Consider the following 72,089-nt stretch of genomic DNA (forward strand, 5'->3'; position numbering starts at 1 on the left):
TGAAATGATTTGATATCACGAGAAAAAGGTACCACCGAGCAGTAAAAAGTAGAAAAAAGAGCATCAAAAACAGTATTTTCACAAAGTTTAATTGCATAAGTCAAATTTATATATATATATATATATATATATATATATATATATATATATATATATATATATATATATATATATATATCAAATATCCAATCGCGTCTGAAATGAACGCTCTGATTGGTGGATTAGATTAGTCAATTGCACTCTCACTGCTCCGTGCACGTTTAGAGATAATCTCTGTACACTTATATATATTATATATATATATATATATATATATATATATATATATATATATATATATATATATATATCATACACACACACACACACACACACACACACACACACACACACACAATTCACTCACCGGTGTTGCGGCATCGCGCTAGTAGATTGAAAAAGTTTCGGGTCAAAAGCCTTCTCGTTGTACTAGCGGCCATAAGTATCGTCACTTATTTCTGGTGGGCTTACGCAAAATTCTAAAAAAAGATAGGTGGGCATACGGCTTATGCCCTAGACTACTGATATTAACTGTCAGTGAGGCACTTTTATTCCAGTTCAGTCTTTTGACAGTCCTTCTATGAACGACAATATCCAAACACATCTCACCATTTTTGTTTATTGAACGCTGAAGCCACTGTTTTATACAGCACAAACTCAAAACGTGCGGAAAATAAATAGTAGATCATGTAGATCATGAACATTTAAATAAGAGGATTCTGATACGATAGAGGCACTGGAGACACAAGGGAAGAACCACAGCCCCACGCATTGCGCAAAGAAACCCTAGGCCTATATTAATAAACCGTACTGCATTGTCGCATTTGTATTTATTTTTTCATAAAGGGTGTAGATTTGTGAAGAATTTCCATGTTTCCATTGATCATGGTATAAATATTGGGGGGTTGTAGCCTACTTGCTTGTTGTTGCGTAGATTCCAGGGGGAATCCCTGGAATCGACGGCCCTGGGAACAGGTAAGTTACTAAAGGTAATTATACTGGTCTACGATCTATATAGGCAATGTAGCGATTTTATTTTCTGATAGCAGGTGCCTTCAGCGGTATAGGCTTGTGAAGACTTTATATTCATAGTAAAACGGATAACGAGTTTCACAGTGTGATAAGTTAGACGTCAACTTTTCACTATGATTCGTTTACTACAGAATACCTTTTCTTGGCCAGTCCCTCCCATATCTCCTCCTTCCCTTTACGCACCTCTCTCTCTCATGCACTCTCATTATTCCATCAGGAGCGCGCTACAGTTCTGCCGCTGCGCTCGTGCATTCACTTCTGTCATCAGCACAAAGACAGCCTTCAGGGTAGTTGGCGCAGTGGTTTCACGGGGCTAAAAGTGCTTTTATAATCAACAGAACAGCTGGGATTGAGAATAACCGCTGTCAGAGTGGACTTCACACAAAATCTGTGGTTTTAATTTAGCTGTCCCTCATGAGAGAAGCGCTTTGAAAATGCAAACCTCCCCGAATGGCTTTGTGCACACGTGTGGATTTATGTCCTCCTGTCAGTGGTAGTACCAACTCGATTTTCTGTCTCAATTTGTCCTTCAAAGGAAGCCTACAGGATGCGATGGACAGTCTTTCTCTTAGAGTACTTCTTGGTGAAAGTTCTGGTGTTGTTGTGCCGCGCGGACGGAGAAGCGCAGCAGCAGCTCGAGGGATTCATCATGCTCTCAGGATCCAACGGGTCCCGGGATGAGGAGAGCGGCGTTTCCGAAGCTCCACATACAGAGGACAAATGTCGGGGTTACTACGATGTCATGGGACAGTGGGACCCGCCTTTCGTTTGCCAAACAGGCAGTTATTTATACTGTTGCGGCACTTGTGGCTTCCGCTTTTGCTGCGCTTATAAAAACTCTCGTTTGGATCAGAACACCTGTAAAAATTACGATACGCCAGAATGGTTAACAGGGCAAACACCATATAAGAAAACTGACCCTAGACATGATCCAACCAAGGATAAAACAAACTTGATTGTGTATGTCATTTGTGGAGTAGTGGCAATCATGGCACTGGTGGGGATATTTACAAAACTTGGACTAGAAAAGGCTCATAGACCTCACAGAGAAAGTATGTCTCGGTAAGTAACGGCGACTTCTTTGTGTGGTCACACATAATAAATCTATTTCCTTTTGAATTTGCCTTTTCTGTTTAGTCAAGAAGTGATAAATGTAACGTGTTTGCTTCACGTTTATTTTTGGGAAAAGAAGGTGACTGAATGAGATTTTGCGGAGGTATTGTTTGTTACATGCAAATGAGCATGGGTAAAAAAAAAAATAAAAAAAAAAAAATAAAGAAATTCAAAGAATTTCCTCACATGACCCAATCATCCAAAATGCTGATTTCTCAGGTTTCAGTTTTCATTAGACTTTTGAGCCTATTATGCATTTGCATGGCAGTGCCTAACAGAAAACTATCTATTGGATAAGGTTTCTAAATTAATTTGTTCATTTGTGTTATGCAATCTCACAAATTCCTATAATTTAAAAAGATCCTATATAACTGTAAAAAGTGGGAACCTGTCATTATTACCTTAAAGGAATATTCAGGGTTCAATACAAGTTAAGCTTAATCGACAACATTTGTGGCATGATTTGTCAATTCTAAAAAAATAAAAAAGCAAAAATTTGGCTGCACTTTAAAAGTTCGATTTCAGTCGGATTAAAGCAATCATTCGTCTTCGTAAAATGTAATGTAAACGCTTTAATCCGACTGAATTCCGTTTTTTTGCGAAATCGAACTAACAGACCTGGATAATGCGATTGTAGCTCGGCTCCGTCCAGCATCATTGATGCATTTACAATGGAAGTGTATGGGGCCAATCCGTAAATGTCAAAATACCCACTGTTTCAAAAGTATAGCCACAAGACATAAACAATATGCTTGCATAAATTAACTTATTAACCTTTTCTGTATAAAGTTACTTTATATCCAGTTTCACAACTTTATTGCCATGACGACAATGCCTTAAACCATAAAACCCTGAAATGACTGTAAAAACAATGATTTAAACAACTTCAAAGTTCAAATAATACACGTTTTAACAGAAAAATTAATGTAAGTGCTTTTATAAAGTTTTAAGCTTCACATTTCTGCTTTTAAACCCTCTAAAAATTGGCCCCATTCACTTCCATTGTAAGTGCCTCACTGTAACCTCAATTTTTGCTTTTTTAAAGAAAAGGAGGGACGAGTCGAAATAAATATTTGTTGTTATCAACATTATGCAACAAATGCTGTCGAGTGACCCTTAACCTTTATTAAACGTGGAATACTCCTTTAAGGAGCTATTTCTATCTGACCTAAAATAAATTAGTTTTGTTGGTGTAACCTAATGTATATTGATTCAGTGATGTTTTGTTTTTTTCAGTTTAGATTGCTGGTAACAAGCAACCCAATCAACGAGAAAATGTGGTCAACTTGAACATGTAAACCACAATAATTTTACAAACCCTCATAGATGTTACATCATGTTGCATAACAACCAGTTGTCAGTTTTTTACCCTTTAGCAACTCAGTTTGGATGGCGGAGGTGGAAATCTCTTGTTCCTACTGATACAGTGGGTCAGAACCTCTGATGAGAGCTGCAAAGCCCACAGTGTGCATGTTGCTGAAATCTATTCTAAGAGGAAAACTTGCTCCATTTAAATCAGCACTCTGGACAGCGACAGCCATAGCGCTGTATGAATAGATGTCAATCTATTGGTGTTGTATCACTTTGTGCTGTGGTCTGATATCTGAATAAAGACAACTTCTTTCAGAGTTCAGAATCTAAGGTTTTTTAAGGACATACTGAGCTAACGAAATTGCTTGTGCTTTAACAGAGCTGTGGCCAGTGTGATGCAAGGTGCCCGTCAGGGTCAGCACGAGGAGGCCATTGGAATGCACACACAGCATTATGACATTGTGCAGGCGAGAGCAAACAACATGCGTAAGTTAATTGTAACCTATTTCCTCTCTTTTCCCATGAGCTAAGCATAAACTATGCATTACATTTAAACTATTGTGAAAATGTCCTGAAGCAGTGTAAAAGCATGGTTTCTCTTGGCTCAAAAGAAATATACCATACCTGGCACATAGCATAATGTACTTGTGTACTGAATTACATGTGTAGTTACAAATTACATGCATAATAAATCCATATTTGGAATTATTCAAAGTTTTGCTTGTGGTGCAGCAGGGAAAATTTGTGGGTTGTGTGGCATTTTCAAATTTTCTTAGAAATTTTCTTAAAATTTGTTCAGCCTATTTAGAGATGTGTAAAGAGAAAGGAGATGCTGAGCACAGTGATGTTGTGAAAGCCTATTTATGTCCTCTACCGTGGGCTGCCACAGCAGTTGTGTACAGTATTGTTGAACACCGGGATCAAACATCTCAAAATGAATGGCTTTATTGCAAATGTTTAAACTCTCCTTTGTTATGATTCTAGAGTGATTACATCACCCCCTCTGTGGTTATCAACTCCCTAAATATATCTGTGTTAAAATTACACAAAATACAGTGAGAATATCAAAGCCCCACTCAGAGGGATCCAATGGGGATGTAAGTCAGTAGCTAGAGAAATTTCCCTTTTATCTCATTACAAAGATAATGTCACTCTTTCTTCACTGCCATACTTATTGTAGAGATCTCCATCTGAAGTTTATGAAAGCTCAGATCATTTTTATGAATTTGTTTAAGCTCAAAGACAAAAGAGAGCAGTAATATATAGATTATTTTTCTCAAACTAAGCACCTCACTCATATAAGTAAAATGGTTCCAAATAGCACTAATTTAGTTTTTTATTGATTTATTTAAATTATTATTATTTTTTAACAAAAGCAGATCCATTTTTGGCACTAAATAGAAACCAGTGGTGCTGTTAAAGGGATAGTTCACCCAAAAAGGAAAATTCTCTCATCATTTCTTCACCCTCATGCCGTCCCAGATGTGTATGACTTTCTTTCTTCTGCTGAATACATACAAAGATTTTTAGAAGAATATTTCAGCTCTGTAGGTCCATACAACGCAAGTGAATGGTGATCAGACTTTTGAAGCTCCAAAAAGCACATAAAGGCAGCATGGAAGTAATATATAAAACTCCAGTGGTTTAATCCATGTCTACAGAAGTGATATGATAGGTGTGGGTGTGAAACAGATCAATATTTAAGTCCTTTTTTACTATAAATCTTCACTTTCACATTCTTTAACATTTTGAAATGGTATGGTAAAAAAGGACTTAAATATGTATATTGTATATGTATATTGTATATGTATAATGTATATTGATTAATATTTGAAAAAAAAATTCAATAGAAAACGATTTCTATTGTTTATAGTTTCCATAAATTTCCATTTATAAAGAAAAATATGTGACGAGATGAGTAAAAACAAAATGGGTAATTCCTAAACAATTAACAATGAAATGTAACCATTAGAAAACCATTTGATATCAAATGTCACACCAACTATAAGGCTTGATGTAATTTACAGATTTTACCCTAAAATTAATACAGTATAATATCAGTTCTGTTCTCTAATAGAAAAAAAAAAACAGTGAAAGAGTCATTTGGCTAACCTCTTATTCAAACATCATGATTATTAGCTACATGGTACCAGCTCTTTATCCATAGACTTGGGTGTAATTATGTGGAATACAATTAACCTCTGACCCCAGACATCTAAAATACCATCTTCTAGGCTACTCTCTATGAGATAATGATTTGAACCTAAATCATGAGAACAGAAATGTGAGATAAAAGCAAGTAATTCCAACCATTATACAGAGGATTACTTGGGCTTGAATATGCTTGAGAGTATTCCAAATTCTGAGATTGACCTCTGAGCGGTGGCTCGTGAAACCATGTATTTAAAATGTAAAGATGTGTTTTAAAGCTTCAAGATACGTTAAAGATGTGGTTGTTTGAATTAGTTATCAAAGGAAAAAGGATGAGACTATGGATAAGAGAATCCTGACATTTAGTTTATGTCTTTTGATGCTGAATGTGAAAAGACCCATAACAGTGAAGATGGTCAAATCCTGCTTTTTTGGTCACTAGATTCACACTATATATATACTCTGAATTTAAATGACACATTCAAAATGAGAAAAAAAAAGAAAAAAAAAGAAAGGAAAAAAATTACACGTAATGCATGTTGGAGGTTAAAATGCTGTTATTATTTCAATATGTCAAGCTAGTTAGATAACAGCTTGGATTAAAGTAAATACTAGCTGAGACTGCACTGATTTTGGGAACGGTTGATTTCCTCCTCATAACTCTTAGATGTGCTGTTAAGAATCAATTTTTCAAAATGTAATGCAAGATATGAAAGATGAAAGCTGTTAAACATTCTTAATTTATATATTCTTGTTAAAGTAGTCAGATTTACTTGTGTTGATATGAAATTTCAGTGGTCAAGAGAGGCAGGGAAATGTTTTTCACATAAACTGATTAAGCATTAAAAGAAGCCTAAAGGTGTTGCCTGTATGCTGGCTTCCTCATCTTCCTCCACTGAGAAGCTGACAAAAATGTATCCAAATGCTCACACCACCATGTGCTGAATGATCCCATCAAAGGTCTCATTACCTCCCCGAAAGAGCAAAATTACTACACTTTTTTCACAATGAGCCAAGATTCTGAAGGATTTTGACATTTTACAGTACAGGATGTGAAACTCTGCATGTCAATGACCTGAATTGAGGAACAAAGGCATTTACTCTGACAGTATACTTTGATAAGTATACTTTGTATACTTTGAGTCTTTCAGTTGCATATGACTACAGATCATGTGGGGCTCTTTCCAGTGCCACAACTCAAACTAATTACCTTTATGTGGTTTCCCAAAAGAAATAGCAGAAATCTATTAGCCCGCATTTGATTTGAGCTATGTGCCAGCACAAACACCTGAAATCAAGCACTACTTTCAGTTATGCCAGGTACAGAAGGCAAATCTGCATGTTCCATAAAGACTCCGTAAAGATCTATGGAGAGATCTATGTCTCCTTTTCTTAGCAAACTCACCATAATTGACAGGTGGAAACTATATGAAAAATGAATATATTGTTCTGCTCATGTTTTGAAACCTATTGCAGTTTTCATCCATGTGATTTCTTTTCTTTGTTGTGCAAATTGTTATACTGTAGTTCAGAACAGTTCAAGCTTGTTTCTCATTACAAAAATGTACTTTTAACTTTTAAGCCATTGAATAGATATCTTTTCTTTATCTCTTAATCTTAATACACTCACTTTATTGTCCCAAAGGCCAAAGACTGAAACCTAAAAATGACTTTTAAATGACTTCTCTTTAAATGTCTTTGTAAGTCATTTGATCTTGAAATGATGTGTACATTTGGAAATGCTATTATTAAATATTGTTGCATGAGAATGGGGACTAGAGCTTTTTTATGTTGCCATGAATATCTTCAGTGTTTTGATAAATTTAAAGCTTTTATTTAACAAGTTATTCTAATTTTAACCTTGTGCGACCCTGCGTCCACATGCGTGAACGTTGTATGTTGGCTTCGCTATACGCAACACATAATTTAATATCATTTAAACCGAGTGATCTCAGTTCAGGTGACTTTGTGCTGTCATTAAAGAGTTAAACTTTCAACATATGGAGTCATGTGAACAAACAACATGGCGTTGATCACAGCTGAGTTTGTCTTTGCGAGAAGCACCAACAAAACTACTGTTAACTATCTGGTAAGAAACCTAATTAAGTTTTTACCTCGAAACCTTTGAGTCAAAAGATTAGTCTCTAGTTTCATCCGATATGCCATTTTAAAATTTTTAGCGATTTATCGCGAAACGGCACGCTGTTAAAAACAATGACCTTGTACGTGAACTATTGGCTCATTTTCATTTAAAAATCTTATATTTACTGTGCATAATCACACTGAGAATCAATGGATGCATCCAAAAGTTGGAAAATGTTGCTTTCAGAGGCTGTATACTGAGTTAGGATGAAAATATTTTGAATTTCAAACTGTTCTGAGACCAGCGCAGACAGACAGCACACTGGAGGTTAAGACATTCACTAAATAGGGAGCAAGGGAGCAAAGGAGCATCCTATAGCTCTCTATGCAGCAAAGTGCATTCACTCCTAAAAATTCAACCAGTTCAGTTTCAGGCTGCAGATAATGTTTGGACCACTCAACATGTTTGGCAGACATAGGACAATGGTAATCAGTACATAGGTTCTGAATTTTTCATGCTAAATGTTATTTTAACATGGGTGGCATTCATTGGATGATGCTGGCCATTATTTTGAATCAGAATTAATTATGCAAATGTTTGATGTAATGTCTCAAAAACATGAATAACCAACACTCCAAGAAACATAATAAACAATTTGATTAAAAAAATCTGACTTTCTATAGCTTGGTATTATTTAACATTTCACAACTTAGTCCCGCTGTCCACATATGTGGACATCAAATTTCAGGAAAACTATTTGGTCTAAAAAAAAAAAAAAGAAAAAGTATATATATATATTTTTTTTAAACATAAAAGTGTCTATCCTCAGTCTCATTTTCTCTTTATCTTAAAACACTGTAACAAAATGTTCTAATGTTCTATGCTGGTCATTACAGTACATAATATTTATTTTATACTGTAGCATTGATGACAGATGAAAGATGTGTCCACTTTGTATTTAATGTGTTTAATCTCTGTGAATGTAAAATAATTTATATGATGGCTTAACTGTTACCCTTATACACAAAAAAGATTAGTATTTTTAGCTCTATTTTATTATCATACTAATTAAAAATAAAATAAAGGAACAAATAACAAGCACATCATAGATCTCAGTTAAGCTCTTAATCTCTAGCATTTCTAGATTTCTTTCCTCTTCCTTGTTTTTCTCTATTAATCATGGCAGTATTTTCAGCATTCTATTGTGAAGTTTTTTTCTGCTCTGTTTTCCAATGATAACTCTCTATAAATAAACCAGTGCAAGCCATTTTACACATGAGCCTTTCTCTTTAACTTTCTTTCTTTCTTTCTTTCTCTCTTTCTTTCTTTCTTTCTGGCCTGATGTAACTATTGGCTATGGGTGAAAACAGAGTGTGTGTGTCAGTTGCAACGTACTGTAGATTCCATCCCATCCCATTTACTGGGCCACGGTTCATGCTTCTTGAGGCAGGCTGCATATTTCTGTTGGCTCAGTGACCATAGCCACCAATGATGCCATGCTACAATGGCAGAAGTCCTCCAACAGGATTGCATTCAGGTCAGCATGGTTTCCCTGCTCTCAGAGAACTCCACTAAGGAGAACTGGCTCTGATTTCACACCCAGAGGACAGGCTGGCAGCCTATTTCCTCCTGGGCAGCCAGCACATTGGGGGAAAAGGGACACGTGGCCATCTGATGTGCGTCACTGATACGGCGCTCATACAGGTCTGATACTTGATGCCAATGCTAATTTTACTTCACACTTGCCCATGTTCACAAGAAAATAGATTTGGGAAGACGCAGCCCCGGGCAGCTGCCCATGTCGCCAATGCTAAATCCCTGCATATATTCAAATGTACCATTTCAGGATCGCTATACATCTGACTGGTCTCTGAAACTCAGTAAACGTGTATTCTATCACACCAAGAGCTTAACAGACTTTAATGTGTGGTTAATTCAGGTTATCTACCATCGTATATTTTTCTTATAAAAGAAAGATAATACCAGAAGCACATATCAGTTATATAATGAGCAGCTCATGAATTTGATTGGTTGATCCTGGAAGCGTTTGTGTGGAAGATATTTAATAAAGCAATGATGGATGGACAGGAAGAAAAGCTGTCTAAATGCTATTGATCCACTCGCTGGTCAAGCTAAGCAGGGAAGCAGGAAAAATTTTTTTTTCTCTGTCTCTCTCACTCTTTCTGCACTGCAGCCAGTGTTGGGATGCCCATCTATCTGGAAAAAACAAAAAACACACTCTTCTGTTCCAAACTGATAGCTGCCAGCCACTGTAAAAAAAAATTGAGAAAGAAGAAATCAGTTGAAAACTCAAAATATTTGGCAATGTGATGCCATAGACTTTTGACTTTTCTTAACTTCTGACCAAAGTCAACAAAGTACCTAAACAATAATGAATAATGTATTTATGCTGTAAAGTGTAATTGGAACTCACAAACCCTTACTAAAACAGCAACATTGCTCAAAATGAAAGTTTTTGTCCAACTGATTTCTGTTAGGCTTTTTGGGCCAAAATTTGGGGGAATATTGTTATCTTAGGGGGTATTTACACTTCTATCCAATCCTATAATGTTCAGAGTCACATCCTGAAGATGGACATCCCAACCCGGTCTCATGACAATTCGTAATAGTGCAAGATGGTGAAATCGTTAAAAAATCGTATAAATTGGCTTGTACAAAAATGTATATCTTTTATTCCCATAATGAAAAATAAATAAACCTACGAATAATGTTATCATGATTTTTCCTAAGTTTAAGCCCTAACCTTCCATAAACATAACCATAAAATCTAACTCAAGCTCTAAACCTAACCATGATTTTAATAGGAAAATAACCTGTGTACTATTGGGGTTTGGAACAAGATGAGGGAAGCATAGGTTATTGACATAGCCTACATAAGTAATTTGTATTGCATAAATAAATATGCAATGAGCAACAAAAGTTGTTCAATGACATTTGCTATCTTAAAATACAGTATTGGATAGGAGGCTATATTAAATTTTATGACTGTATTCAATTGGTCAGGGCTGACTTTGGTCAGAAGTGGTCAAAATGGTCAAAAACTGTCCTGGTATTGGTTTTGAAATTCTGGTTAGTTTCTATGAGAATAAAAGTCGTACCTTTTTGTATGAGCCAATTTGTATGATATTTTACGTTTTCGCCATCTCATACAAATGTATCACAAGTTTTCATGAGACTATGTTAGAAACCCAGTTATCTGCAGTTAAAGAACTGTATTCCTCCACCAGTGCTGATTCCGCTCTCGCTCTCTCATTTAACACTTTAATATTGAAAATGTTATGCTGACTACAAAGGAAATGTGGCACATAACAGCTGTTACCTTTTGTACCCTACTCATCAAAGGAATTTTAGCCATCTTTTTATGAGTCACATCAAGTGCAGCAAAGTTTCGCTGCCCGACATTATTCTCTTCTGAGAAGTGAACTCTGTTATATTCGCATATAGCATGGGACTAGTTGATCGGATTTATATCGGTTTTGCAGAGACACATTTAAGTTGCCAAGAGTATATGAAATGTGCATACCCAGTTGGATAGCAATCCAATCGATCAAGACACATGAAGTGACTAAGTGTAAACAGGCCCTAACATGTGGGACTCAAAAAATACTGATTTTTGACTTGTTTTAAAACAAGAACCTTACTGAGCATTTGCACGCAAGTCAATTGCTCTCAGATAGTATCACACAGAGGCTTGGGCATTGTAATGATAGTTAATCTAAATAGATGGCTAAACTTGCTGGATGAACTGGTGGTAACAGGTCGAAGTACCTTATTGCATGTTTTCAAAATTAAATACGCTCATTGTAATGTTGGAGAGTTGATGAGCCAGGAGCACAAAAAGTATTTTTTGGATTTTTTTACAGTGTGTCCAGGACGTATAACACACATACAGAAGTTGCTGAAATTACATCAAAGAGAACTGAATTCTTGTGTTACAGAACATTTTTAATCAAAAATTAATCCACATAGGAAGCACATTGGTTAACAACACAATGCATGCATGCTAGCACCAGATGATGAGGTTTTCCAGTTATAAGACTGATAGTTTAGCTCCTATTGAATTAGATACAGACCAGACTGCCTTTGTCACCTATAGATGTCATTCATATTTGCATTGATTTTAATGAGCCCTGTGATTCTCCCTACCTTCTCCCAACATGACGAATTGTGTCTATTGTAATGGTGGACACTCTCATACTAGCACAAAATACACACACTCGCACACACAGTCTCCAATCCTTAGATCAACACAACACTGCCCCAAAATTATGCATAATTCATGTCATGTAGCACTCGGCAGTGAGGGGAAATGACAGATTAATGTATTTACTGCAGAACACTTAGCACCTCCAGCCTGTTTATCATTTGACATGACAGAAATGGGAATAATTTCTGCTCTCTGTCTTTTCAACTCCGGCTTTAAGTAGACAGCCAAATTTCTTTATCACAGCAGAAAGTCTAATGAATAATATGCTCCCCAAGAGGGCAAGATTTCTACACCATGTAATCATGTAGAGCAGCGATTCCCAACCAGGGATACATTTAAAACAGGGGGTACTTAAGGAGGTCACATGGGGTACTTGGAAAGATTTGGATTATGCTTTGGTAAACCTACAGTATAAAACTGAAATTATGACTTAAAAATAGGAGTGCTCTCTATTGATTAATTGAGATTAATTAACTGAAATTAATAATAGTGCTTAATCTAATAATTCCTTTTTAAGGAAAAAACTAAATAAATTATGTAATGTGTGCAAGTTATATATGTTTGTGGACAGCAGAATATGTATACTCACATAACACTTTATTAGGAACACTATGATCCTAATAAAGTGTCAGACGTGGTCTTCCACTGTTGTAGCCCATCCACAGAGTGGTTATCTGAGTTACCGTAGCCTTTCTGTCAACTCGAACCAGTCTGGCCATTCTCCATTGACCTCTCTTATCAGCAAGGCATTTCCGTCCGCAGAACTGTTGCTCACTGAATGTTTTTTTGTTTTTGTTTTTGGCACCATTCTGAGTAAATTCTAGAGACTGTTGTGCATGAAAATCCCAGGAGACCAGCCGTTACTGAAATAATCAAACCAGCCCTCTGGCACCAGCAATCATGCCACGGTCGAAATCACTGAGATTACGTTTTCCCCATTCTGATGGTTGATGTGAACATTAACTGAAGCTCCAGACCTGTATCAGCTGATTTTATGCACTGCACTGCTGCAATTAGATAATCGCATGAATAAGTAGGTGTACAGGTGTTCCTAATAAAGTTCTCATTGAGTGTATATGTGCTACTCTGTTTTTCACCGACAAAATAGTTTTTTTAAAAAAGTGATTTAATTCATATTAATGCTAATGTTAGGTGATATCCTGTATAATATGGGGGTGTGGGGGTCAGACAGAAAAGGTTGAGAAAACTGGGGTAGAATGTAGACATAGCAGATCTGAATAACTTTTTACATACAAATAAATTGGCAGATTAATTAGAGGTCAAACTGAACGTACTTCTAATGCTAAGAGTAAACATGGATGATTGCCACTCCATCAAACACCACAGTGAAAATGAGTATAAGTTTATGACTGAATTCAGACTCATTAACTTTAATCTAAAACAGCAGGGGCAGGGCATAGGTTGGAATTTTTAATAAGCAATAGAGACAGACTTGTAATGTTATTCAGATTTTATAGTGATGGGAATTTTCCCCCAAAGGCAATGATTGGCATTAATTGCATAACAGGTGTTACTGTATGCTGGATAAATCTGATGATCAGTGGTTTGTATTGGTGCTGTTAATAAGCTCCTATGGGTATGTTTATGTGTGAGAAAAAGATCTGATATGTTTGAAAGGCCCATTGCCATCTCAGGAGCATGATAAGTTAAACAAAGTTCATTATACAACAGTTAGTTCCAGTGAACTAATTGGATTGGACAAATGGCATTCCAAGAGTGCTTATATTTAATTTGACAGCACTGGGACACTTAACTGTCTCCCCACTTGTCTGTGTTCGCAGCATTCCAAACAGACTGTCAGGATTGATTCTGCTTTGGCTTTATGTGCATCTATTTTTGTTAAAGGAGCACAAATAGACAAAATAACTGGCCATGTTGTGTCTAAATGTAAGTTACCTGATGAGCCATGCTGATATTTAGTATAACTGAGTTGTTTCATCATAAAAAAAAGGGTCTTTTCAGCTTTACTTAATCAATTTGTGTTGGGACAACATAAATATTTTTGTTGGCATTAACTGAAACTGCAGTGATTTGTATTTCCCAGCATGCTTTGCACAAAGCTGGATGGAGAGAGTAAATGTTGAAATAAAGTGGCATGTAATGAGTTTTTGTGTAAGAAAAAGGTGCAAGAATAGTTAGTATTTAATGTTTGTAATGATGAGATTTAGAAGAGTTTCTGTAATGTTGTAATCTTAGGGGTTACCGTTGTGATGAAGAGTGGAGATTGAGCATAGGTTAAGGAGGACAAATACTTACAATTATTTATTGTTTTGTCCAATGAGCTATTTTGTGCCACTCACAGCAGAGTTACAAGAATCTACTTTGATGAGATTCATGTCAAAACATTTACCATAATGCAAACTGTTGCTAGTCAATTGCTAACTGAATGAATAAATTGAACTTATATGTAAAGTAAAATGAAAATAATACGAAACACTAAAAATCCAAATGGTTGGCATTTACTCAAAAAGATTTTGTCTAAATTACTTAAATTTCTTTAGTTCATACAACTGAACTGTGAATTGTTGGAACTATTCAACACTGTTGTGTGGAACCACTTGACACAGCTCTTTTAAGTAAATCCAACAGTTTATTTTTTTGAGTGTACCTACAATATAAAGATGCTACATGCTGTTCCCAACAAAAGGATGGTTGCACATGGTTAACAAGTGTATCCAGATGAGTTTTTCCTTAATCTATCCAATTAACATTTTTTTTTTTTTAAAGCTGGCTGTAACAGTTAAAGGATGGGCAAGGAGGAGGCGTGGACCGGTTGAGCATTCAACATTTTAATGCAAAACTCAACATAAAACAAACATAAACAAACACACACACATGCAACGCGGCCGCATGCATCTCTCTCTCTCGAACTGGCTTTTCTGGCCTCCCTTTATCTTGCTATCCCGCTGATCATATGATTCAGCGCTGGCCGTGCACCCTCACGGCCCGGCCATGCCCTCTTCCTCGTCACACTGTCCCTGATGTAATGACATATACATCATAAGTGTGTTTCTCACTAATCCTGCATTGATGTATGATATTCATAAGCTTCTTATCTCTTGTAATCTCATGTTCTTTTGCTCTCCACTGGCAAAAGAGCTTGAAACTATGCTCAAAGGGATATTGAGGTTCCACAAAGGATTACCCTTTACAAGGATCTTTCAACCCCATAGTGTTTTGCGTGCCGTGGCTTCAGTTGTTTTCATTTAACAAAAGGAGATCCATTGCCTTGCAACACCATTTGTCCATTATCCTTTTATTGGAAAATTATGCCAAATAAATTAGAGTAACAGGGAAGGTCTGAAAGAGACTGAAGTCTTCTGTGTAGATAGAGCACTATTTGGACTTATGAATATTTGGTCTTAACTGTGCCTTTGATGTGATAAATAAATTGAGAACTGAATATACTTACTGACTCTTCGTAAGATCAGCTCTGCACTATGCAGGTAATATCCTCCAGAAAAATTAACTGTAAAACTATTTTTTAATAGTTTACGTACCATACCACAATGACTAGGATGTCAGAAGAGTTTCAAACATGATGGGGTCAACATTAGTAATTAGTAAACAGCACTGCATCTGTTTTACTTTTGAAGATCTGACATGCAGTAGTTTATTTGATATACATTCTGTTTACAGTGTTTACAAGGTATCACCATTTATATTCCCCGAACTTTTTGTTTAGGGTTTGCTCTTAACCCTTAAACTTAAGTATTAAACTTCTACCTAATCAGAAATCAGACCAAACCTTAATATACAGACTCCATTCATACTTTGTTGTCTATTTTTCTTTTAATTCTATAGTTTTTAAGGAATTTAAGATTAAAGTTCAAGTGCATTCAAAATGTAACATACCACAATGACATCCTAATACAGTATTTGCATGATGGATCGTGTTCAGTCTTCTTTCTTACATATATTTGCATACTGAATTGAGACTGATCTTTAACCATTTATAGCTACCTTTTCACTGTACAGCACTATGTGTTGATTCTCGTACACAGCAGGCGACTGAAAATCAGATGTGTTCAGAGTGAGTATGTTCAATCTGTAGCTGTGTCCCAAATGACACACTTTACACTATGCGCTTTTAAAATGTACTATGCACTCAGCCATGTATTGTATGAATTTTCAAAGTGTAGTATCGTCCTAAATGGAACACCTAACAATTTTTTACTACACGAAAGCATTAGCCATTTAACAGCTGACGGAAGTGACGTTTCAAACGCACGTGATGTGCTGCCGCTAGCTATAGCAGGTTAGCCAACATCAGTTCAACATTTGTATCTTAAACAACATACATATTCACATAGCTTGGGATGACGGTATAGCATTCAACTCACATTTGTAAGGTGCTGTATCCACTGAAGCTTTGTCACCTGCTACATTCTTCATTATTTACAGCTGTTTTGTCAGACCAGCAGTGCGGCCAGGTAACTCCGCCCCTTCCGCTATCTATGGCAAACCGCGTTCGCCGAGTGTATGAAGTGTCCAACATTCCACTCTCCGTTTTGATGGTCGAAAATGTGCATCATCCAGGTACTTAAAGTACACTTCTTTTTGCTGCATTTTCAGTGTAAACGTACTACTCACACTACGTACACTACAAAATGGCGTAGAATAGTACAAAAGTGTGCGATTTGGGACGCATCTTGTGTCGAACAAAACGCACCCTGTGTGTTCTGATGAAGTGTTGTGGTGCCCCCCAATGAACAAATAGACCATGTACTAAATGCCTTACTACCATACTACTCTTAATGTTTCTGTTATACCTGTGTTTGGCAAAAAACAGTGAGAGTAGTTTGGATAGTATGCCATTGTGAACAAGGCCATAGACTCATTAGCGCGGGGCTCGTGAATCAAAATGATGCCCGATACATGAATTAATCAGTCTTTTGAGTTGGTTCTTCTCAATTAATATGTCTAACGTGCGAGCTGAATCATTTGAAGCTCTTTGTCACACAGTAAAACAGTAATAGGATGCTTTAGAAGACAGAGAACAAAAACAATGCTGAATGAAGTAAATATTTACTTACAATTTATTGAAACAAAACCTGCAGCTGCACTCAATCGTTTGCCAGTGATGAAGATCATGTGCGAGTGCAGCCTGTGAATGATTATCTATACTGCAGGTAAAGATACTTTCTAAATAAAAGTGTATCAAAACACTTACATTACATGAAAGTGCTTAAAAGTACCAAAACCAAAGCAATACCATGTTTTTTGGACATGTTCTTTAGAGAAGCCTTCCATATAAATACCATGATATAGGCCTACTCTATATAATAAAAATACCAAGGTTTTACCATATTGTACCATCACTGTACCATGATTTTGCTACAGCAGGCTTTTGAGAAAGGTAACTTTGATAAACTTCAGGCAAACTTGTGCTGTGTAATATGAAAAGGTGATAATATGTTTTTAGTCCATTCATTAATGCTACACAATATACAGGTATTTAGGCTGCAAAAGAAACATGTTCAAATGATGCTCCTAAAATCACCAGAAATGAATGCCCCCCCCCCCCAACATCATAGTACAATAGATTGTGTACTTGATGGGCCCCAGACTCCCCAGTAATGATGAAAGCCTATAAATGTGCCTGCTGTGAAATATACTGTACAATATGCATAGATCTTTAAGGCAGTGTGCTTTTTTCTTTTTTTTTTTTTCACATCTTAGATCACTTGACTTGGTTTATGTGCACTTTACATTAAAGTTATATATATATATATATATATATAGTGATACCCATTTATGATGCCTGCTTAAGAATCCATAACATGCACTTGCATATTTCTTCCCAACATTGTTATAATTAATGTTTTGCTAGTTTGGGATTAAACACATTAGGATGTATTGTGTTAATTTGTACTTTTTTGTGTAAAAAGTAATACATAGCTCTCTAATAAGGTATGGGTGCCAAATGGGGTAGGTCCAGCATTGTCAAATTGTCATTCTTGCTAGTTTCCCAAAGTCCCTCAAGACAAAAGCCAAAATTCTGTCTTCATTTACTCACCCTCATGTTCTTCCAAACCCACATGACTTTCTTTCTACTGTGGAACACAAAAGGAGATATTTAGCAGAATATCCATGCTGCTCTGGTGACCATTTGATTGTTCTCTCATTCAATAAAAAAACGAGAGAACAGCTTAGACATTTTGCTAAATGTCTCATTTTGTGTACCAGAGAAATGTGTATGAAAGAAATTCATACACATTTTTGGGTGAACTATCCCTTTAATTAACAATAGCCTTATATAACCTCACTATTCACAGCCTAAGTGATACAAACAATGTGACAAAAGCAAAACAATGGTGTCACAGAGAGGGCAGTGAGCAACTCACAGGCGATGATACTTGACATCTGGCAATCACTGTGCTCCACTCTTCCTGCCATTGCTGCATTTTGCTAATGTCAAGAGCAAGTGGCAGATGCCCAGAGAATAGTCCTCCCTGATTTGAGGCAGATATCATTTGTGAGCTCAGATGCCCTTCTACTGCTTCAGTCCCAGAGGGATACGCAGCTCCCAAAAATACCCTCCTGCATCTTTAATGAGAAACTGAAAAGGTATCTTATAGTGACAATGTTGGCTTGTTCTCAGTCTATGTGCTTTGTGATAACCTTGACATTTTTAACCTCAATACTCTCTCTGGAGTCTGGGAATTTCAGACAGAAAAAGACACATCACAGCTGGTTAGAAACAGATGACACAAAGATAAATCGTAGTAAATGTATTAATAGTCATAAATGAGCGGATGTGTGTATCAAACAGATAGCGTAGGTTTGATTCACAGACAGGTGGTTAAGCAGATGTGAACTGATTTTTTCTCTATTTGCAAAAATCTAAAAATAATCTTTTTGATGTGGGTTTTTGGTCTGCTGTTGTTTTGTAAACAAAACCATGTCTCATTTGATCTCTATTAAAAATGAATGTTCAGAAAAATAAAAAATCAATGTTGCCACAATATAATATATACAAATTGTTGTTCTAAAATAGGAAAATGGGTTTTATCAATCATTATGTAATTTTTGACACTTTAAGGAATAGTTCATCTAAAAATGAAAATATTTTTTTCACCCTAATGTTCAAAACCCATATGACTTTCACAGTATTTATTCACCACAAATGTAAGTGAATAGTGACTCAGGTCTGCCAAGTACAAAAAAAAACAAAACAAAAAAAAAAACAAAAAAAAAAAACCCCAGCATAAAACCCCAGTTTAAGAAAGGCAGAGGCTTATAGTAACAAAAAGCATCTTCTCTGCACTAAGTTCAAATAGAGTTAGATGCTACTGTATTCACACCCCTAATAAAATACTAACATACAGTATAGTGGCCTCACTGCAGCATATTTTTTGTGTTTATTTAGTGTCCCACAGACACCCTACACCAACTCCTAACCCTAACCTTCCCTTACAAAAATTAACCATGGTTTTCTACAATAACCATAGTATCACCATGGTATTTTGTAATAAAATCATAGTAACCACAAAATTAAACATGGTTACTGTATTAACCCCATATTGCTGTAGTAACACCAAGATTAATTGCATTAAAACTACGGCTTCTGCCAAAAAACATGGTTACAACAATATTACTATAGTAAAACTATGGTTAATTTTACCTGGATCAAACCTTTCTCTCAACTCCCTGACCTTCACTGAGACCAAATCACTGCGAGGAAATCAACCTTTATATTCATTTTTATTTATTATTATATGTAGTATTAAAGGAAATATTAAAAAATTGAGACAGGAAACAGGATGGGAAAAAAGGCGGTTTAGAACCCGGGTTGTCCACATGGAAAAAAACCCCCACATCCACACTGTTGTTATCTGCTACGCCACTGTAGCAACTCAGAGGGTGCAGTTTGTCTTCAATTTCTATGTTTCCACCAGACTATTGGAGTGCAAATAGCTGCTTTGTGTGGCAGTTGTTATTTACACCTAGTGCAAATAGTCACTCTGTTTTTTTGTGTGTTTTTTTACCCTATTCTCCCCAATTTGGAATGCCCAGTTCCCAATGCGCTCTAAGTCCTCATGGTGGCGTAGTGACTCGCCTCAATCCAGGTGGCGGAGGATGAATCTCACTGCCACTTGTTGAGCGCTTTAACGCGGAGACATAGTGCGTGTGGAGGCTTCACGCTATTCTCCGCGGCATCCAAGCACAACTCACCACGCACCCCACCGAGAGCGAGAACCACATTATAGCAACCACGAGGAGATTACCCCATTTAACTCTACCCTCCCTAGCAACCGGGCCAATTTGGTTGCTTAGGAAACCTGGCTGGAGTCACTCAGCATGCCCTGGATTCGAACTCGCGACTCCAGGGGTGGTAGTCAGCGTCAATACTCGCTGAGCTACCCAGGCCCCCCAATTAGTCACTCTATTAAAGTAATCAATGCAACTCATGTACTATATTCCAAGTCTTCTGAAGTGATATGATTAATTTGTGTGTTGAATAGAACAAAATTTAAGACGTTATTCGCTCTCAAATCAAATCAAATTGATAAAGAGCTTAAATCAAATATGGCAGCTTCTGTACACTGATAACATCAAATCTAGTTCTCATTGTGTCTTGTGACCAAGCGTGTGACATGACGTCTTGAGTTTGTGTCTACATCATATGGATTTGGAGTGACAATATGGTGAGTAAATAATGACATCATTTTCATTTTTGGGTGAACTATTCCTTCACACAAATAACATACAAATGTTTATGCAGTTATTAGCTGTAATTAACTTAACATTTTTGAGGCAATCAGTCAGTTTTAGTTAGACCTCATTTTCTTTACAGTGATGTCTTCCTTTACTCTGCAGACAATACCCCATTTGAAAGATGGGAGGCAATACCTGTACCACATCCATCATCTGTCTAACAAGAACTGATGGATCTCTCCAGTCAAAAAGTGGTGACATTTTGTAAATCTGCACCTGCAAAGTGGTGACATTTTGTAAATCAGCACCTGCAATGAACATGGGGCACTTACTATGCTGCTGTCCCTTTCAGTTGATGGCTATCCTCTTGAATGAAGTGTTTCCTGGAGTGCAAAGAAATTTGGATACTTTTCTAGTCAGAAATTGTGTATTAGAAGCTGTCATAAGAAAGAATAATATATATATTTTTTAATAGTTCACTCAAAAATAGAAATCCTGTCATCATTTACTTAACTTCATGTCATGACTTTATTTCTTCTATGGAACACAAAATTAGTTATTTATAAAGCAGCAGTTGCTTTTTGTCACATGATGAAAGTGAATGGTGACCAGTGCTGTCAAGATTTAAGGCAACATTTTTGGTGAATAACACCTTCAATTTTTGTCTGTTCCTCACACAAAGCTATAATTTGTCTTCAGAAGTCATAAGGGCTATGTTTATGGTGCCTCCATATCTTTTTTGGAGCTTGTCAGCTCCTGGTCAGCATTCACTTTCATTGGAAGAAACTTCTTCTTTTGTGTTCCACAGAAGAAAGAAACTTACACTGTTTGGAATGACACAAAAGTGACAGTACATGATGACAGAATTCTAATTTTTGGGTGAACTATCCCTTTAATATACAGTATTATGCAGAGCTTGCAGAGCTGTCCAGGAGTGCAAAATCTGGCAGTGTTTATCTGCTGTTGTAGACACACAGAAGGCTGCTGACCCAGATACATGAAGGAAAACACCCATGCATAACTTAAGGTGGTATGTCTAATAAAAGCCACTTTTTCAGGGCAATGAAGTATTAACTAGGGTGCTGGAATGGAGACAGGGTGACATGACAGAGGCGAGCTCAGTTCTGCAGACCCTTGCATTCTTTTGAAAATGAGAGGTGCTTTTCAAAAGGATTTAGTGAGTGGATGCTTTTTTATTTGACTCAGAGTTGCACATAGACTATCAGTATTGTTCAGGTGGTGCCTGGGACTTTCTTTACTTAATACAAGGTGTCACGCTTCAAATCTGTAATAGATTGTCCATTACCAGTGCTGTTTCACAAATAGTGTGCTCAGTCAAAATAATGAATTGTCAACAGTCGTGTGGCGCCATGTGAGGTTCGGACGTGTGAACGGCAAGCTCTGCGCACTTTGCTGGTTTTAATACTTTTTGTGCCATAAACCGGTGAGGTTCGATACACCCTGTTCCATAACTGTTCTATGAAGACAATATGTCAAAGAATTCAAAATCCTCGGGCTCTGGAGACATTAAAAGACACTTGCGTGCTCAAGCTGAGGCCCCTGAGCAACAGGCGAAAGCCTGGGACTCAATTTGGCCAGTGCAGTGGAAAAGATTCAGCGTCAACTGTCGAACATAAGGGCAATGCTGACGAAGGTCGTTGCTGACTTGGAGGATCATGCTGTAATACGTCGATCGATCACTGCCATGGAGATAAAATTCACTGAGTTGGTTACAAGAGTGTCGGATGTTTGGAAACGGATCGATTATCTGGAGTCATCGGAGAGGAAATTAGCTGCTAAAGCACTAGCGACCAAGACGGACTTGGAGCACGTTTGGGAAAAGTTGGAAGATATGGAGAATCGTAACCGCCGAAACAATGTTTGAATTGTTGGAATTCCTGAAGACAAAGAAGGCCGAGATATGGTGAAATTCCTAGAAGAGCTCTTTCCCGAGTCTGCTCGACATAACAGGCCATAAGCTGGAAACTGAGCGAGCTCACAGAGTTCCGGCTCGGAGATCCGCTGAGGGAGACAGGCCCTGATAAATTCTGGCCAAATTTCTGAGATCATCCGATAAAGTTCTCGTGTTATGTGAGGCGAGGAGTAAAGGAAGGCTTTCTTGGTAGAACCACAGCATTTTCTTGTTCCCAGACTTTGCAAATTCGACAAGAGAGAAATGTGATCGATTCAAGAAATGCAAGAAACTCTTACATCAATGGAAGGTCGCTTTTGCACTGATGTTCTCAGCCAAATTGAGAATAGTTACTAAGGATGGCTGCAAAATATTTACATGTCCACAGCAAGCGATGTCCTTTATAAAGTCATTGGAATGAGTAAATCATTGTGTGATGCTCTCGATGCAGCCGAGTGGACCTGACTCACTGAACATTTACTTGACTGTCCGAGGAAACTGAATGCCTTATGTGTTTCTTTTTGTGTTGGTTCCGCCTAGCGGCTGGAGTTTGTTTTGTGGAATAACACTCCTTCAGGACAGTTTGTGAATGAATCTGTACGTTCTTTGTGCTTATGCCTCCTATTGGATGGAGTTTGTGTTGTTGAATATTTCTTGCAAACATTGGAGTGATCAGGTAATTTGTTCCATTCATGTAACAACCGAATGGGCTGGCTCACTGAACATTTGTTCGACTGCCCAAGGAAACTCTATGTTTTTGTTTTTTTTGTGCTGGTTCCGCTAGCGGGTGGAGCTTGTTTTGTGGAGGAACACACATTCGGGACAGTTATGTGGATGAATCTACATGTTTTTTGGGCTTATTCCGCCTATTGGCTGGAGTTTGTTTTATAGATTATTTTCTGTTGTGTAATTCTATCTCACAATATTTGTATAGAGGCACTGGACTTGAGCAATCCATCGGCAAAGTTGTCGCAGGGACTCGTAGGCGTACATGGACTGTTTGAGTTTAGAAGGATGGATGCCAGTTGGTGCTTTTTTGCACGGGGTTAATGCGGCAGTAGCCTTGTAGCTCTCTGTCTCCCAAACTGCCGCATCTCATTGCACCTATCCCCCTCCTCGGCTGATTAGCCCGATTGGGGGCCGAGCATGCGTAGTCACGGCCCAGCCCCGCCCTCCTCCTTGTCACATGCACGTTTTTCTTTTTTCTGTTTTTTTTTGTTCTGGTGGATGTTCGGGGGTTGATTGTTGCACCAATGTTGGAATGTGGTCTTTATAATTTTATTTCTGACACACAATCTATTTTTTCTCACATGTCAAAATGTCAGATGTTAATATGAGTGGATTGTCTCTCTCCACGTGGAATGTGAATGGGTTTGGGCACCCCATAAAAAGAAGGAAGGTCATTTCTTTTCTTAAACGTAAGAAATTTTATATAGTGTTTCTTCAAGAAACGCATCTTTCCCTGCAGGAAGCTGAAAAATTTGGGAAGATATGAGGTGGACATATTTTCTTTAATACTGGCTCAAGTAAGAGCAGGGGAGTCATTACACTGGTAAGTAAACATCTACAATTCAAACAGATTAAAGATAAATTAGGAAGAGCCATTATTGTTTTAGCAGAAATTCAGGGGCAAAGGTTGATTTTGGCTAATATTTACGCGCCTAACGCTGATGATCAGGGCTTTTTTATAGATCTTGAAGGGATGTTGCAAACCGATGGCACCCCTCATGATATAATATTGGGAGGAGACTTTAATCTTTTGATGGACTCAGTCCTTGATCATAGTGAAGCAAATGTGTATTAGCCCCCCTAGAGCAACACTGACGCTTCACAGGATGTGTAAAAATCTTGGTCTTACAGATATTTGGAGACTTTTGAACCCTTCTGGTAGGGACTATGAATTTTTTTCATTAGTCCATAAGATTTATTCTAGAATTGATTTTGTTTATTATATCTAAGTCCCTCATTTCATCTGTTGTTGATTGTTCAGTAGGAAACATCTTAGTCTCAGATCATGCCCTGGTGAGTTTAGAGGTGTTGCCAAATATGGAGAAAAAGAAATCATATAGTTGGCGCTTTAATGTATCCCTTTTGCAAAATCCTGAATTCCAACAAATGTTAAAGGCTGAAATCAATGTTTATATGGGTACCAACTGGTCCTCTGTATCTTCTGTAAGCGTAGCTTGGGAGGCACTTAAGGCGGTTCTTAGGGGTCGGATCATACAGTATGCCTCATTCATCAAAAAATCCAAAGCACGAGAACTCGTGGAGTTGGAAGAGAATATTAAAAGTGCCAAGGCAGAGCTGAAGTGCTGAATGTCGTCTGATGGCCTCAGAGAATTTACCCGATTGAAACACAGATATAATACTATTTTGTTGCGGAAGGTGGAGTTTTGGCTATTCAGGGCAAGACAGTCATACTTTGAGTTGGGGGACAAAGCAGGAAAACTTCTGGCTAGATATATAAAACAGAGAGAGTCTTTTTCTACCATTCACTCAGTGAAATTTTTACCTTGGCCATTAATATTAATAATGCTTTTAAAGAATTCTATCTTGATCTCTATAGCTCCATGTCTTTGTCTACTGATGAGTATATTAGAAACTTTGTGGAACCATTAGAACTTCCTTAACTGACGGCTGAGCAAAAAAATTATCTTCATTCTGAGATAAACTTGGAGGAGCTTGGCGAGGTAATTAAGGCCTTGCCTACAGGAAAGACTCTGGGGCCAAATGGCTTTGCAGCTGAATTTTTTAGATCTTATGCTACGGAACTGGCTCCACTTTTGCTAGAAGTTTATACAGAATCATTAAAGAATGAAAAGCTTCTGCCAAACATGACTCAAGCCCGGATCAGTCTGATTCTTAAAAAGGACAAAGATCCAAGTGAGTGTAAGAGTTACCGTCCAATTTCCCTGATCCAGCTAGATGTTAAAATATTGTCAAAAATTCTGACTAATCGATTAAGTAAAGTTATGACATCTCTTATACATATAGATCAGATGGGGTTTATCCAGGGCCGCAGCTCTTCTGATAACATTAGACGTTTCATCAATATCATGTGGTCAGTGGCGAATGATCAGACTCCGGTCACTGCCATCTCACTTGACGCTGAAAAGGCATTTGATATGGTAGAATGGGATTATCTTTTTAAGATTTTTGAAATATATGGGTTCGGGAATACTTTTATTGAATGGATTAAGTTACTTTATAAACACCCTGTAGCAGCGGTACAAACAAATGGATTAATTTAACAGATTATTTTACTCTGGTTAGGGGCACCCGGCAGGGTTGCCCTCTTTCCCCATTATTGTTCTGTCTTGCCCTGGAACCATTAGCAGCTGCAATAAGAAAGGAAGATGATTTTCCAGGGGTGGTATTGGGAGGTATGGCGCATAAGCTTTTGCTTTACGTAGATGATATTTTATTATTTGCCTCCGACCCTACTAGATCTATGCCTTGCCTCCACAGAATTATTAATTCCTTTAAATATAAATATAAATTTAACTACCTGCTACAATCTCTCCCTGTAGATATCCCCCTTATTTCAAGCAATTTGATAGCATAGCGAATTCCTTCATTTGGAATGGTAAATGTCCCAGATTACATTTCAATAAGTTACATAGGCCAATTGACAAAGGTGGGCTAGGCCTACCCAAGATTTTGTTTTATTATTATGCATTCAGTCTCATACATTTGGCTCATTGGTCGCTTCCACCTGAGAGAGCCCCTCCCTGGTTTTGTATTGAACAATACAATGCCCATATTTCGCCATTGCAAAGTCTTTCTATCAAACTAATCGGAGAAGTTAAGTTACACCCCGTTATCTCGCATTTGCACTCGGTATGGACAAAAGTGTCCAGAGTGTTTAATTTGGACATTTAATTATATGTTGCCTCGAGCATATGGCAGAATCCAAAATTGTGTTTTAATAAGTCCCCTTTCTGCTGGTCAGAGTGGATTGTGAGGGAGGTTAATACACTCGGTGACCTATATGAGAGTGGAGTGTTGAGATCTTTTGAAAATGTGGTTCATTTTGGGATTCCCAGATCTCAGTTTTATAGGTATTTACAGCTGCGCCACTTGCTCTGTACTATTTTTGGGAGTAGCATACACCCTGTAAAGCGGCAAATAATTTTGGAATGGTGATTACTGCTTTTGGAAAAGGTCATGAGGCATCAGTGTATTACTCCCTGTTAATTCAGAGTCTGGGGGACGGAGCTTTAACTTCTATCAAGTGATCATGGGAGAAAAATGTAAACTTGGTATTGGAGGAGGGAGTGTGCTAGGATTCTAAAAAACGTCAAGTCTGCATCTAGAGATGCAAGGGTGCGCCTTATGCAAATCAAGATTTTACATAGATTTTATTGGACCCCTTCTAGATTGTATAGGCTTGGTCTTAAAGACACATCCACCTGCTGGCAATGCCAATCGGAGGATGGAGACACGCCCTATGTTTATTGGTGGTGTGTTGAAATCCAGGAGTTTTGGTTGAGGGTTCAGAGTTTTATGTGTGACGTGTTGGGCACTCGGGTTTCATTTTGCCCAGACTCTGTGTTTTGGGCGATGGGGCAGTCATCGATGTGGGGAATAGACACACAGAGAATCAGGTTCTGACGAGTGTGATGATCGCCAGGCAGATTATTTTGAGGGGTTTGAGGTCGGCTGGGGTGCCCCCATTTCGGGAGTGGTGCACGGAGATTGGGAGGGTGGCGGCTGTTGAAGAGGTGTCATTTGGGTCATTTGGGACAGGGTAACTTGTATTTGTTTGTTGGGAAATGGGTTAAATATTTGTAGTTTTTGGGGGGGAGAGATAGAGGAATAAATGTGTTTGACTATCATATATATATTTTTGTGTGTGTGTCTGTTTGCTTTTTTTGTGTGTATATACTCATATGTGACCACAGGGATGTTTGTTGGGGGGCCGGGGCGGGGTTGGGGATTGGGAGGGGGAGGGGGAGGGGTGGTTGTGGGGTTTAAATGTTGATTCAATGTACATATGTTTCGCTTTTCTTAATTTAATGTAGGAATAAAATAAATAAATAATGTTAATTACAAAAAAAAAAAAATAAAATGATGAATTGTCTGCTTTTAACCTAGACAAATGTTTATACAGGCATATATTCATTATATATTTGATAGATTATCTTGTCATGCAAGAGTTATGTGCCCTGATATGATATGATAGTAATTTGATCTATCCTTCCCCAAACTTACATTAAAACCAAGCTGTTTTGTTCTTTTGTTTTTGTAATCATAATGGATCTGAATAATTTTCATAGAATAAGAATGAATTTCTTATTCCCACTAATTTCCACTTTCGTCAGAGTGTACTCACATTTTGCTGTTTAATTTTGTCCTTTATATCAGTAAGAAAGCTCTTACGTGATTTTCACAACCAGACAAAGGCTCTCCACATGCTCTTCTAATTTCGAGTGCCTGGCTGATTATCTGAATGTTCTCATTTTTAATTTAAAAATCAGTGAAATTGATCTGAAATATACTGTGCTTTATCTTTTGTCTGACTTTCAGCCAGTTTTTGCAATGCAACATTATGCTGACATTTGTAGGTTGTTGGTAATGACTCTGTGTGGATTTCTTTGGCACTCTCTCATGAGATGCAGCATCCTGCATGTCTAATGAGCACTAGTGAACAAATAAACATACGGAGTGGATAATGAGGACATCAGTGTTTATAACACCAAGCAGTCCGAACTCATAGTGTTAAAGAGAGCACATTTACGTGTTTTACATGGATTATACCGTATATTGTATTGTATTATAGTGTAACCTTCAGTGTTGGGCAAGCTACTCAAAAAATTTAGCTAGCTAAGCTACCAACTACTCAACAGAAAAATTAGTTAAGCTAAGCTAAAAGCTACACTTCAGAAAATGTAGTAAGTTACACTACAAGCTACACATCAAAAGTAGCTTGCTACATTTAAGCTACTTCATTTTTTTCAACTGCAGATGCACAGAGCATCCTGTATAGACAAAGCACCTAAAAGACTTATTCACTTGACATTTATCAAAGCCATGGTACAGTATATTACAGTTTAGTGCAATACAGTATACAAGTATACAGTAGGTGCAATACCTATGTGCACGTAAAAAACCCAAACATGTAAATTCATATTTAGACATGCTACCTATGCAAACCCATGTGTTCAACATGTAAAATCACTGATTGTTACATTTTAGTTTTCATATTTATACTACTATATCTACAAACACGTGTTCAACATGCAAAATCACTATTTTTAAATTTATATACTACTACCTTCACAAACCCATACCAATTTAAACGTAATTTCATTTGCACATTTCTGTATAAAAACTCTGCGTACATACAGTATACTATTCATCTTATCCTGTAATTCTGTGTCTAGCTGTTGTATTACTGTATGTACTGGAAGCTTTTGATAAGAGGCCAAATTCCTTGTGTGTGTGTGTGTGTGTGTGTGTGTGTGTGTGTGCAGGGTTGGGAGGGTTACTTTTGAAATATATTCCACTACAGATTACAGATTACATGCTGTAAAATGTAATTTGTAATGTATTGCATTAGATTACTCAAGGTCAGTAACGTATTCTAAATACTTTGGATTACTTCTTCAGCACTGGTAGATTTTTTCACTTGTTTTGACAATAAAATCTCTGCCAGTACAGTAAGACAAAATACACATGTTAAAAATACATTCTCTGAAAAACCTAAATATCTTATGCAGTGTTGTTTTTAAAACAAGATAAATCAAATTGATCTTGTTTTAAGGATTTTTAGATATTTTTACAGAAAAACAATACAAAAATTATTATCAAGAATACGATTTTTGCCCTAACATCAAAGGTCTTACTAGAAAAAAAGAAATTATGATTTATTGAAGACAAGGAATTTTCTTGGTAAAAAATATAATCATGCCTGGTAACGTGCATGTAAAATGGCTTGAAATAACATTTTAGCTTAGCATAAAGCTGACAATTTACACAAGGTTTATTTCTATTTCTTCTGCTCCAAACTTACTTCAAACTTACTTCTCTGTCTGCAGGTATGAATGTAACACATCATAAGAAAGTGTTTCACCGCTGTTCAAATGCACTTTGGATCACATCATTTATATGTATAAATGTTTTCCATCTGAAAAGACTAAATATTAAATGAAACAAATGACAATAAAATGCAAAGTAATCTCTTCAATAATCAAAATACTTTTTGAATGTAACTGTATTCTAATTACCAATGATTTAAATTGTAACTGTAGTGGAATACAGTTACTTATATTTTGTATTTTAAATATGTAATCCCGTTACATATATTTTGTTACTCCCCAACCCTGTGTGTGTATGCGTGCGTGTGTGTGTGCATGCAAGAGAGAGAGAGAGAGAGCACATCTGGGAAATAACAATGTGATTTCTGATGGTATCAGATGATAATACCTTGGTACTTTGATATACAACTATTTATGCACCATTCTATAGTTGCATGGTGCTTCAAAGTAATTCAAAGAATACCATGTTACTTCCATGATAAATTGATATATGATTACCATATTCATATACTATTGTATTAACATGGTGCTTCAAGGTAACTAAAAGAATACCTTGGTATTTCGCTACATTACCACATTCATATACCATAGTATTAACATGGTGCTCCCAGGTAATGGTACATGTCCAAAAAACATGGTAATGTCATGGTACTTTTTTATGTGTTTTCTTGTAGGCTAATAAGTGTTTTGATACTCTTTTAGTTGGAAAATGTCTTTACCTGCAGAAGTTGTTCACAAGCTGCACATGTATTCAACTTAATAAAGACTTTCTTCATCACTGGAAAACGATAGGAAGTATTTGCAGGTTTGGTTTCCATTGATTGTTTGTAGATCCTGTGCAACCAGCGTTATCCACTGCAACCAGCGTTATCTTTATTTGCCGTGTTATTAACTATTCCATGAGCTTGTTGACAAGTGAGAGCGTGCACAAATGATTCAGCAGCGTGAGCGCAAGCTTTCGGAGTCATTCAGATTGAACTGCGAAGCGATTCAGACCATTTTCCTATCACGTGTGACCAGTTCATTGTAAAGAACCAACTCAAAAGAGCGATTCATTGGTGATCATACATCTTTAGTTCTGATTCAAAACTGCCATTAGTAAACACTGGGTACAAGGACTGATATAGCTTCACTACTGAAAAGCTACTTGATTTAAAAACTAGTGAAGCTACAGACTCGCTACTCAAAAATGTAGTTATGCTAATAGCTTTGCTATTTGTAGCGAAGCTACTGCCCATCACTGGTAACGTTGTTTTATAGTGTAATATTCTGTACCCCTTAAATATAGCATTCGGTCATTCGGCCCCGTTTCACAGCCTGCCCACCAGGAAAAGTCCCGGTTCTCCCTATGACCAGTCCGCCCCTGGTTTAAAGGCAGAAATGTGAAGTTTATAATTTTATAAAAGCACTTATATGAATTCTTCTTTTAAAACTCATGTATTATTTGAGCTGTTAAGTCATCTTTTTTACAGTCGTTTTTGGGTTTTAGGGTTTGTTGACATTACATCATCATGGCTGTAGTAAAATTGGCTAAAACTTTACACAAAAAGGCAAGTAAGTGATTTTATCACTCTAAAATCATGTTAACACACATATTGTTTATGTCTTGTGGCTATACTTTTGAAATAGTGAGAATTTTAACGTTTACGGATTGGCCCCATTCACTTCCATTGTAAGTGCCTCACTGCAACCCAGATTTATTTTAAGAAAAGGAGGGGCAAATCAAAATGTATTTTTGTTGTAATCAATATAATGCCACAAATGATGTTGATTGAGATTAACTTGTATTAATCCAGAATATTCCTTTAATGAAAGGTTTCAAATTTTATAAAATATGGTGCATCAAAAACTAAAACTAAAATTAATATAAATACATTTTTTAATAAAAGTTTTTTTTTTATTTCCATTTAACATAGTCATTTAGTTTTCATTTTAGTTTTCATTAAAGATAATAACAGTGCTTTGATCATGTTATTTGGCTGCACTGACATCAGCCCTCTGAAACCACCAGTCAGTTCTGCATGTAATGTAGTGTCTTGTGCAGTTTACTGTAAAGTAAGTAGAGAAAACTACATTTAACTATGCAAAAGCAGATATACTGCACCAAGATTTAAAAAAGTTATTTTTAAACATGACAGTTTGAACTGTTCTGAACAGGTCTTTTGAACACCTGTATAGGTCCCTGGCAGTTTTTTAGACCCAGTCCATTCAATCCTTTCAAGAAAGATCACACTGGAGTTCACTGATTTTAAAGCTGGGTGTTATCCCAGTAAAAACATCTTTCTCCCCAGGCGTGGATAATAATTGCTCATTAATTCTTCTGTATGTTTTATCGTTCGGCGGTCTAGTGGAAACAGAGTATTTAACGACACAGGAATAAACACCAAAGTTCCATGGATTGCAAACATTGAGCTTGCTTAGCATGTGGGTGGTGGAAATCATACAAGAGACTGGCTGCATGCGCAGCAAACAGAGCACAAATAGAGCACACGATGAGAGCGATAGCACAAGAAGATGGTGTAAAAGCAATTTGCAACCAAATACCTGGGAGAAAGTTCTCCCAGTGGAGATGAGTCAGCTTCTTACACAAAAACAAAACAAACACTAAGATACCCAGGAAATTGAATAGAACCAAGCATGGGATCACTCCCACTTATCTGCTACTTCTGTCCAAATTTCAAGAGAGTAGGCCGCAAAATCTGTGGTGTACAAAGTGAACAGCATGTATGGTTAACAGGAACGTTTGGCCCAAAAATAATTAAATGTTCTTCACAAAGAGGTGTTTATCTCTTTTCTATTACTGTACATTGGCAAATTACATTTTCAATATTCACAATTCCATACAAGCTTGTTCTGGATTCATGGAGTTTTTTTTTTTTTTTCATGGCAAGTTTGAAACAAACACTTATCACATAAACAAAACACTTTGAAACACCACTCAACTAACAGTTTGCCTGAGGTCACTGTGGTGTCCACAGATCTGAGGACATTGGAGTAGGACCCTCAAACAAACTGACCTTTGCCTTTTTTCTGTTAGGAACTAAAGGTAAATAGACTGACCACGTTTACATGCACTTAAGAAAACAGTTTATTTCAGGGTTTTTCTTGTTGTGTCAGAATGGCACTTTCTGCAAAAACCCTGAATAAACCGTTTTCTTAAGATTTCTTCACCAGTTTAAGGGATTAAGAAAAAGCAGTTTAACACACCCAGGTTTCTCCTCGAGATTGCAGCTTAATGTTTCATGTAAACACACAAACGGTGTTGTGATGGTTGTTTGAAGAGTGCGCATGTGCGTTAACAGACCAGATAACAAACATCATAGGATGGAGCCCAATAACAAGTCAACACAGTCGAAATAATTCAACATTTCTGGGAGTACAGTGGGAAAAGCACATACACTATAGACTAAACCCATTTATACACCCTCAATTAAAATATTGACGGTCCCTCACATTCGCGTACTGTGTATGTGCTTGTACATTGGGGGAAACCCAGAGTTATAGGAAAGTGGGAAACCCCACTATTCCAGTGCAATTCTGCTGCAGGTAACGATAGAAAGTAAAGGAAACAAAAACAGCAACAACTCTGGAATATCTGTAAATGAAGCAGAGCAATGGAGAATAAAAAGTCTTCCTCGAATGCAATTTATTAACACATGCGTTGTGGGGAAATTACGTTGCTGTGGAGAAAGCTGCTTAATGACCGAACCTCATGTATATGGGAGTAAAAATAATGCCGCTTATACAGTGCATGGAAACCGGAACGCTGCTTTCTGGCAATAAGCCGCTTTCTGGTGTCCATATAAATGTAATGACTGTAAAAAGTGGTAACCTGCAATTGTTACAGTACATTAAGGAGCCATTTCTACTTGATCTTAACCTTATTAGTTTTGTTGATGTAATCTAATGTAATCAAGTTGATTCAGACATGTTAAGTAATATTTTTGACTTGAATGAAACCAGTTCATTTAGATGTTGCTACATGAAGCACATTTTTAGGTTACCACTTTTTAGTGTAGTTTGTATCCTTCTAGGGTTTGAGTGGTAAAAGATCATTTAATTAAAATAGCATAGAGACTTTGTGACATTCACAATAGACTCCAGCATATCCATTATGAGGCTGTTTACTTGTACTGCAAGTGGATTCAGTATAATACAGTATTTTACGCAAGTATGCAAACACAGATGCAAATGCTTGGCAAACACATTACAAGTATGCGATCCTGGTAAACATACTTAGTGCGCTTTTGCATTACTGCGACAATAGCAAACCTTAGCACTCAAGAGAGCGATAGAGTTACCTTCTAGTGTCTATATGCCATCAAACTGGATATGTTATTCCGGTAGCTAGCCATAAACGCGTCAACGGTTTTCTCAGCAAGATTCTCTTTAAACTGTTGCTCTGCCATGACAATAGTTGGCCTGAAAGAGACAATGGACTAAAGATGACAATTCATGCTAATATCCACTATAGTGCCCTACTATACTTCTGGCAGTGGGCGTCTGGGAATTTGAAAGGGCAGACTTAAAAGAGTTTGGATGTAGCCAACTACGCCACCTTGGGACTCTCACCCATGGACTCAACGCTAAGAGGAAAACCACTTACAAGGACACAGGTTCATTATACCCAGTGAATATATTTTTTAATATTAACATTTTATTGATAAAAAAAGAAAAAAAAAGAAAAAAGAAACAGAATTGATGAAACAGAACATACACACACAGAATCAATTATTTCAAATTATGTCCCTCCCCCTGAACACCCCCCTCCCACACACTAAAAACATCCAGTGGTCCAACACAACATACAAATACGAAAAGAATAAAAAATTTAAAACAGACAAGAGGAAACACTTATGTGTGTATATATATATATATATATATATATATATATATATATATATATATATATATATATATATATGTATAAAATCATACATTTAAAACTACAAATCTCCCTCCACTGCCCCTCCCCGAGAACCTTCTAATTCTAATAAGAACCTTCTAAACAGCTGCCCCATTTTTTTATTAAATAAATCTGTTGACTAGCCTTCTATATGACATTGCTATAAATGCTGCTACGCTGCCCATCTCTGTCTGCCACTCTTGAAACAAGGGCGTTCCAGCCGACTTCCATCCCCTAAGTATGATCTGTCTGCCGATCATAACACTGGCTAGGACCCAATTTTTTGTGTGTTTATCTCCTATATTAATGACCGCCCCATCACCTAAAATACAGAGTCTGGGGCAAAATGAAATTTGAGTGCCCAATACGTCACACATAAAACTCTGAACTCTCAACCAAAATTCTTGGTACTTAACACACCACCAAAAAACATGGGTTGTGTCCCCATTTTCTGATTGGCATAGCCAGCAGGTGGGTGTGTCTTTAAGACCAAGCCTATACAATCTAGAGGGGGTCCAACAGAATCGATGGAAAATCTTAAATTGCATAAGGTGCACCCTTGCATCTCTAGATGTAGACTTGACATTTTTTAGAATCCTAGCCCACACTCCCTCCTCCAATACCAAGTTTAAATCTTTCTCCCATAATCTCGTAAGAGAAGTTGAAGCTCCATCCTCCAGACTCTGAATTAGCAGGGAGTAATACACTGATGCCTCATGACCTTTTCCAAAAGTATTAATCACTACTCCCAAAGTATCTGCCACTTTAGGGGGGTGTATGCTACTCCCCAAAATAGTACAGAGCAGGTGGCGCAGCTGTAAATACCTAAAGAATTGAGATCTGGGAATCCCAAAATGTTGAACCATATTTTCAAACGACCTCAACACTACACTCTCATATAGGTCACCGAGCGCATTAACCTCCCTCACAATCCACTCTGTCCAGCAGAAAGGGGACTTATTAATACATAATTTTGCATTCAGTCTTTATGCTCGAGGCAACATTTAAATAAATGTCCAAATTAAACACTCTGGACACTTTTGTCCATACCGAGTGCAAATGCGAGATAACAGGGTGTAACTTAACTTCTCCGGTTAGTTTGATTGAAATGCTTTTCAATGGCGAAATAGGGGCAAGAACTTCCTGTTCGATTCAAAACCAGGGAGGGGCTCTCTCAGGTGGAAGTGACCAATAAGCCAAATGTCTGAGACTGAATGCATAAAAATAAAACAAAATCTTGGGTAGGCCTAGCCCACCTTTGTCTATCGGCCTATGTAATTTACTGGAGTGTAATCTGGGACGCTTACCATTCCAAATGAAGGACATCACTATGCTATCAAATTGCTTGAAATAAGAGAGGGGGATATCTATAGGGAGAGATTGTAGCAGGTAATTGAATTTTGGAATACAATTAATTTTAATAACATTAACCTTCCGAATCATAGATAAATGTAATGAAGCCCATCAGCCCACATTGCTCGAAAACCTTTTTACTTAAGGGTCAAAATTAACTAACTAAATCACACAAATTTGCTGGGAATAAAATACCCAAATCCTTAATGCCCTGTTTGGGCCACTGGAAGGCACCCGGCTGAAAAGCCGTTACCAGGCAGTACGCTGTCAGAAACAAAGCTTCGGATTTATACCAAATTAACTCTGTATCCTGAGAACTTCGAAAAGGAATTAATAATTCTGTGGAGGCAAGGGATAGATCTAGTAGGGTCGGAGATGAATAATAAAATATAATCTGCGTAAAGCAAGAGCTTATGCCCCACACCTCCTGCCATCACCCCTGGAAAATCATCCTCCTTTCTTATCGTGGCTGCTAATGATTCCAGGGCAAGACAGAACAATAATGGGGAAAGAGGGCAACCCTGCCGGGTGCCTCTATCCAGAGTAAAATAATCTGAAATTAATCCATTTGTTTGTACCACCGCTACCAGCTGTCTATAAAGTAACTTAATCCATCCAATAAAAGTATTCCCAAACCTGTACATTTCCAAAATCTTAAAAAGATTTTGTACCATTCTACCATATCATATTTTGTTTGTAGAGATTTGTACCATTCTACCTTATGCTCAAGATGGTGCCGAGTATGGCTGCTGCGTTGCGAGCTCCGACACAACATGGTAGTGCTTTGTTTGTTTTGTTTACAATTCTTATGTTTTTTGTCTTGGATGTTGTCTGCCTTATTGTCTAAGACAGACAAACACTTTTGGACATTGGTTCAGCAATTACACACCATAAACCGGACTTCAAATTCCTCAATGCCAACCCGCTGTTTACAAACACGGCAGCGGAGCCCTTTGTCTGGGCTGCCCGGCCGCGGAAACGCAGGAGGAAAAGGGGAAACAGAGCCGGCGTTCTCATCAGAGTAAGACGCCGCACAAATCGACCCCCGCTACCCAGTATTCTACTGGCAAATGGTCAGTCTCTGGATAACAAGCTCTGCAAGCTGAAAGCGTGGATCTCTTTCCAACGAGAGACGAGGGACTGCTGCATTATCTGCCTTACAGAAACTTGGATGTCTGCAGAGATTCCAGACTCAGCCATTAAACCCGCGGGGTTCTCCGTGCACCGAGCGGACAGAGCGAAAGACCTCTCAGGTAAAAGCAGAGGTGGTGGTGTATGTTTTATGATCAACAAATCCTGGTGTGATCAGAGGAACATACATTCTATCAAGTCTTTCTGCTCTCCTGATCTGGAATTTCTCATGCTTCTGTGTCGACCATTCTGGCTACCGAGGGAATTCACAGCGGTCATTATCACTGCTGTGTACATCCCGCCACAATCCGACACAGACCGGGCACTCAAGGAACTGTACGGGATTATAAGCAAACAGGAAACTACGCACCCTGAGGCCACGTTCATTGTGACCGGGGACTTCAACAAAGCCAGTTTCAAATCAGTCGCACCAAAATACCACCAACACATTAGTTTTAACACACGAGGGGACCGGGTTTTGGACCATTGCTACTCTCCCTTCCGGGATGGCTACAAATCCCTCCCCCGCCCACCATTTGGCAAATCGGACCACTCTTCCATTCTGCTTCTGCCCGCTTACAGGCAGAAACTGATACAGGAAGCACCCGTCCTCAGAACGATCCAGTGCTGGTCGGACCAATCAGACTCTACGCTACAAGACTGTTTTGATCACACGGACTGGGAGATGTTCCGGTCCGCCTCTGATGACGACATCGAGCTTTATGCTGATAGCATAACGTGTTTCATTAGAAAGTGCGTAGAGGACGTCGTTCCAACCAAAACAATACGGATCTATCCGAACCAGAAGCCGTGGATTAATAGCGATGTTTGCGCGGCACTTAATGTGCAGACCTCCGCTTTTAATTCTGGGAATGCGGAGGAGCTTAAACAAGCCAGTTATACCCTCCGAAAAACAGGGTCAGAACAGCAAAACGCCAGTACAGGAAAAAGGTTGAAGGACAGTTTAACACCACCAACTCTAGAAGCATGTGGCAAGGAATTAATATCATCACGGACTTTAAAGGGAATAAAAACTCCGCCATGAACACCGCTGCCTCTCTCCCGGAAGAGCTAAATACTTTTTATGCTCGTTTTGAGGAAAATAACACCACCCTCACAGAGAGAGCTCTCGCGGCCGAAGCTACAGAGGTTAGTTCACTCTCCGTCTCTGTAGTGGATGTAACCCGATCCTTCCGACGGGTGAATATCCGCAAAGCCGTGGGTCCAGACGTCATTCCGGGCCGCGTCATCAGAGCGTGCGCGAACCAACTGGCTGGTGTTTTCAATCTTTCCCTCTCTTTGTCTGTAGTCCCCACATGCTTCAAAACATCCACCATTGTGCCTGTTCCAAAGCAATCCAAAATCACTTGCTTAAATGACTGGTGTCCTGTTGCTCTGACCCCCATCATCAGCAAATGCTTTGAGAGACTAATCAGAGATTTACATCTGCTCTGTGCTGCCTCTCTCACTTGACCCATTGCAGTTTGCTTACCGCAACAACCGCTCCACTGATGATGCCATTGCATCTATAATACACACTGCTCTCTCCCACCTGGAAAAAAGAACACTTATGTGAGAATGCTGTATGTAGACTACAGCTCAGCATTCAACACCATAATGCCCTCCAAGCTTGATGAGAAACTCCAGGCTCTGGGCTTAAACAGCTCGCTGTGCAGCTGGATCCTGGACTTCCTGTCAAGCATATGCCAGGTGGTTAGAATAGGCAGCAACATCTCCTCATCACTGACCCTCAACACTGGAGCCCCACAGGGCTGTGTTCTCAGCCCACTCTTGTATTCTCTGTACACACATGACTGTGTGGCAACACATAGCTCCAATGCCATCATTAAGTTTACTGATGACACGACGGTGGTAGGTCTGATCACTGACAATGATGAAACAGCCTACAGAGAGGAGGTGCACACTCTGACACACTGGTGTCAGGAGCACAACCTCTCCCTCAATGTCAGTAAGACAAACGAGCTTGTGGTGGACTTCAGAAGAAAAGACAGAGAACACAGTCCCATTACCATCAATGGAGCACCAGTGGAGAGAGTCAGCAGCTTCAAGTTCCTGGGTGTACACATCACTGAGGAGCTCACATGGTCCATCCACACTGAAGCCATTGTGAAGAAGGCTCATCAGCGCCTCTTCTTCCTGAGATGGCTGAGGAAGTTTGGAATGAACCACCACATCCTCACACGGTTCTACACCTGCACTGTAGAGAGCCTCCTGACTGGCTGCATCTCCACCTGGTACGGCAATAGCACCACCCACAACCACAAAGCACTGCAAAGGGTGGTGCGAACTGCCAGACACATCATCGGAGGTGAGCTTCCCTCCCTCCAGGACATATATACCAGGAGGTGTGTGAAAAAAGCTCGGAGGATCATCAGAGACTCCAGCCACCCGAGCCATGAGCTGTTCTCACTGCTACCATCAGGCAGGCGGTATCGCAGCATCAGGACCCGCACCAGCCAACTTCATGATAGCTTCTTCCCCCAAGCAATCAGACTTTTGAACTCTTGATCTCCCACGATCAAAATACATCAGCACTGCACTTTATTACTCTTACTCTTATATCTCACACCAGACTGTTATAAATCATATATTATTATATTAGGTTCTCTCTTAACATCTTACTATCAACCGACAGCCTGAATGTCAATACAGTACAATACAATCTACTGTACATTCTATATATACTATATATACTTTTTTATTGTATTGTGTGTATTGTATACTGTACAGTGTATGTTATTATTTGTATATTGTCTTGTGCGTAATTATGTGTATATTAGACTTTTAGATATTGTGTTATGTTAATCTGATGTTTATTGTAAATTGGTATATGTCTCATCACTTTCACGACTGCTATGTTGCTCGGAACTGCACCCAAGAATTTCACACACTATTGCACTTGTGTATATGGTTGTGTGACAATAAAAGTGATTTGATTTGATTGATTTGATCAAACACCTTTTCGGCATCAAGTGAGATGGCAGCGACCAGAGTCTGATCATTCACCACTGACCACATGATATTGATGAAATGCCTAATGTTATAAGAAGAGCTATGGCCCCGAATAAACCCCACCTGATCTACATGTATAAGAGATGTCATAACTTTATTTAATCTGTTAGCCAAAATTTTTGAGAATATTTTAACGTCTAGCTGGATCAGGGAAATTTGGACGGTAACTCTTATACTCGCTTGGATCTTTGTCCTTTTAAATAATCAGACTGATCTGGGCTTGTGTCATGGTTGGTGGAAGCTTTCCATTCTTTAATGATTCCATATAAACTTCTAGCAAAAGTGGAGCCAGTTCTGTAGCATAAGATCTAAAAAATTCAGCGGCAAAGCCGTCTGGCCCCGGAGCCTTGTCTGTTGGCAAGGCCTTAATTACCACGCCAAGCTCCTCCAAGTTATCTCAGAATCAAGAGAATTGTTTTGCTCAGCCGACAGTTTAGGAAGTTCTAATGGTTCCACAAAGTTTCTAATATCCTCTTCAGTTGATGAAGATGTGGAATTATAAAGATCAAGATAGAATTCTTTAAAAGCAATATTAATATCAGTGGCCGATATAAATATTTCACCACCAGCAGATTTCACTGAGGGAATGGTAGAAAAAGACTCTCTCTGTTTTATATATCTAGCAAGAAGCTTCCCTGCTTTGTCCCCTGACTCAAAGTATGACTTTCTTGCCCTGATTAGCCAAAACTCCACCTTCCGTGAAAATTTTTTATTATATCTGTATTTCAATCAGGTCAATTCTCAGATGCCATTAGACGGCATTCTGCGCTTCAGCTCTGCCTCGGCACTTTTAATATTCCCTTCCAATTCCACGAGTTCTTGTGCTTTGGATTTTTTGGTGAATGCAACATACTGTATGATCCGGCCCCTAAGAACTGCCTTAAGTGCCTCCCAAACCATGCCCACAGAGGATACTGAGGACCAGTTGGTCTCAATATAGACATTGGTTCCAGCCTTTAGCATCTGTTGGAATTCAGGATTTTGCAAAAGGGATACATTAAAGCACCAACTATATGATTTCCTTTTCTTCATATGTGGCAACACCTCTAAACACACCAGGGCGTGATCTGAGACTAAAATGTTTCCAATTGAGCAACCAACGACAAATGAAATGATAGAACTCTAATGTAAATCTTATGGACTGATGAAAACATTTTTATAGTCCCTACCAGATGGGTTCAAAAGTCTCCAAATATCTGTAAGACCAAGATTTGTACACATCCTGTGAAGCATCAGTGTTGCTCTAGGGGGCTTGCACACTTTTGCTTCACTATGATCAAGGACTGAGTCCATCAAAAGATTAAAGTCTTCTCCCAATATTATATCATGAGGTGTGCCAGCGGCTGGCAACATCCCTTCAAGATCTATAAAAAAGCCCTGACTCTGTTTGAGACATTTGAATTGTAGATGTTTACTTATCATTGTAATGACTCCCCTGCTCTTCCTCGAGCCAGCACTATAAAAAAAAGATGCCCACCCCATATCTTTCCAAATTTTCCAGCTTCCTGCGGAGAAAGATGCGTTTCTTAAAGAAACACTATATCATATTTCTTACGCTTAAGAAGAGAAATAAACTTCTTTTTATGGGGTGCCCTAACCCATTCACATTCCACATGGAGAGAGACAATCCACTCAACTTCTCCCAGACATGCTCCAAATCCACCTTGGTCGCTAGCGGATTAGCAGATAATTCTCTCTCCGATGACTCCAGATAATCGATCTGTTTCTTGACATCCCCCATTCTTGTAACCACATCAGAGAACTTCACCTCCATGGCAGTGATCGATCAACATATCACAGAAAGATCCTCCAAGTCAGCAATGACCTTCGTCAGCATTGCCGACATGTTTAGCATCTCTCGCTGCATTTCCCGCATCTCTCTGACTAAATTGACTCCCTGGCTCGCGGCTTGCTCGGGGGTGTCAGCTTGAGCACGAAAATATCTTTTAATGTCTCCAGAGCCCGAGGATTTTTAATTCTTTGACATATTGTCCTCCTAGAACAGTTTTGGGACAGAGTGTATCGAATCTCACCGGTTTATATCATAAAAAGTATTAAAACTAGCAAAGTGCGCAGAGCTCACTGTTCACACATCCGATCCTCGCATGGCGTCACGTGACCCCACAGTTTTGCAAATTTAAAATTTGTTTTTATAAATAAAACACAAGTGTCACTGATGAGAACACAATCAATTTACATACCATTTAGTTACCTACACACATAAGCAGAATACCTCTTTTAAAAAGCTGGGAAGGCTGGTGCTGACCTCCAGGGAAGCAACGACACTGGGAAGAAAAGGGCCCACCCTCCCCAAAAGTGAAAGTTACCATACCCACAAACTCATGCTCACACTGCACCACTTAAACCAGTACTCAACTGAACTACCACAGCAAACATAAGGGCCAATATATCCTGTAACCAGGCACCCTAAGGCAAACCCACAGCACCCCATAAAAAGAAATAAAATAAATATTAAAATGAGTCAAGGACAGAGCAATGACAAGAATTTAAGGAATGTTTCTCATCACAACCAGTATCTCCATTTAAATACTTAACTGCACCAACAACAGTTAGACAAAAAAAATAAATAAATAAATAAAAAGCTTAATTACAAGCATGGAATAAATCCAGAAAACAAAAATACAAAACCAAAAAGATAAAAACAGAACAAAACAAACCAAAACAAAACAGCCCAGGTCCATGTTCCCTTGAGGATGTACACACACCATTCACTACTGGAGGTGATCAGGCAGACATACGCCTCCGACCGACACACAAACAGTGTTAGAACCACTCAAGCAAATGGACTGGATTCTAATGAACAACTGTCACGCAACTCCAGCTGCAAAAACACAAGCTAGTTACTAACACAAAAAGGGTTTCACAAACATAGTGTATTTTTCACACCACATACCTCAACTCACTAAGAGTTGGAAACCAAGGACACGAACTACACGACTCCTAACACAAGCAGCAAACAAGGGGTGTCCAACCATTAGCAAGCACACTGACATGGCTGCATGGTCTGCTTATATTGTAACATAATGAAGTTAATTACTAGCAGGCCAGGTGACAGCAATGTTTGGGCACTCCCGCATGTTTAGGTACAAACTATTCAAGCTACCTACAATTGGGGGGGGGGGGTGTTGACGACATATCCTGCTACAATCACATTGCGTTATGATTTGCAGCCTGACACATTTCCGAATGCAACAACACACACACTTGAGTTTGTGTATATAGAAGTGTTGGCGTTCACATACTTTAATAAAGTATGTATCGGGCCTAAAGGTTTTTAATATCTTTTAACTGAGTCATCCAATTTTGAACAATACACAAATCTATGTAAATTGATGCATTAGAAAATAACTAGAAAATAATAGAAAAGATCTGTAACTTCTGTCAAAATTTCTAGAGAGTAGAGGCTGCAAAATCTGTGATGTGCAAAATGAAGATCATGTTTGCTTGACAGGAACATTGTGGCCCGATACAAATTAAAATGTTCTTTAAAAAAAAAAGAGGTTACATAATGAGGTTCATATGAGCTTGTTTATTTTGTTTTTGTCCTTATAATAACCTTGAAACATACACTTCAAAAACTATGGCAGAGTGCTCATCACTCAATTTTCAGTTGCCTATTTGAAAATACTAGCAAATAAATCATATTTTCCACATATTTTGGAAAAACAAAGAAAACCTATCTGTTATTATTTGGCAAAAACTTTACAGGGAACATAAAAACAACTCTACTGCTAATGTACACAGTAGTCTATACTGTCTTTCCAGAAGCACTAATCAGTGTGATATCTGGTGTGGTATGACTCAATGTATGGCGCTCAGTAAAGACGTGTGTAAGCAACCCTGCTACAAGGCTAAGTGTTTAATTAGTCACAACAGGAGCTCCACACTGACAGCTCTGCCACGCAGGTTACACCTCTTTCATCGTTATTCACCACTGACAGTTCCTCTCTATGAATTAGAAGGAGTCAAGTGAGGAAATCAATGACAACATTTGTATATACACATCAGTGCTTATGGGGTCTGGGTCTGTCACATCATAGGGAGATTGACACCGGTTGTGACATCAGCCGCATGCACACATCAAACAGCTCATCAGAACTATTCAATCTGATTCTTCTGCTATATGCTGTTCAAAAAGTTGTTGATTAGAGCCTTTAGGTATCAGGGTAGGGTTGCACCAGCTGTGCGTAAGTTCTCACGTAAGTTGGGACGTAAAGTTCACACTAAGGGCTTAGTAACTACTAGTTAGTTTGTAACTAAGTCAGTGCTTAATTTGGTTGCACCACCTGTTCTTAAGTCAAGACTTAACTAGTAGGTCATAAGCTCTCCATAAAGTAATGCGTAGTCGCATATTATGAAGTTTACCTTAATTGATTTAATAAGCAGCCTTCAAATTTGTACACAGAAGTGTTAAAAAGCTGTGAATTTCAGTTTTATCTTGTTACGGTTGATGTTCAAACCTTGTAACCTGTAAGTGTCAGCTGTAATAATTTATATCCCCTTTAAAATACGATATGTAATAAAAGTACATTTGATAAATTGTATATTTGTCCTGAGTAAATAACAATAAATAGGAACTGTATCTAAAATAAATAAGGGGTGATAAATAAATGCTAATACAACAGGCTGGAAAAATAGACATTTATTCATTTTAATATCCTATATATATTTTGAATGTGTTGAAACTTGACACCGGGCGATACACCCTGAAAACGGCACCGCTAGAACGGTTTCATGCTGAAGAGCTGCTTAAAAGTACTTTTTTTCCTCTTTCTTAAATGTAAATGAGTGTAAATGTCAACATCATACTGAATGTTGAAATGATTAAAGCCTGTCAACTAAAACATGAGCTCATTGATGTCATAAAATATCAGATTCTATCCATTATTCCTGTTCGGAGGCTGCCGTAAATATTTAGTTTATATGTAGGGTTACATTCTACCTAAGTTTAATGGTGCAACGCTCACATATTTAGTAGTGCATAAATTGTGACTTAGTGCCCATTTACGCCACAACTAGGCTAAATTGTAATTTACGTATAAGCTGGTGCAACCGGCCCCTGGATTGTTTCATGTCTGAAGTGCTGGCCCAATAGGGGGGGAAAAAAATCACACATGAGATCTCTTTGAAATCTCAGTTGTTTCTCCTAGACTGCAATGAGATTCAATGGAGATACATTGAAAACTTTTGTGCTGAGCTACTGTATGTTACAATTGTTTCATTCTATTTCTCCTAAGGAATTTAAGGAGAAACATCTAAGACAAAGTTTATATTTAAATAAATCGTAATTGAGATCTCCAAAAAGTCTTTTGAGCTTTGAAAGAGCAACCTCTGTGCGATAAAATGTTCAATCTGCATCTGTTGTTTCTTTTTTGTTATTAGTAGTAATTGAATTAGAAGTGATATATATTCAGTGATAAAGCAAGACATATTATAATAGGAATGACTAAGAAAATGCTGTACATTTTAACAAAAGAACGATGCCACTCTGTAACAATATTTTGTTTTGTTTGCAGAAGGTGGCCAGATAAACAGCATGATGCAAACTCACCCGTATCCAGCCCTCAGCCAGCTGTCCCATGTCTATGAGCAACAGCAGCCAGGAAAGGAACTCAACAAATATGCTTCATTGAAGGCTGTGGGTAAGAAGAATTTTCACTCAAAAAGATCATTTTTAGCACATCAGTTTTATACTCTCATGTGAATCTGTCCTGTGCTAAAATCATAAATTATACCATTTATTGAACATAGCATTCACTGCAGAATATTTTAGAAATGATTAATGTATCTCAGAATAAGAGGTTTTGAGAGGGAAAAAAGTGTATTATCGCTGACACTGAATTGAAATTCATTACAGTTGACTTTAATTCACTTGGGAGTCTTCAAAAATATCTCAATAGCTTTTCAATAAACCCAGCAGAAATGAGGACTGCTTGTCTTAGTTATGCCCAATATACAGTACAAAAATATATTTGAATGATTACAAAACATTTGTTCGAACAAGTTTTATGTTTTAAATGCCAGTTTTAACACATTTTACTTTTATATAATGCATAATTCAGTCTCTAAATTCTAATTGGATAAACCGTATTTTAAATTGTTGTAAAATGCAGATAAACGCACACCTTTGATTGCACATTCTACATTAAAGGAATATTCAGGGTTCATTAAAAGGTAAGTTCAATCGACGGCATTTGTGGCATAAACTTGATTAAAACATGTTGACTTTTTTCATTTAAAAAAAAAAAAAAAAAGCAAAAATCTGGGTTCCAGTGAGGCACTTACAATGAAAGTTAATGGGGCCAATCCGCAAACATTAAAATACTTCACTTACTAAACTTTTCTGTCTAAAGTTATTTACAATTTTAAAACTTCATTGCCATGATGATGTAATGTCGGTGACAAATAATTCACTGTAAAAAAAAAAAAAAATCCAGTTGTTTTTACAAAAAAACTTGCAGCTGTGGTTGCCAGAATAATTATGTAAAAAAAATACAGTAAAAATGTAAACAACTTTAAAGGACAACCTGTACATTTTACAGTTTAAAACTGTTGTTTTTATGGTAAAAAATTACGGTATATTTTACGGTGCAGTACTGTCGTTTATATTATTAAATGTAAAACTTATTATATTAACCTTCTGAAACAGTAAAAATCTGCTTTTCACTTTATAATGTATTGTTCATCAATAGTGGCTCTTCCTGGAGCAATGACCAATAAACATGTAGAGACAGTGCTCAGTGTCACTCACACAAACACTAAACACCATCAGGGTAACACATGTGAAATTAAAATAATACAATAAACATTAACTAAACTACATTATATATAACACAGAACACCCCAAAGTTAATAACTGATATAAAAAATAAAAATAAATATAACTACTCCCATAAAATGTAGTGAAATATGATGGGTCATGCAGGGAATTCTGGGAATGCCTGATTACTTTTTTTTACCGTAATGTTAACAAGAATTTACTGTAAAAATGTTCTCTCTGTAAATGTTGTTAAACATAATATACATTTTAACTGTTAATTAAATCATACTTTTTACATCTAAAAAATGTATCCACACAATCGTCGCTCAGCCCGCCCCACTCTCCACAATGTAATTTTTACAACATTTTACATGTATTTTCTTTTTAAATATATTAAACAATTTTAATGTATATTTTACAGTAACTACTCATTAACAAATGTAAAAAAAATTTTTTACTGTAGCATTTTTACAGTCTTTTACCGTAAAAATTACGGACAAGTTCACCCATCTAAAACAGTAGTTCATTGAAAAAAACGATGATTTAAAAAAACTTTACAGCTCAAATAATACACAACATAACTTTTAACAGAAGAATTAATGTAAGAATTAATGTTTTATAAAATTATAAACTTCACCTTTCTGCCTTTAAACCCTCCAAAAAAAGTGCCTCACTTTAACCTCCATTTTTGCCTTTTTTAAAGAAAAAGAAGGACGAGTCAAAATGAATTATTGTCATAACCAACATTATGCCACATATGCTGTCGACTGATCTTAACTTGTATTGAACTCGGAATATTCCTTTAATGCGTCAAGTTGCTACATTGCTTGGCAACCACAAACAGCCTACAGTTAGGATAATGAGCTATATTAGTTGTGGAACAATTGTTTATTGCAATTCGTGTTAATAATAAATTGAACTCTTAATTGAACATTAGTGTATTTTATCATAGTCCTATTGCTGTCATTTTATAAAAGCAATAAGCCACTCAGTCCTGTGGGCTATGATGATTTTACCATGGTTAGGGGTGTTTTACTCACTCTGCAGTGCATTGCATTATTAAGAAATTTCTTGTTATTTTGTTAATCTTGCCAAGGTTTTGCATGACTTGTCGTGGTTTAATTGTGATGTTTATACTATTGTTTCTCCATCTGATCACCTGAAGATTTCTCAATCACTGTGACACGACGCCTAAAGCCCAGTGAGAATATCACTAATGTTTGTAATTTATACTGTGAAAATCACCTAAAGCTTTCTGCCCTTTTTAGACAAGCTAAATGTTCTAATTTCATCTCATCATGGATGACATACCATGAGATCATTGAGCTAAGAATAACTGACCCTCTGGCATCCCAGTGTTTTTTATTTTCTTATTATTTAATTGCCTCCCTCAAGAAAATTCCAAAAGGTCCAGAATTCTTCACCTTAGCACTGATAAGTCCCCATTTTTGCCAATCAATACTTCTCTCACAGTCCCTAAATACATCTCTAAGGTCACAGAATTGGATTTCTACTCAACTTAGAGAAGTGAAGCTTACTAATAATGGCCTTCACCAGAATATCCTCCCAACAAAACCCACATCCCCTATCCCTTTGAGATACAGATGGCACTAACTCCATGTGTGGAGTCACAGAGTTGCAAGCTGATAGATATTTGAACAGTGTATAGGGGCACTAGTTACAAAACCTCAGATTCATCTTGATTATGGCTCTTAAAGATATGCACTGTTGAGCAATGTAATTGATTTACCTGTCTGTTGTGATGATCAGTGTATCTGATATTGGAGGGCTGTGCACCAGTGGAAAAATGTCTGCCACGCACCACATCTCACTCCCCTCCCACAGGGGCAGACAAGAGATAAATAAGATTTATCATCACACCACAGACCAAACTCGTTTGAAGCATGAAAAGTTTATCTTCAAGGTCATCAAAGCAACCAACCATCAAAAGCAGAATGAGGAAGTCATACAAGGATACCCAGTAATCTAAGAGAAATAATTTCTGTATGAACATAAATAACTTGGTAAACCTTCCACCCTGTGGAACATGACAGGCCATACTTGCACTACCAGCATATTGAAAACCTTAACTGCATGCATTCTAAACTCATACATTCAGTAGACTAAGTGCTAATGTTTCAGTAGAAATGGAGGGAGACTGACCAAACTATCGTACTGTGTAGCAATGCCCGTTGTTGGCTGGTTTAAGAATGTTATACTCAAATGTTCCTTTAAAGATTTAATGGTGTCACATTAGTGGTATTTCGTTTGTGAACAAATCTGTGTTTTTGAACAAAATCTTTTAAGTGAACTTATTGTTAGTCTTACCGCTAAAAGAGCCAATTTCCTTTTTTGATAGTCAGTTATAATTGAGAACGTGCACGCGCAATAGCTGGACCAGTTTTTTTTTTTTTAGCATATAAACAAAGATAAAGAAACACAATTTATGATATGAATGTTGTCAGATTTTATAGAGTATTTGAAATATGTTATCGTAAATTTGTTAAACCATTTTGGAGATTTCTGCCTTTCCCTATTTAAGTCGATAGGAGCTGTACTTGTATCCATAAAAAATAGCATCCCCACAGGCTGCCTGGAGTGACCTGACTTGTCTTAAAGGAAGTTTGCTATAGCTGTCACAGTCAGGTCTGACTGTGCCTCCCCTGACTGTCTTTCTGACTTGTTTTAGCTGTGTGTGCCTGTTTGTTTTTCTCTTGTTTCTTGTAGGTGCTGCCCAGCAGCAATCAGCATTGCTATTGCAACGCTGGTTGCACTGCTCGTTAACAGATCTGCAGCACCTGTGTCCCCTTATATTTTCCTCTATTTAAACTTGTCACTGTCTTGTGTTCCCTGCTCATTTGTTTTGTGAGTTTGTGTGTTCAGTCGGTCTTGTTAGTTGGAATGCTACCTCCCAGTCTGCAATCAGCTTTTGTTTAGCTGTTTTCTAGATTTTCCAGCCTTGTTTTGGTTTGCCTTTTTTGGTTGTTTTCTTAATAAAGACTTTTCTGCATCTCTGTGTTTGGGTCCTCCATCTCAGCCATCAGTGATCGTGACATAACAAACGAGCCGCAGACGAACCCAGCAGAGATGGTTTTTTTTATTTTTTATAAATCTGGTTCTCCTGCACGCCAGCGTGCAGAGCACGTAAGAAAACTGCATGGGGTATGGCAGGAGGACAAGTCCATGTGGGGGTATGCCCTAGAGTTTTTGGCATTATCCTTGGGCTGTGATACAATCAGGCCTGCTTTATTGATTTTTTAAGGCAGGTCTGACTAAACCCATTAAATCTTGTGTCCCAGATGGGGGTGAGAGTCTTCTCGAGGCTATCAGGCTAGCCATGAAGTGGGATGAGTTCATCACAGCCTGTGCCTCGGAGGACTTCCAATCCTCCTCCCAGCCCAAGAATGATGGCACCCCCTATGCGGAAGTGGACGCCTCGGCCACTGCTTCCACACCTCAGAAGAGGAGGAGGAGGAGGAGGAGAAGGAAGAAGCCCAGCCCATCGGCCGAGCCCACTGTGACTGTTTGCAGGGAGGCAGAGGAGCCTGCCTCTGACTGTCAGGAGGAGCCCACCGCTGACCATCAGGAGGTGGAGGAGCCCGTCGCTGACTACCAGGAGGCGGTGGCGGTTCCCACAGCAGTGCTTCTCACCATCTGGAAGAGGAGGAGGAGAAGGGCATCTACTCCTCAGTTGCTGCCAGTGTCCATGGAGGCCATTCCCCTGCCACTGCCAGTGCTCACGGCCACGGAGGCCATTCCCCTGCTGCTGTCAGAACCCACAGCCATGGAGGCTGTTCCCCAATTGCACCTGCCAGTGCACACGGCCACGGAGGCCATTCCCCTGCCGCTGTCAGTGTCCACGGAGGCCATTCCCCTGCCGCTGCCAGTGTCCACGGAGGCCATTCCCCAGTTGCAGCTGCCAGTGCACACGACCACGGAGGCCGTTCCCCTGCCACTGCCAGCGTCCACGGAGGCCGTTCCCCTGCTGCTGCCAGTACCCATGGCCATGGAGGCTGTTCCCCAGTTGCAGCTGCCAGTGCACACGACCACGGAGGCCGTTCCCGTGCCGCTGCCAGTGTCCACGGAAGCCGTTCCCCTGCTGTTGACAGCACCCACGGCCACAGAGGCTGTTTCCCAGTTGAAGCTGCCAGCGCACATGGCCACGGAGGCCATTCCCCTGCCGCTGCCTGCGTCCACGGAGGCCGTTCCCCTGCTGCTGCCAGTACCCATGGCCATGGAGGCTGTTCCCCAGTTGCAGCTGCCAGTGCACATGACCACGGAGGCCATTCCCCTGTCGCTGCCAGCATCCATGGAGGCCGTTCCCCTGCCGCTGTCAGCACCCACAGCCACAGAGGCCGTTCCCCAGTTGCAGCTGCCAGTGCACACGGCCACAGAGGCCGTTCCCCTGCCGATGCCAGCGTCCATGGAGACCGTTCCTCTGCCGCTGCCAGCGTCCATGGAGGCCATTCCCCTGCCGCTGCCAGCGTCCACGGAGGCCATTCCCCTGCCGCTGCCAGCGTCCACGGAGGCCGTTCCCCTGCCCCTGTCAGCGTTCACGGCCACTGAGGCCATTCCCCAGGTGCTGCCAGCGTTACCATCCACTGCAGCCGTTGACGAGCCTGTCTTGTTCCCTATGGTCATCGAGTCTTTCCTGTTCCCTGAGGCCGTCAACAAGCCTGTCCTGTTCCCTATGGTCATCAAGACTGTCCAGTTCCCAGCAGCCGCTGCTCAGTCGGACCCCCTCCCAGTGGCCACAGCACTGCCAGACCCCACACCTATGATTCCCTTCCCTCCTGACCCCTGTCCAGTGGCCACTGGCCCAGTCTGCTCCCCTTCCTGTCCTTGCCACCCTCCTCTCCTCCCTCATTCCCTACCTCAAACCTCCTCCCAGACCACTGAAACTACTCCCCTCCCTGAAGCCCTCTCCCAGGCTGCTGGACCCCGCCCCTTTCCTCCCTGGTTTTCCTCCCTTCCCTCCCCTTCTTTTGTTCTTCCTGTTCTCTGTTAGTACATGTTCTGCTTGTCTTGTTTGGTGTTTTATGTTCCCTTTTTTTAGATGCCAGGAGGTGTCCCTTTGAGAGGGGGTAGTGTCAGGATCCTGTTACTTTGTCAGTCTGGGTTTTTGTTGTGACAGGGTCCTGACACTCTTGATCTGTGTCTGTATTGTGTTTCGTGTTTTGTCTCAGTGTGGGTGCAGGGCTTCGGTTTTGGTTCCTTGCCGTGCGCTCTTTTCACATGCGTTCTTTATCGAGCAGTGCAAACGCTGGTTGCACTGCTCGTTAACAGATCTGGAGCACCTGTGTCCCCTTGTGTTTTCCTCTATTTAAACTCATCTCTGTCTCATGTTCCCTGCTTATTTGTTTTGTGAATTTGTGTGTTCAGTCTTGTCAGTCGGAATACTACCTTCCAGCCTGCGATCAGTTTTTGTTTATCTGTTATCAAGTTTTTCCAGCCTTGTTTTGGTTTGTCTTTTCCCTCCACTGAGAGAGGTTACTGTTGTATTTTGGTTGTTTTCTTAAAAGAATTTTCTCCATCTCTGCATTTTGGGTCCTCCATCTCAGCCATCAGTGATCATGACAATAGCATGAGCCAATAGCATTTGAGTTTGGGCTGCAAAGGATCATATAATTGGTTTGACCCACTGAACAAATACGCTTCTTCACTAAACAAGTCTGAGTCTGTGATTTGAGTCTGAACAAGACATCTCGTTCACGACAAGGAAATAAGTAGATTTATAGTAATTTTTTTTTTTTTGAACATTTGTAGACACAAATTTTAATCAGTTGAATCAATGATTCAAAGACAATATTTTTTATGAACATTTTATAACGCATTAAAATATGCTAATTTGTCTCCATCTACTGCCGTAAAGATTTAATCTGCATAAATGGTCAGTGAATGAATCTGAACAAATCTTTTAGGTAAACAGATTCAAAAGACTCGACTTTCTAGAGTTAATCAATTTCCTACCACTAGGTCATATCATAAATTTTAGTTATTTATTTTTTCCCTTGAGATCCACTTCTTATGTTAGTGAAAAAAAACAAAAACATTTTTGCCAAAAACATTTGTGGAAATTTTCCACCCTCTCTCTGGCCCTTAGAATTAAATATAATAATACTATGTTTCATTTATATAGCGCCTTTTCAAGAGCTAAAGGTCGCTTTATAAGAAAATCACATTAAAGAGTCAAATATAATTGTATTTAGATATATGTACATGAAAAAATAAAAATAAACGACTTAAGGTGGACTTGAAATGCAGTGACAAATTTTAGGTCTTTAATTGGGATTTGAAGGTGGAGATAAAAGTGATGTTGCAGAGGTTGAGTAGAAGTGAGTTCCAAAGTTTAAGTGCTACTACACTGAAAGACCTGCATGAGAGTTGAATTCTGGGTACAGAAAGCAGTCTAGACTCAGAGGACAGGAGTGTACATATAGGAATGTAAGAGAGAAGTAGTTCACATAGGCAGTGCAGTGCAAGGCCGTGAAGTGCTTTAAAAGGCGACAGAAGTATTCTGAATTAGATGTGAGATGAGACGGGTAACCAGTGTAGATTGAACAGGTTGGGAATGATGTGTGCAGACTGGAGTAAGTATTTGGAGTAATAAGAACTCTATTAGCTGAATTTTGGATATACTGTAACCTTGCAATTGTTTTAGTGGGTAAGTTAGTGAAAAGAGCGGGAGATGAAAAAATGCAGTTTTAGTGAGGGAGCTAATGTGGGCTTCAAAGGTGAGGGAAGAGTCAAATGTGTTGGCAGGGTCTAATGAGTGTTCTGTCAATGACATATATCTATGTTTCTGTTGAGATTTGGTGGGCCAAAAAATCATGATCTCAGTTTTATCAGTATTGAATTTGAGAATGTTGCAGTAAAATCATTTGTTTTTATCTCTGATACAGGCGGTTAAAAAACAGTGTGGAAGGGTCTTATCAGATTGAAAAGCTGTATAAATCTGTGTGTCATCTGCATAACATGACCAACGCCATGATGGCAAATAATGTTACCGAGGGGAGGCATATAAGTTGTGAAGATAAACAGTCAGAGAACAGAGCCCTGGGGGACACCTTGGGTGAGGGGGGGTATGGGGGAATTGTAATTATGAATAGAACGTAGTATTGTCTGTCAGTGAGGTAGGAGGAAATCCAAGAGAGAGCTGCATCTGTCAGGAGTCGGGAGAGGAGTGTATTATGACAGACGGTGTCAAAGGCAGAACTGAGATCGAGCAAAATCAGGATAGTAAGGGACCCAGAGTCAGCAGAAAGGAGGAAATCATTGGTGACACTTTGCAAAGCAGTCTCAGTGCTGTGGTAAACAGTTTTATTTCTTTGCATGTGAAATAAGCAACACACTGACTTACAGGTTTGCTTTTGGAATCATAAAAGTTTTTGACTCCCCCATCCTTCAATGACAGCGAATACCTGCAAAGTCAGCATTACACTTTGATGGGATCACAAAATTGTCTACACTACATCAAGCTCCTTTATCTCAAAAGATCAAGGAAACTTTGATTCCTCATGATATGACCCCTTAATGCATGACAATTTTTTTTACACAAATGCAATCTCCCATGTCCGCAACTAATTTGTTCTTCCTCTCTATCTTGTTGTCAGCGGCCAAAGCCAATGGTGACTTCCTCAACAAGCAACACCGTCACTTGGTTGAGTTGGCGACTAAGGGAAGCCTACCCCTTCATCCAATGAGAATGGAGCATGTGGAGCCCACAGCTTCCTACGTCACAGAAGTCCCATGCCTCAAGCAAAATGGACAGAAGCCCAAGAGCAGTAAAGGCAATGTGTCCCATCCCGCAATGGCCTACAGCTACAATACCATAGCAAACCCAGGCATGCTGAGGAGCTGGGAGGCCACAGAGACTGTGGGTCGACGTAAAACCTATGGCCCCAGGAAGCTGTGCACAGTCGAGCAGGGTAATGAGCTACACACTGCCCGCAGTCATCATTACCTTCCCACGCAGCCCTACTTTGTAACCAACAGTAAGACAGAAGTGACTGTGTGAGAGGCTGAGTATTGTTTGAAGAGAGCAGCAGAGAGCCAAAAGTGATTATCGGCATGAAATGACTCTCCACGCTGCCCCAAATGGACTGGAGGCACAATAGGGGTGAGCATGTGATGCTATGACTGGGCACCAGAGCCAACATCAGCTGACTGTGAGGCCAGGAACACTTTGAATTGTTCACCACTATTTATATCCACTGTAACAATGATGTTGTTGTGTTTTGTCAATGACAAAGAAACAGATGTAAAGAACTGGCACAAGAAAAGATTTAGATCAAAAAAGCAATAGCAAAACGATCTAATAAACGTATACCGAGAGAATGGCTACAGAAAGACAAGACATAAAAGAAATGAAACACATTGCATTATTGATCCCAGATATTAAAGGGCTGGCATGAAGTATGAATCACAAGGTGATGCTCTTATCTAAAATAATTTACCATAAAAGGGTCAGGTGCAGATATTGATTCAACGGCAGGAACTATATTTTAAAAGATGGCAGAAAAGACAACAGTGGCAACTGGTTTGAGGCTGTGCCTTTAATTTTCACATAATAAAGCACCTCGGTCAAGCACACTAAAACATGTTTGATTCTGGAGTCAGAAGAGTATTAGTGGAGGTGGCCACATATGCTAATTTTTAGTACAGAATGCCATGAGGTAGCACTGTCATGCCATGAACAACACTGTTAAAAGGACATAGAGGCTTGGGCACATTTTGCATCTGGAAGTACTTGATCTTTGGAAATATGTGTTTGGTCTCCTTTTTGTGTAACATTTGGCGTTACATTCTTATGTGTACTCTCAAATGCATAAGAGCATGTTGAAATACTTGTCAAATGTTTCTTCACATCAGTAGGTGTATCTGCAGCTCAGTTGCTGCCACATTTAAAGGGATGGTTCACACGAAAACTCTGTCATCATTTACTCACCCACATCATGTTGCTCCAAACCAATATGATTTTATGTGTGTGTGTGTGTGTGTGTGTGTGTGTGTGTGTGTGTGTGTATATATATATATATATATATATATATATATATATATATATATATATATATATATATATACACTGTATATATATATATTAGGGCAGATTTTACACTGAAAGCCTCAGTCAACATTTACTTTCACAGCATTTTTTCCTTTTGTGTTCAATGAAAGAAAGTCACACAGATTTCGAACAACATAATAGTGAGTAAATGATGGAATTTGTATTTCTGGTTAAACCATCGCTTTAAGTTTTTTTGCACTTTTACTTTCACAATGTGTCGTACGGAAGGTACATTTTATTTATTTATTTTATTATTTATTTTTTTCAGACAAATGAGATCATATAAGTCTACTTATTTATACCATTGTCAGTATATGTATGCAAATTATACAGTACATTGATTATTATTTAGCATTATTTCTTGTGAATGTAAATGTTTCTGTTGCTACATCATGGAGTGGTAGGTCTTGAGGTGAAGATATACTTTAAAATGGAGTAATAGAACTAGAATCCAGTTGTATCCAATTGAGTTAATTCTGCAATGCGTAAACCTGGATATATCAAACTAAAGAACTTGAGAACTCCCTCCTGATTGATCATGTGGATGGAATAACTCTAGTCTAGGATGGATCCTGTCAGCCTCATTGCCTGTTCCATGTTTCTCAGTTATTCTGTTGAATGCTGTGTGCATGTCATGCTGAGCAGTAAGCAGGGCCATACTTGCTTGTTTTTGCATCATGGGATCTTACCTTTGCTGATTTATTTTCATTTTTCATTCTTTTTTTCATCATGCATTAAATCTGAAATAAACAGAAGCATGAGAATAAATACAGTATACAGGTACATCTACAGAAAACCTTTTATATAACCCATAACACACGCTCACAAAATTCTGAGGTTATATGTCCATCCAAGGCCGTTGTTGTGTTTTGTGAGAACTATCCAGTAAAATTGGCAGCAAATCTTTCATCTCCGGCAATGCTGAGGAACTCCCAGACTGATTTGAGGAAGAGGAAGGCCTCTGATTGATTCGATTCAGGTACTTTGATCAAGAATAAGTCAGCTAATCCAATCCTCATGTGCATGCATTCACCTTTGAACAGGTGCCGGAAATCAGCCTGCGACTGAATAAACCTATTTCGGACGGGGCCTTGTTGAGCTGCCTGAAATCAAAGTTCTGTTCGGTGAATTAAGATCGAGGGTGCAAGTGACCTAGTTAATCAGCACTGGCCTGTGTTAGCAGACTGGGTGGTCGATTGGATTTGCGTGCTGAGAGCCCAGATTGAGCCTTGTATTAACCAGAGATTCTATAGCTTTTAACATAGCTTCCACTTTTATATAAACTGGAGAGAGTAAAGAAGTCATCAAAGCAACGTTTGGACAATGCTAAACCTGATAACCATTCTTGAATAAATATTATTCTATATGGCTTGTATAGAATTTATATTATCTTGTTTGTCGGGTTAATCCATCACATTACACATTATCAGCTCCAGTGTTTTTAATGTTAAATTCTCATGGAAGAGTTGTGTCTTTAGATAGCAGGGTAACAAATCAATGGATAAAAACTAATAATTTGCATTCCTTATTAATCATTGAATGAATCAACACATCAGTCAATTGATGTTTAATAATTACTGCATGCATATTATTCCAAAATTAGATTAGCTGAGTTGGGATGACCTCACATATACACAGGTATAAGTAAATAAGCACAAGCAATGACTAGAACCAAAAATCAAAACTTAATCACAAATATTAAACACTCACTGACTGCTTTATACTCCAGTCATAAATCTCCCAATTATGTGCACAACCAAATTTCAATTAAAGAGAGAAATGAAGCTGAGAAATTGACTGTGATTAACAGATTGAGCCTGAGATAACTCTGATTGTTATGAGGTCATGATTAATTTTGAAGTTGGAAAAGAGGTGATCATTTGGACCTATGCTGAGAAACTAATCAGATTCAAGGGCTTATCTTTTCTTTTCATATTATATTCCAGTATTGCTACTTGTTCTTAGTTAAAAGTGGAAAATGCAATTCATTTTGTTTACAGCCATTTTGCATTAGTATATCACAACATGGAAGATGCTGACTTTAAAACAGTAGTGTAAATACTATTTTTGTGCAGTGTCTTTGTATACATTTAACATTTATTAAAGATACATGAAACTGATCCTCAGATCTTAATGGTAAAGGTTCATCTAATTGTTCTATGATTTCTTTATAATTTATTTAAGATTGCTTACTATTAAATTCACAAATAATGAACCATGTCAAGATGCTTTTGGTTTACTGTAGAAACAAATTCTTTGTTTGTACTGGTGTATACTAATTTTAAGCTTGCATATAATAATATCTCTCTTGGGCCATTGAGGATGTTTACATGACAAAAGCTCTAGTTTGTTTTGCTTGTACTAAGTAATGCAAAAAGTAAGTTAATTTCATCCATATATGTTAAACAATCTGTTCTCCCAAGCTGATCTTTCATTAAGTATGCAAAACAATACACATTAAATTGATGTCCATTTTAGAAATGTTTAGGGCTAACCCATGAATAAATTGATAATTTATAAATGTTTATTATATATACTCTGTATGACTTGACATTGCATCTGAGTGACTGCTATTGATCTTGCTCTAGTTACAGGATCACTTCTGAATTAAAATGTAGTTTACTTCACTTGCTTGCCTGTCTTCAAATTATGCTTCAGAGGTTTAAGATATTTGGGGTTTATTTTCTGTCTTTCTCTGTTTCATGTGTATATTATAAACAGACAGACAGACAGGCAGAGAGAGAGAGAGGGAGAGAGAGAGAGAGAGAGAGAGAGAGAGAGAGATAGACAGACTCCATTTTGGCCATGGAGTTATCTTCATGGGTATGTGTAGAGACAAAAACCAAAGAGATAATTTATACGGTTTAAAACCAGAACCCAATTAACTGCACAAAATAGTCACTGATGCAGTCTGTCATGCCAGACAATGATCTCTTATGGATATTATTACAGAGTCTGTGCACACTGCTGCAGTTCATTCTGTACATTCAAGCTAGCACTTGTTACTGCAATGAGATTCAATTTCTTAACCATCATCCAAACTGACATAAATATTTAGTATGAGGTAACTTTATAGGTTCCCCATTGCATGTTTGTTCCAGTAATGCTAACTTCCTGTCTAAGACAAACGATTGACCATGTGGTACAAATAAAACAGAGAAAAAGTCTGTGCAGGGTCCACAACAGTCTCCTCCACTTGTCTGAATACCAGGGGCAGCTCTGAATGCCAATGAGCTGAATACCAGGGGCAGCTCTAAGGTCAGTGGATATTCGGGGCTTAGCCCAGACCTCTGTGGATGTGTATGGGGCCATCCTTTGATGAAATATTGGAATAAAATACACTTTATAATGCAAGTTAAAATGTTATCTCTATGATGTGTTATTTATATAGTTAATCTTTAAATATTACTGAAACTAAAACTAAAAGGTCCCACTAACTTTTGTCTCAGCTTCAGATACGTTTAAAGATCAGAAATTGCATGCTTTTAACAATATTTACTTTACAACGTTATTTAAAGGGGTCATGAAATGCTCTTTTTTTTTATAATTGTATTATCTTCCCTGAGGTCCACTGATATTGTTAGTAAAGTTTTTTTGCACCAAAAAAGTCATAATTAAGTAATATATGATAATTTTCCACCCTGTCTCTGGCCCTCTGTCTGAAACGCTGGGTTTTGGCCTTATGGTTTTGCGATCAGGTCTGTGGTTATCTATCAGACCAGATGACATTCCAGGAGCCAGTTTATGGCAGAGCCCCTCCTTAACTGTCAAGGTAAAGAAGAGTGGCTCCATTTTGACAGGATTGTGGTGGACCAACACAAACAGTTGCCAAGCAGCCATCAGATAAGCAGCTCGGACAACTACCCGACCTCAGAAAGAAGGCCCCAGACCTTCCATCACATTGGAAAGGAACTTCTAATTGGCCCACAAGGTGTTTCTTAGCAACCTCTCAAACCCACATCCTAAGGTTTGCTCTAAGACCAAAGTTGAGCTAAGTATCATAAAAATTCTTCAAGACCCCTCGAAGAAACATTAACTCACCATGAGGCAAAGGCTGAAACAAAGAAGCCACAAAGACAAATCTTTAAACAAAAAACTGTGTACTTTAACAGTTCAACGCTGTGAACAGAGGGTGAACCACACTGTGTGCCCCCCCACCCCCTCTCCCCTATTTGATGTCAGCAGTCAAGCATGACCCTGAAATAGGAAGGCGCCAAACTGGAATCTCCTCCTCATCATGAAGGTATAAAGCATCCTTACAATCAGCCACACCTTTATTCTGGGTTTCCGGCTGGTGAGCCAGGAGGCAATAACAGATTATGCAACATCAAAGGCAATGACAGATACAACTTTCTTGTCTCACTCCACAAGAGACACTAACAGAATAACACATCAAACTTCTGTGTTTCCAGGCGGTGAGCCAGGAGGTAATAACAGAATAACACTTCTGTGTCTAACAACGTTCTGTGTCTTTATCCAAGAGAGACAATAGATCGCAACGCCAATAGCAAGGCCAAGTTCGGAGTGAATACCAGCGACAAGGTTTAGCTCTGGCAAGCAAACCTTCTCTTCAAGTTTCGTGCATCTGCGTTTTCCAGATAAAAAAACTTGCACCAACATAAGGGCAGATGGGCGCAATAAGGTGTCCAGGACATGTTTGTGCTCAAAACAGCAAGAGGCACAGCAGCTGATGATGATGATGTCTCCTTTTCAGAGTTGTAATTCGACACAGTGTCTTTTAAAAGCAGTGCGAGATACAATGACAAGTCAAAGACGTCTGTATAGTGCATGTTTATATAAAAAATAATTCAAAATAGTCCAGAAGGGTCCACTTTGGTGTTCAGGATTAGTTAGACCACACTAGGCCTGTTTGTCCTGCTCTCTCTCTCTCTCTGTGTACAAATAGAGCGCCAGTGGGCAGGTCCAAGGGTGCGATGATGTAAAGTAGGCTTAAATGTTGTTGCTCTAGAAGAGAACGAGGCGTTTTTGCAGCTTGGTTTCAATAAATACTTTTATTGCATTGGGGATTACGTTTTGAGTTCTGAAATTTACAGTATGTTTTTATAGTAGAGTGAACTCTTAAGGCCTGATCCGAATCAGCTCGCGCCTGGTCGACCGTGTTGCCTGTTTGAGTATACTCTTCTGACCATGAGAGAATACGAATGCCTTGACGCATGCCCACTACAACTTTGTGATACTCTTTTAGTACAGTCAATGGCCAGTGCATTTGCCATCTATGCACACAGACGATGACCGCGTCTGCGAGTTGAGAAAATCTAGCCAGTGCGCATTTGACCTTTATATGTCAAAATATTAAGGAAAATTTGATTTCTCATGACCCCTTTAAAAAACACTATTTTGTCCCTTTTGGCTTTCTGTAGTTTAATGCACATTGTGTATAATTGTTTTACAGCCTATTATTGATTTGTTGGGTGTTTTAAATAAAACAGCAGGCTGTAAATTGGCTAAAATAGGTGATTATGAGAAAAAGTTGTTGCTAGATTTTCCAAAGTTTGCGAGGGCCATTGCACTGTGTCGTAATAAATGAGTATTGGAAACAAATGCAAGGAATAAAGCGAGAGCAAAAATGAGACAGAGAACCAATTGCAGAAAAACAGTTCAAAGGATTTATTAACATAAACTGTGCTGGAGAATTATTAGAATCCCAGCAGTGGCTGCTGTAATAGATGGTGTACGTGTAGATGCACTGGTGTGTTAACTAGTTATCTTCAACCTTGGTCAGAAGGTTTATAACAGGGAGCAATGAAGAACAGTTCCACGACAGCCTCTGTTCCAAAGCATTTATTTATTTAAATCAATTCAACACGTAATTTGTTTCTCTTTGTCTGTTTGTATGTGATTGAGTGTGGTCTCTGAAATGATATAAAGAATAACAATGAACAATAAATTCAATAAATAAATCATTTAAGTAGTGTGGAGTGAAATGTACCCAAATGGCCTAGGCGGAGCACTTAAGCAATGGAATGTAGATTACCTCTTACAAGTTATCTTACTAAACATTAATTCTTAGTTACTCATTATATATTGCCTACAACAATGCTTAAACTGTTTACATACACACAATGATGATACCAGCGCAAAAATATCACAGAATGTAATAGCTTGTTACTATTGCAATGGCATATTTTGAGCATAGAAATTCCTAGCATGTTTCTACCAATCAATTTGGCTATATATGAATTTGAACACTTAGATCTTAGAACACATAACTATTGAAACACTCATTATATCACAAGGAATATGCACGTATATAACTTAGAAGCATATTAAAGTGAACTTACATCGTCAAAAATGCACATACATCCAAACAAACGGTATGATCTCGTTGCAACAACAGAACACTCTAGATCAGACGAAACTTGTGCGGGCATGTCCGTAGCCCCGCCCACCTATGACATCATGGAATCAACAGGGGGTTTTATACAGCTGCAGTAGCAGGAGACGTGGAACAAGTCTGTGTGTGTGTGTAGTGGACAGCCAGCAATTCTCGGTTACCAACGTTGTAGTTCCATTCAGCCGGTGTTAAGCAGTGTGAAAAGAACGCAGATGGATGCATCTGAGGAAAAGCACTGTGAAAGGACCGCTCCAACACCAACCTCGGACGCATCCACCTCCACCATGAATTGACTAGCAGGGTCGGAAGTTATCAAAATAGGTTCGGTAGAGAACCGCTCCTTTAGCTTGGAAAACACAACTTCAGCCTGCAGGGACCAGAAAAAGTCAGTGCGGGTGGAGGTGAGATCCGTCAAAGGCGCAGCGAGTTGGCTGTAGTTTCTAATGAACCTCCGATAAAAATTAGCAAACCCCAGAAATCTGGAATTGGCCAATTGAGACGGCTTTAACTTAAACAGGGTCCATACGCACTCCCTCAGACTAAACGATGAACCCCAGGAACAGAACCGACTGCGCATGGAAAGCGCACTTCTCTGCCTTGACAAACAGCCGATTCGCTAGCAGTCGCTGAAGCACCTGCCTGATGTGCCTGTACATGGTCCTGGATATTCTGGGAGAAGATCAGAATATTGTCAAGATAAACAAACACAAAACGATCAACCATGTCTCTAAGCACATCATTTACGAGCCTCTGGAAGATGATGGGGCGTTGACCAATCTGAAAGGCATAACCAAATATTTGAAGTGCCCCCTATTAGTGTTAAAGGCTGTCTTCCACTCATTCCCCTTCCTGATTCGGATCAGGTGATAAGCATTGCGTAGGTCCAACTCATAAAGACAGACACCCCCTGCAAGAGTTTGAAGGCTTAGGACATCAACGGCAAAGGATAACGATTCTTCACCATGATGTCATTCAGCCCCCGATAATCTATGCAGCGTCTAAGCGAGCCATCCTTCTCCACGAAGAAGAACCCCACCCCTGTGGGTGATGAGGAAGTGCAGATGAGACCAGCTGCCAGAGAATCATTGATATACCTGTTCATGGCCTCCCTCTCGGGAGCCGAAAGCGAATACAGCCATCCCCGAGGAGGAGAGGTGCCAGGAAGCAGTTCAATGGCACAGTCGTATGGGCGATGAGTCAAGTCATTTTTATTTGTATAGCACTTTTCACCACACACATCATTTCAAAGCACCTTTACAGGAAATCATGCATTAACAAAAACAACAACAAAAATAAACTGTAATATCTATAATGTCTTACAGTGACCATTGTGTAGTTTGATTAAATAAGATTGTAAAATGTGTATAGAAATTAAATAATTAAATAAAAATTGTATTTAGAACCCCTGTGAGCAAGCTGAAGGCAACTGTGACAAGGAACACAAAACTCCAGAAGATTTGTTGGTTAATGGAGAAAAATAACCAATAATGAGTGTGTCTTCATACCGAACAGTGTTAGGGAGACTAATCTATAGTTTAGGAGCCAAGTATGAAAAGGATCTACCTCCTTTTGTGGATTTTGATATTCTTGGAATTATTAACAAGCCAGAATTTTGTGATTGTAATAAACGTGATGGAATATAGCATGTCAGGTCACTTAAGTACTGTGGAGCTAGACCATTCAAATCTTTGTAGTTAAAAGAATTTTAAAATTAATACGAAATTTAACAGGTAGCCAATGTAACGATGATAAAATTGGGCTAATATGATCATATTTATTAGTTCTAGTCAGCACTCTGGCAGCTGCATTTAAAAAAGTTTATTTATTGAACTTGCTGAATATCCTCCCAGTAATGCATTACAATACTCTAGCCTTGAGGTCATGAACACATTAACTAATTTTTCGGCACCAGCAACAGAGAGCATGTGTCGTAATTTAGCAATATTTCTCAGGTGGAAGAATGCTGTTCTACAAACATTGGAAATTTGATTTTCAAAGGACAGATTGGTATCAATATAACACCTAAATTCTTTGCTGAAGAAGATGATGTAACAGTACATCCATCGATAGTCAAATTATATTTTAGCGGCTTATTTTTAAAGGTTTTTGGTCCAATCATTAGTACCTCAGTTATGTCGGAATTGAGTAGAAGGACATCCAATCTTTGATTTCATTGATAGACTCTGCTAATTTGGAGAACTGTGAATTTTCATTGGGTTTAAAAGAAATATAAAGTTGGGTATTGTTGGCATAACAGTGGAATCTTATTCCATGATTCCTGATAATATCTCCCAAGGAAGCATGTATAAGGAGAAAAGCAGAGGTCCTAAAACTGATCCCTGCGACACTTCATACTTAACTTTTATTTGATTTGTCAATTCTTCGTTTACACATACAAAGTGGCAGCGGTCTGAAAAATAGGACCTAAACCATGCTAATGCAAGTCCACTAATGCCAACATAATTCTCCAGCCTATTCAAGAGAATGTCATGATCTATCGCATCGAAGGCAGCACTAAGATCTAAAAGCACTAGAAGAGAAATGCAGCTGCGATCAGATGATAAGAGCAAGTCATTTGTAACTCTGATAAGTGCAGTCTCTGTATTGTGATGGGGCCTAAATCCTGACTGAAATTGTTCATATATTCCATTTCTCTGTAGAAATGAACATAGCTGGGAGGACACTACATTTTCTAGTATTTTTGACATAAATGGTAGATTTGAAATCGGTCTGTAATTAGCCAATTCTCTAGGATCAAGCTGTGGCTTCTTAATAAGTGGTTTGATACAGGCCATTTTAAAGTTTCTTGGGACATGTCCTAAGGATAGCGAGGAGTTAATAATATTAAGAAGAGGTTCTGAGATTACTGGGAACCTCTTTTAAGAGCTTAGTCGGTATTGGATCTAACATACATGTAATGGCTTTTTATTTTTTGATAAGATTTGTTAGCTCTTCATGACCTATGACAGTGAAGGATTGAAGTTGCTCATGAGAAAAATTATGAGACACTGTTTTCTGAGGTGCTGTGACAGTTGATTGCATATTTTCAATTTTATTTTATTTCTGATTATCTCAATTTTATCAGTAAAGAAATTAATTAAGTCATTACAATTGTGCTGCAACGGAATGTCTGGTTCAGTCGATGCTTTATTCCTAACCAATTTAGCCACAGTACTGAATAAACACCAAGGATATTTATGGTTATTTTCTATGAGTTTTCTAAAATATGCTGACCTGGCAGCTTTTAGTGCCTGTCTGTAGCTACAGACACTATCCTTCCATGCACTGCGAAATACCTCTAATTTTGTATTCTTCCACGCTCCATTTTCCGAGCTGCTCTCAGAGAGGATGAGTGTGATCATTGTACCATGGTGCGAGGCTTTTTTCTTAAAATTTTCTTTAATCGAAGGGTGGTGACACTATCAAGAGTGCTAGAGAAGACTGTATTTATATTTTCTGTTATTTCATCAAGTTCTTCTAGACTTTCTGGCTTACTGAGTATGTTAGACAATTCTGGAAGATTATTAGTGAAGCTATCTTTAGTGGTTGAAAGAATAGTTCTACCTGAACGATAGCGTGGTGTAGATTGAGTGACATTAGCTGATCGCAACAAACAAGAAACAAGGTAATGATCTGAGATGTTATCGCTCTGCGGTAGAATTTCTATAGTATCAACATCAACTCCATATGACAGAATTAAATCTAGTGTATGATTATGGTGATGAGTTGGTCCTGTCACATTTTGTCTGACTCCCGGGTGATCTATATACTGTAGCAAGGGCAAAAGATGACAGAGATTTTTTATTTATATCTGACAGTGTCATATTAAGCATATTAGTTCAAAAGACTTAAACTTATATCCTGTCCTCTGAGTAACACCAAAAACTTCACTGTAAATTGTAGCAACACCTCCTCCTTGACCCTTCAGATGAGGCTCGTGTTTATAACAATAACCTGGGGAAGCAGATTCATTTAAACTAATATATTCATCTGGTTTAAGCCAGGTTTCAGTCAAACAGAGCGCATCCAAACTATGATCTGTAATAATTTCATATACAATTAGTGCTTTGGTAGAAAGAGATCTAATGTTTAGTAGCCCTACCTTTATATGATGTTTATCTTAAATGTTTAACCTTAAAGGTGCAGTATGTAAGATTCAGAAACCCTTGTTATTAATGACACCTGTGGCTGTTAAGTGAACTGCAGCCAGCTACCTGTTGCTCGTGCACACACTCAATAGGGACACGAGAGAGCATCGACCAAAACAATGACATAACGTACAAAGAGGCTGAATGTGATTCACAGGCATCATGCTGACAGATGAGGTAGCATAATTAAAATTACACAGTTATGATTGTTTTACTACAAACTTTGAGACTGCATATATTATACTCTCCAGTGCTGGAACAGGGCTAAAACAAAGTGTGGATATAGGTCTGACTCTGCGAGACTGTTGGAAGTAATCACTTTTCTTTGCATGATACATTGACTGCATTTATATAATAGCCTATGTCGGCGTTAGCTAGCTAGCCAGCTTTATCAATAGCTGTTAGCTAAATTTGGTGGATGCTGACAGTAGCTGTTTATAAAATAGACTGTACATTATAAATATGTTGACACAATTCAGTGTTGATGTGATTCCATCACAACTGTCATTCTGATATATCGATGCGCTATTGTTTTATAATAATAGAATGTATATATTTTCTGTATAACCAAGTTTCGTTACACTAATGAATGGGTCTTTTTGCATTATCTTGAACATTGTCTAGCATTCATTTCATGTGTTATTGTAGTTTACCTTGCTGAATAATTACAGATTAACATTGACATTAACCTGACTTTTAGTATAAAATGAAGATCGTTGAAATTATTTGAACGTTACGAAGCAAGGTAGCTTGCAATTCGTCAGCGTTAGCAGGCAAGATCAAGTTAGCTAAAATTACACAGATCAATCCTTATGGCACTATATTTCACATGCTTTTCAGTTATGTAAGCTTACTTGTCCAAAAAGAAGAACGCCAATTCAGGGTTGGTTTTGATCCCCAAAACCGAATGAAGTTCCCTCCAGGAATCAAATGCCCTGCCGATGTTCACTCTAGTTTTCGCTCGACCACGATCACATTCCCGCTTAGCCAGATGGGATTCAGTAGATAAATGTTTTTTTTTGTTTGTTTTTTTGGCTTACTCAGAGTTTTTTGTAGGAGTCGGTGTTGTGCTAGGAGCCAGACGTTTGCTGGACTCCATCTCTAAGATAACGTTACCTAGTGTTGCAGTTTGTTATCGCTGTTGAATGGCGGAAGAGAAGCTACTGTCTGAGGCAAGGCTCTCAGGAGTGCGCATAAACGTCAAATCCTTTGGATTTTCCCGGCAAAAGCGACCCGCTCCCTTCGCATGAAAATCAGTCTACAGGCTTTAATAGGCAACCTAGGAAGTTGGGAAGGGCTCATTTTTTAAGTTGCGTTACAAGCCGTTCACACATTGGCAATTTTTTTTTACATATTGCACCTTTAATAAAAAATTTTCTAAATGATTTAGTGAGAGTTTTGTGTTTGGTAGTTCGGGGAACAGACACAGTCTCTATCTGATATCTAGGTGATACAGTCTCTATGTGTTGTAGTTGATCTGACCTACGGTATGTGACATCTCAAGGCAGCTAGCAGACATTCGGATTAACCAGTTTGTCTGCTTCCTGACCTGGGCCCCAGTTAGTCAAATACTATCATTATTAAGACTATGATCAAAATTACTAGAAAGGAGAGCAGCACCTTCCCTGGAGGGATGGAGTCCGTATCTCTTTAGCAGGTCAGGTCTACCCCAAAAAATCTTCCAATTGTCTATAAATCATATGCTATTCTCCAGACACCACTCAGACATCCAGCCGTTCAGTGACACTAATGTACTATAAACCTCGTCACCACGACAAGTAGGGAGGGGGCCTGAGCATATTACAGTGTCTGACATCATTTTTGCAAGTTCCCACACCTCTTTAACATTATCTCTAGTGATCTCTGACTGGTGAAGCCAGACATTATTAGGGCCGACATTAATAAAATTTTTTGAAAGTCTACGTTTGATCTGATGTCAGACATTCGAGCCTCTGAAATGCATTTAACAATGTTGGCTGGAGTCTCTATTTCCACGTTCCTTCCAATAGAATCACCAATTATTAGGGCTCTTTCAGCATGATTCTCAGTGGATGCATCACTGAGTAGGAAGAATCGATTGGAAACCCTAACAGGAACAAGAGAGTGGTGTCGCTTTGCTGAGTGAGTATGCCGCCAAGACGACACCCAAATGCCCTGCTGCGAGGGCTCTAGAGCCAGAACCAAAGTATGTGTGTTGCTCGCTGTTGTACCCACATCCGAAACAGTATCTACCAGCTTCTCTTTCTCACTGACCTCCACTAGTGTTCGGATGTGTGCCTCTAGCTCATTAACCTTCTCCGTCAGCCTGACTAATTCCTTACATTTATCACATGTGAATCCCTCACTGCTGACAGAAGAAGCTATAGTAAACATGTGGCATGCAATGCAAGAAGCAATAACATGAGTGGATGCCATGACTTACCGCAACTGTTTGTTGTTGTTGTTATGGTTGTTGTTGCGTGGCAAGGGTTTGAGATTGATGTGGTTCCTAATCAGCAGATGTTTGAGATGCAATAATCCATGTAAAACACAGTGGAGAAAACAAATGCATGCAGTTGTGATACGAGAAAAAAGCAGAGAAAAAATGGAAAAAAGAAAGAAAAAACAAGAGAAACGGGTGTGCACGGTATAATACACACAGATGAAACAGTAGAAAAGCATAAAAACCCGAAGCACGCGGTAAAATGGCAAAGGATAAAATGATGATAAAACGACGTTTCCTTCAGCTCTGGAATTTACCAGAGCCGAGAGTGTGTAACTGGCAGAGCCATACTGCAGTAGGGCCCGGAGAAGAGTACGAATTCTGGGGGCTTTGTTCAAAGATGTTGCACTCGCCAGTAACCCCCTTTCTGCTGATGAGCGGTGTCTTTTAACAGTCAGGCAGAAGAGAAATTGCCTGGCCGGGCACAAGAAAAGCATTGTCCCTTAACTAGGCATCGCTGCTTCTCCTTACGTGATATTGGGGTTCATCCGACTTGCATAGGCTCGGTGTCTGGGCAAAATTCAGGTGACCTGGTTGAAATAGTGAGTTGGAGGGAATGGTCAGCCACTCAAGAGGGTGAAGAGCGGCGTCGATGGTGATTACGGCATAGGGTCAGGTATTGATTGACTCAGATAGCCAGGTCCACCAAGTCATCAAAACGAGTGGGGAGATCCAAAGGATAAATTTCATCCTGGACATTGTCGGAGAGCCTACACAAGAATAGGTCCTTGACCTTATCACAAGAACAGGTCCCACATGGTGTGGTCGTTCCACTCGCAGGAAGCAGCCAGGGTGCGAAACTCAATCACATAGTCAGCAACTCGCCGATCTCCTTGGGACAGTCCGGATAAGACCCTCCCGACCTTGAGCCACGCGATCAAACAGTCGACGTTCAGCACGGATGTCTGTTGTCCCACATGGCAGTTCCCCATTCGCCAGCCCTTCCGGAGAGGAGTGTGATAACACACATGACCTTCATCGTGTCCGATGCAAACGTAGAGGGCTGTAGGTTGAACAGTGAACATTGAGACAGAAAGGCACTAACGGAACCCGCCTCACCTGAGAACAGAGCTGGAGGGAGGATGCGAGCCTCTGGACGCCAAGAGGCATGGTGAACCGTCGATGCTGATGGGAGTGCTTCAGGAGAGCGACTGGGATCGGGAGAAGGGCGGAGTTTTTGAGCGGCACAATCAGCGGGAGAGAGATAAGAGGAGGATTCAGGAGTGCTGGAGAGTGTGTGACTGGCTGTGAGCTGTGTGTGTGTGTCGTCATGTTATTATGTACCAGTTCAGTGTTTTAAGTTGTAATTAAAGTCTTGTTGAGTGTCAATCCAGTTCCTGCTTCCTCCTTTACCAACAAAAAAGAGGCTTGTCTGTCACACTGGTGCCGAAACCCAGGACTGGAGGAAGACGGGCATCAGAGGGCCCTCGCCACTGATGGAGGTTCATGACGCTGAGGACGTTTGATGCGTTGGTACTGGAGCAGTTCGCCCGAAGGCAGAGGAACTTGCCGCCATCTGCCTGGAGGTGAAGCAGCCGCTGACGTCTGATGGGAGGCGGAGGAGTTGTTGCCGGTCACTAGAGGGCGGAGGAGCTGCTACCGTCCACCAGGGACAGGGGAGCTCACCGCCGTCCGCCAAAGGTGAAGCAGCCGCTGACGTCTGCTGGGAGGCGGAGGAGCTAGGTACTGCCCGCCAGGAGGCGAGGTCCAGTGCCATCGCTCAGTGTCGCGGAGGACCGCTACCCAGCTGGCCGAGGACCAAATGGCGGCGTGGTCGGGAATCTGAGTTTTTTTCTCCCTCTCTCTCTCTGTCTCTCCCGCCCCCTTTTCCTCTCCCCTCCCCTCCCCTCATCCTACCCAGGTACCCATGAGGCGGGGAAAACAAGTCAGCTACATGGCCAAAGGGGCAACTCCTCCCAAGGGGTGGTGGGGTTGGGGGTAAGTCAGTCCGGAGCTTTGAACTGGGCAGTGGGGGTATGTGGGGGTATGTGATGAGGAGAGCGTGGCCGGGCTGTGAGTGTGTTGTGCTGAGCAGCCCAATCAGTGGGAGAGAGATAAGAGGAGGAGTCGGGAGTGCGGAGCTGTGTGTGTTTGTCATCATGTTAGTATGTTCCAGTTCAGTGTTTTAAGTTGTAATTAATATCATGTTGAGTGTCAATCCAGTTCCTGCACCCTCCTTTACCGACGAACGTGAGGCTTATCTGCCACAACATATTCATATTTTATTTTCAGGGTTATATATCTAAATGTTTGGTACTTACTGCATTTGGATGGACTAGGTCAATACAGTTTCCAATATCTCACCAAGACAGGCATTTTGACTGTTCGCACACATTCGCAAGTCGAGTTGTGAGTGCCCCTCTTGCATTTGCACACAAACGCATGAGTGCTGGAAAGCAGCCACCAACAAAACAGCGCGTGGGTACTATACTGAGTCTGTATTTGGTGTTGTTTATACTGTAGTAAGACTGGTATAATTAATTTATATATACGTTTATATAATACTATATTACTTGAAAGAAAACATATTTATATTTTAGTATCAACTTGTTACCGAAGTACTGGTACTTTTGAAAACATGATAAAAACATTGGAGGCTTTACTGAAAACATTTAGGGTTTAAGCCCTGGTAGCCCACCCCTAGCGCCACCCATGCTGAATAGATACAGTCATAGGTGCCTGCAGGATTTCATCTGCAGGCACAGAATGCACAGAAATATGCCTTGTACAACCTTATATCTAGGGGAGTCCGGGGGCATGCTCCCCTGGGAGAATTTTTTTGCAAAAAAAAAAAAACAAAAAAACAACAACAAAAAAAATTAATAAATAAAAAACACCAAAGCATTCAATTCTGGTGACTTTGCGAAAGCATTTTTTGTCTCGAGTACGAGTAGCGTTCATGTGACTATTGGCTAAAGCATTTCTTCCAGTAACCGTTCAGAACAGACGTGTTCAAAACGCACCACAACTAATAGAGCAGAACGGAGGTGTCTCGAGACGCGTTTTTATCAGTTGAAGTTCTTTTTTTAACTTAAAGCGGCTTCTAAAAATGCATCGCTCCCGTGAGAGATCTTAAAAACACAATGAAACGTGACGCAGTTGTCAAAAGTCATTCGTCCAGCGAATGTTTAAATGGAAAACGATTGAAAAACAGCGTGAGCGGACGCAAAAATATGTTCAGTTTGAACAGCCCCTTGTTCGCATGACATCACTAGCTGAAGTTACCTCTCAAAGTTACCTCT

At 39.1% G+C, this 72,089-nt stretch overlaps 1 protein-coding gene across 1 annotated transcript; it reads left to right on the forward strand.

The window, feature by feature from the left end:
• The first annotated feature begins 1,327 nt into the window (after positions 1–1,327).
• On the forward strand, positions 1,328–58,492 carry LOC127423487 (protein shisa-9A). Its single transcript, XM_051667831.1, has 4 exons — positions 1,328–2,133; positions 3,875–3,981; positions 45,552–45,677; positions 54,409–58,492. The coding sequence occupies exons 1-4, from the start codon at positions 1,619–1,621 to the stop codon at positions 54,810–54,812; spliced, it is 1,152 nt and encodes a 383-aa protein (XP_051523791.1). The 5' UTR covers positions 1,328–1,618; the 3' UTR covers positions 54,813–58,492.
• The last annotated feature ends 13,597 nt before the right edge of the window (positions 58,493–72,089 follow it).

This window comes from Myxocyprinus asiaticus, chromosome 32 (genome assembly GCF_019703515.2).
Source record: "Myxocyprinus asiaticus isolate MX2 ecotype Aquarium Trade chromosome 32, UBuf_Myxa_2, whole genome shotgun sequence".
NCBI lineage: Eukaryota > Metazoa > Chordata > Actinopteri > Cypriniformes > Catostomidae > Myxocyprinus > Myxocyprinus asiaticus.

Coding starts and splice junctions, on each gene's coding strand:
- LOC127423487 (XM_051667831.1), top strand. CDS start 1,619: ATGCGATGGACAGTCTTTCTCTTAGAGTACTTCTTGGTGAAAGTTCTG. Junction 2,134..3,874: donor CACAGAGAAAGTATGTCTCG/GTAAGTAACGGC, acceptor GTGCTTTAACAG/AGCTGTGGCCAGTGTGATGC. Junction 3,982..45,551: donor GGCGAGAGCAAACAACATGC/GTAAGTTAATTG, acceptor TTTTGTTTGCAG/AAGGTGGCCAGATAAACAGC.